Source organism: Limanda limanda, chromosome 8 (assembly GCF_963576545.1).
Source record: "Limanda limanda chromosome 8, fLimLim1.1, whole genome shotgun sequence".
Lineage (NCBI taxonomy): Eukaryota > Metazoa > Chordata > Actinopteri > Pleuronectiformes > Pleuronectidae > Limanda > Limanda limanda.
Genome location: NC_083643.1, coordinates 8,690,299 through 8,745,590, shown reverse-complemented (window position 1 = coordinate 8,745,590; position 55,292 = coordinate 8,690,299). Strand labels below are relative to the sequence as shown.

At 45.6% G+C, this 55,292-nt stretch overlaps 1 protein-coding gene across 4 annotated transcripts; it reads left to right on the top strand.

Moving 5' to 3' along the window:
- Positions 1 to 853: 853 nt before the first annotated feature.
- Positions 854 to 42,008, top strand: dusp8a (dual specificity phosphatase 8a). 4 transcript variants are annotated; one of them, XM_061076593.1, is made up of 7 exons: positions 854 to 911; positions 7,065 to 7,462; positions 17,285 to 17,423; positions 38,902 to 39,068; positions 39,178 to 39,337; positions 39,694 to 39,817; positions 40,222 to 42,008. In XM_061076593.1, the coding sequence occupies exons 2-7, from the start codon at positions 7,226 to 7,228 to the stop codon at positions 41,453 to 41,455; spliced, it is 2,061 nt and encodes a 686-aa protein (XP_060932576.1). In that variant the 5' UTR covers positions 854 to 911; positions 7,065 to 7,225; the 3' UTR covers positions 41,456 to 42,008. The 4 variants fall into 4 exon arrangements, with proteins under 4 accessions (XP_060932576.1, XP_060932577.1, XP_060932578.1 ...); XM_061076594.1 differs by lacking the exon at positions 854 to 911 and adding an exon at positions 1,139 to 1,263; XM_061076595.1 differs by lacking the exon at positions 854 to 911 and adding an exon at positions 3,109 to 3,160.
- Positions 42,009 to 55,292: the final 13,284 nt, after the last annotated feature.

Genomic DNA, 55,292 nt, shown 5'->3' with positions numbered 1-55,292 from the left:
GGTCCAGCAGACCAAGTTGCTGGACTGCAAAGGCTTTGTTGCAATATTGGTGAGAAAATCAGATTTCTGATGTTTTTAAAGCAATCTTAGTGAAACGGGTAAAAATCCAAAGCAGATAGATAGATAGATAGATAGATAGATAGATAGATAGATAGATAGATAGATAGATAGATAGATAGATAGATAGATAGATAGATAGATAGATAGATAGATAGATAGATAGATAGATAGATAGATAGATAGATAGATAGATAGATAGATAGATAGATAGATAGATAGATAGATAGATAGATAGATAGATAGATAGATAGATAGATAGATAGATAGATAGATAGATAGATAGGTATATAGATAGATAGGTTGTATAATAACAATAATATATAATATTACAAACAGAAGAGTTATCTGGGCCATTTTCAATTCCGAGTGCGTCTCCTTTAAAAAAACAAAAAACAAAAAAAACTGCCCCTTTAATCTGCAGGATCAGAGCGCTGACGTCACCCAGCCCCTGAGCCGTGTGCGCTGATTGGCTGGAGGTGACGTCAACCCCTCTCTCTCTCCCTCCCTCTCCCTGTCTCTCTCTCTCTCTATGACCTCATCGTTTCAGTTCATCAAAGTGCACCCTCTGAAGCCCCCCCCCTTCCTTCAGACACACTATCCCGGGTTAACTTTAACTTAGCACGAGCTAACTCAACCCTGCATGTGTGTGTGTGTGTGTGTAGCTGCGCGTTCATGTGTCGTGTGTGTGTGTGTGTGTGTGTTCGGTTCCCTTCGCGCTGTCACCGTCCGTCAGCTGCACCGCCCCCCCCAGGTAAACACCGGGCTCATGAAGACACCCCCCCCCCCTCTCCACACACACACACACTCATGGAGGCTGCTGAATAACACGCAGCAGCCGCGTGGAGCCCTAGGTGAGTGTGTGTGTGTGTGTGTGTGTGTGTGTGTCTGTGTGAATGTGTGTGTTATCGATTCGTAGCGTTGCCTTTTAATCAAGTGCGTTGCTATCCACGGAGCTATAGCTCACTTTAGCTACCCCCCCCCCCCCTGCTGCGGCAGCGAGACTTGTCAGGAGCGCGCACCCCCCCCCCCCATCCACCCCCACCCTCGCTCCGTGTTGCGCGCTCCTCGTCTTATGGGAATTAAACCTTAAACCGGTGCGAGCTGAACTCATCCATCCCTTTTTTTTAATTTTGTATTTATTATATTGTGTATTTGATTCACGTGCACGCGCCCCTCTCGTGCCCGCGCAGCTGGTTTGAAAAGGTGAGTACCGAGCACGCGCTCCTCTCCTCGTGCCGCTGCGGTCTTTTATTTTATTTTATTTATTTATTTATTTATTTATTTATTTATTTATTTATTTATTTATATATAATCATCGAACGATCAATGGAGGGTTTTCATTTTCGCATGCGGTCACATATCAACGCGTCACAACAACCCGGGGAGAGGTGGGGGGGCAGGTTTCCCACTAAAACAACGCGACCCCCCTGCCCCCCCCTCTCCCCTCTCCCGGTGACTTTGTGCTGTTAACGCTCCTCGATGCTGATCTCTGTGTCTTGTTTCTTATTTCTAACCCAGGTCGCTTTATTCTAGTGCGGCCATCATTGTTATGACCGTGATCACACAGGCCGCGGAGTCCCGTCCGTCTCTTTGTGCGCAGCATCGCTTCAGCTTCTGTGTTCATTTAAAAGACATTTATATTTTATGATACTCGTGTTGTTAAGTATGTGCGTATTTGTGTTGTTGGTGTCAGTCATTGTTGTTGTGGGGTAGTCCCATGTTGTTATATGAGCCCGGAGTGTGCAGCAGAGTATTGATCATGCAGAGGACAACACAAGGCTTTAGTCCTGCTAATGTTATTTACAGTGTGATTAAGCTTCTGCTCCACCAGGGCCAATCAGGAATTGATTTTCTTTTCATAACTACCCGATCACCACTCATGTTGCATTGTTTATTCTCGTATGCACAGTGGGGTTCACTGTCTGCCAGTTTTGTGAGAAACACCAGGCTTGTCTACAAAGTACAGACACATTTATAAATATATTATATATATCCATACGCTCACATATTCACCAGAATCCCTAAACAGTTGTTTTTAAAGGTAATGCATGAGTGTGAGTCTGGTAAACACTGGGTTAAGGTGTTATTATCTGGAGACCTAAGCTGTAATGATACCAGTAAGTGATGAGACATGTGAGTAGATCAGTTAGGATGGGCCACAAAAGGGAGTTGTTTATTTAACTTTTATTAAAGCACAAATTGGATAGAATGTTCTTGTTCTAGCTTCCAACTTGCTTTTCAAAGCTTTAATTAAATATCTTTTTGCCAGATGCATTCCCTTTAACATACTGTAGAATGTAAAACAAAGTGGAAACCAATGGCAATAAGCAATTCATAGGAAGCTACAATAATAAAAACATAGTCATGAGAAAATAGACACATAGATAGGCAATAGGAAATAATCAGCAATTTAAAATTATCTTTAGTAAATAGGTCTGGAAGATAAGGACAACAATTCTCATGTTATTTATTATTTGTTTGGTGACAGTTGTGGTTTAAAACTCTTGTTTATGTGCAGCAAAATATCAATTATGTTCTCTATCTAACCACTTTGGTTGTGCAATGCATCAGTGGTGTATGTTGACATACTTACAATATAATGATTATTATTTATATTTGTTTAATGCCCAGACCTAGTTACAACTAGTGACATCATTTGTCTTGAACTGAAGGGAATCTAATATTCAGCACTGAACCTTTCTGTTGTGTCTTAAAGTGTAAATGACACATGACCTCTCTGAGGAGGCCGGCGGAGCGGATGATAACCGTTTGTGTCGGAGCTGCAGACGAGCGGCTGTGAGACGCTCCGGTGATGTCATTGTTTGTGGTCTAAACAAAACCTCCCCTGCCTCTCATTGTATGGAGCTAAGAGACGCTTTCTATGTCGGCCCAGTGGAGGCTGTGGCCACAGGTGACGTTATGCACAGAGTTAATGAATAACCTGTATGGTATTACATCAGCGTTGGTCGCCCTCCAGTTGCTCCCTTTGTGTTTGCCTGATATGGCGTTATTGAGCTGGCCCATCATGCTTTGCTCATGGTTTTATATGAAGGGGCTCATGAACGTGTCTGTGTGGATTATCGGTTTTATGGATAACAAAGTAGGTACTTCTTCAGATTTATATTAGTGATGCATTACAGAGAAGTCTTTTTATAAGTAGAATGTTTGTTATCAGCTGAAAAGAGAGTAAAGTCTGTAGATGATTAGCGTGGCTGTTTTTTACTCGACACCCCCTGCAGGGTAGATTCACGTAGCTCTGGGATTTCCTCTTTCCTAGGAAGCCCAGTGCTGAGGTCAGATTTCAACGGGCCTCTATATCTCTACATTAATGGTATTCATGTTGATTATTGATGTATCTGTTGAATCATTTTGCTCATCATATAATAAGATTACAATCATCTAATCAGCTTGTGTTTAAACCTGCTTTCTTTGTAGTTATGGGCAGAGTAGACATGAGATAATAAAAGACATAATTTATACTTTTTCTTTGATTTCATCTGCTTTTACAATCTGTATAAATGGGGGTTTATTCACCAGGTGCCTTTGCATACATGGTTCTTCTGGTTTTAATGACACACAAATTATATTTGCAGAAGCTTTCCCAACGAGATTATAAAAATATCCTTTGAAATTGACCAGTCAATCTGGTTCTTCTGCCTTCTTCCTGTAGTCAAGGTGTAACTGCATTTTTTCGACTTGAAAGAGGCGCCCAACCTGGTTTGGCTACATCTTTGACCCTGTATGTAAGCACTAGATTTTTGGAATAGAGATCAGAAGGATGTAGTTTTCCAACCATCTCAGGACATAGACGGAAAAAGTGATGTTAAATTTTCCATCTCAGACGAGACAGAAAAATGGGCCAAACTGATACAGCAGAACAAATCCAGTATTTTTATCTTTTACATAACTTAAACAAGAGAATCTCCTGAGGGGAGCATGGTAACTCCAGCCCAGTCACTCAGCCCAAGTTGTCACAATCTATTGTTCATGTGTCTGCACCATTGTCAGTTTTCGCTCTCTCCACTCTTTCATCCTCCATCCAGCATCAGCACCAGTAGCATCTCGTCACCCTCCCCGTGCCCCCTGATCGCCCCAACAGTGCTGTTTCTATGGTAACAACAGAATCTGCTCTGGGCCTGTTCACGCCGTCTCTGTCTCTCTGCTCTCTCTCCTCCTCGTCTTGTTTTCCCTCCTTGCAGCCGGAGCCTCACAGCGAGCTCCTGGCTGCTGCCTGTTCTAGTTGTTTGTTTTTGCTCCTTATTGTTCCTGCCTGGATGCAAGATGGAGGAAGACGGATGGTTTTGTGTAAGGCGACGGTTTGTGCTGAGTAAACTCTCTGTGGCTGCTGCTCTGTGTCTCTCCTATCCATCATGTCACTCGCCCCCTGTCGCCTCTCTTCCTTATCCCCCTCTTCTGCGCACAAACAGGTTCCACCGACCGAGGCTACCGTAGGATTATTATTGTCTGGCGGCGCAGAAAGATGCAGAGCACCCCCACCCCCCTTCTCACTACCACCACCACCACACATGTAAACCTGCACACTCCTCCCCTTCCCTTCCCATCCTTGCTCACTGCAAAGAAAGAGAGTGATAGAGAGGGGAAGGATTGAGAGAGAGAAAACGTGCGCCAGGCAGGGCGAGTGGCGGAGCAGTCGCCATTAGACATTTGCAGTGTCAGATGTTGTGCTCGGCACCAAGGAGAGGGACAACATATAAGAGGGAGAGAGAGATTCAGACCCCTGGAAGCTGTGTTGTTAGCCACTCGGCTAAAGGGCTCGGCACCATATAAGGTATGGTATAACAGGTGATGGGGCAGGTCGTAATGTGGCAGCCGCTGTTTGTGTTGGGGGAGCGCTGACATTGCAGCAAGGCTTAGTACTTGTGCAGAATGGCTGCTGGGGTGTGCATGATGGGAAAAGTGAAGGAATGTCACCAAGTTAGCGTGATGTGTTTTTTTTTTAGATTTATTTGTCTGTGTATCTTTTTTAAGAAGGAATTTAAGAGACGTATACAAGTCCCTCAGTTATCATAGATTTTTAATGTAATTCTGTATTTATGTAAACGAGAAATGTTTATTTTTGTCTGCTTGCTCGTGTCTTGCACACACCTGTTTGTTTTTCTGATGCAGCAGCAGTGTGGCTGTGTTTACATTTGCTAGTTAGCTGCTCCTCTCCATCCAGACCTTCCTCCATGTTTCTGTGCTGCTTCCCTTGCATCAGGCACGTTGCCAGGCAGCAGGAGCATGTGTACGTGCATGTTCAGGTCGGGCCAGCAGCCTGGAGGACTCAGTGTATGTGACAGAACAGGACTATTTTGAGAATCTGTGGAGAAATAACGCTGTTTGTCACATTTCATTCCAAATCATCGACTCCATATCTGTGTTTGGAAAGTGATGCTTATGTCTGCAAGTTTTTGTGTTTAGAAAATGTTTTATGAGGACTTAAAGCGATTTTATCATTCCCTTTTTCACTCCACTCCTCCCTCATTCTTGCAACCAGTGTCGTTCTCTTCATCTCTTGTCCTCCCTGCTCCATCTTCACAACTGTTCCCTCCCTTGCCTTGAGCTGGCTGAGTTGCTAGGCTGGAGAGATCCTGGTTGAATAACATCCATCGCCTCCTCCCCCCCCCCTGCTCCATCTTCTCTCCTCTCTCCTGTGTCAGAACAGAGGAGAAAAGCAGAGGTGCAGGGCTACCTGGACAACACGATCAGATCAGAAGACACTCCACCTCTCCCTTTCTGTCTCGGCTTTCTTCCACACCTGCTCACCACCTTTCTGGTGTGCAAAAGGTTTTTCTTGTTAAGCTGCAAATAGATATTTCTCTGCCTTCATACCTTCTTATTATGACACATTAGACATTCAAAGTTAAACCTCTCTCCACTATCCAGCCATCTTTGGATAGTACTCTCCCTTTTCAGCCGAGGTTTAAACCTTCATTTAGGCTTCGGGGTAAATGAGAAGAGGCCCATTCATTTTTCATGACACCATGTGCCGGGAGATGAATAAAACAACATGACTGCGTTCACATTCTGACCTTCTCACTTGTCGCCTGACACCTGGTTGACTAAGAAAGTGGTCGTCAACCTACATGTGTTGGGTTTTTTCACGTTCTCACAAACACACACACACACACACACACACACACACACACACGCTGTCGTTGATCCTCTAACCCCGATAAACAATCGTGTGTGTGTCTCATGTTAAATGTACAAGTGCTTTGGAGAACATGAGCACCAAGAAGATCAGAGTGATTACTGGTGATAGATGGGAGGAGGCAGTTCATCAAGTTTATGGACAGCTCTCCGCAACACACACATTCACACATTCACACACACATGCACAGGATATCGCACAGGCCGGTCGCCTCTGTCCAGACCTGCTCTCTGAATTCCCCTGGCTTAATTTATCTCACGCCCTCAGTTTCCTGTTTCAAGAGCTGCCGCGCAAGAGACCCCCTCGATCAACAACAACCAACCTTCACACACACAAATCTACAGACACACACACACACATACATACACACACACAGCACTGTTTAATAGTCACGCATGTCTAAGCTAAGTCTTTGGCTTTGTGTTTGGACGTGTGATATTCCGTCAGATCTTTGTACTGATGAATCCCAGTTGGCTTTTCGGTCTTTTAATAACTTTTTTCTTTTCATGTTTAGCATTGTAGCTATTTTAATATCCAAGGTCTGTCAATAAAAGATAATACAAATGTCCCAAAATACACCGCGCACGCAGCTTTGGTCTGGAAATGCATGCACCCACTCCATCACTGTCGCTTAGCGGTGGGGTTTGAATTGTTTCAGTGGCTGGAAAGTTGTGGAATGATTGGAGTGAAGCGGAGGACGAGAGGTGATCATGCCCTCGATGTCTCATGATCAGCAACTGACTTTTGAATATCGCAGCTGTAATGTCATGGCAATAATCCAACAAATGCCGTGAAGAAGACCGTAGTTGCAATGGGACAGCGTTTCAACTTCTCCTCCTTCTCTTTGCAGGCACCATGGATCTCTCAGCGCCTGCTCCGATGGTAGCCCTCCTCCGCTGACCTCACCTCCTCCTCCGTCTCTTTCATCCACCCCTTGTCCTCCTCAACCCAACCCTTAACACCCCCACGTCTGTGACCCAGGGTTACCACTCCGTCCTCTCCTACATCATCATGGCGGGAGAGAAAGGGCCGACAAAGCGCAGCGCCATGGACATCAAGCGCCTGGCGAGCCTCATCCAGAGGGGAACGGGCCGCCTGCTGGTGATCGACAGCCGGACCTTCTCCGAGTTCAACGCGTCCCACGTGCATGGGGCGGTCAACGTCTGCTGCTCCAAGCTGGTGAAGAGGCGACTGCAGCAGGACAAGGTGTCTGTGACCGAGCTGCTGCAACTCAACGGCAAGGTGAAGGTGAGTTAAAGCTCAGAGAACCTGAGGGGTGACGCTCTTAAGGGCGATAAGATGAGAGGCGAGTGATTAAAGAGCCTCTTTATCAAAGTGCATGACTGGATTCAGAGCGTGTGTAGTAAACCTCCACCTCGCTGATAAAAGCAAAACAGCGGCTGGAGCTTCAGAGCTAGTTTTGTACCTCTCTCCGTCTTGTGAGAGGGACGGATGAATTATCAACATCCATTAAGGGATCCAAGGAATATTGATCTTCATATTGATATATATATAATATTGATCTTTTAACCCACTTTGATCATCAAAATTGTATCCTGTTCCTTCTGTTCCCTTTCACAGACCAGCAAATCCGGATTAAAAAGCTGATAGTTTGACTTTAGTTGTACGTCTGTGCCAAGTAAAAATCTGACCTCTGACATAAGAAGAGAACATATAGTGAGTCCTTTTGCAGATGAGGGTGGGAAATTAAAACTGGTGCATTTACAGTGCAGTGCGTTAGGACAAGTCAGCAGAATCGTGCTGGTTTCAGCAGAATCAGCGCTGGAGCACAAAAAAAATGACTGCAGAAAGGACCGCTGTGACCAAATATCTTGACTAAGTCTTCCTTTAAAAGGACATAGAGCCACATTTTTAAAATTCAATAGGTACTACTGGAGTATTATATCATGCATGTTCAGTATTTTACGGCAGATGCAGCAATTTTTTTATAGCAAGATTTTCCAGTTCCCACGTCAGCAGGTGCTCTCACCCTGCATCTCCCCAGCATCTCTTTCTCAGAACATTTCCCACAGTCGGATCTGTGCACCGCTGTGGTTCTGGATCGATCTCTTTTTGCACTAGAGCCCATGCCTGCACAACATTAGCTGGCGCTATATTTGGCAGTGGAGTGGCTTACTGTAGGTTTGTTACTTATCAGTGGCCCTGAAATCGGATCCTCCCGCTTTCCATGACTTCTCCTCTGAATATGACAGCCATTTTTTCCATGGCCCGTCCACCTGTGGCATGCTGACTCCTGTATTTTTAGTCGCTGTGTGAAACTGAAGGAACTCTGAGAAGGGAAACCTAAGCGGAGGGCGGTGGGGGTGTATGGGACTATGTATGCGATGTGTGTTGTGCCCTCATCCCTCAACAGATTTACATGACTGGACAAATTGTGCGTTTTATGTGGTGTCGGAATAACCGGAAAGTTCCCCACTGGAAAAGTTCGGCAACAGTATCTCGGAAAAATCGTTGCGAAGTTGTAACTTGATTTTACAATCAGCTCTAAATTGAAGCTTTTAATGTGAACATGTCAAAAGTCACTCTATATTAATCTCTCACAATAAACACCAAACTTTATAGCAAGTACAGACGTTTTCATGATTAACGTGCACATGTGTTATTATCATGTCTGTTCTTTTTCTTTGCTCTTTGATATTGTGCAAATATTGGAAAGAGGTGTCAAGGTGTTGCTTAAACGTTTAAACACATAAATGCAACACATTAAGTTGACAGCCTCCATGTTTTTCCACATTCCGACATCAAAACACACTGAGCGCACCAAAGCCGGAGTGATGACTTCACAGAGACTTTCCGAGCAGCTCATGAATGCACAGAAACACAACAGCAGACAAACTGCAGCTGCTGCAGATGAGATTCTTCTTCCTGTTTGCATTCTTTCTCCAGATGTTATATTTATTTGTTGAACCTCTTACTGTTAACCACGACACACCCAATGCAATAAAACTCTGACCCCCCCCCCCCCAGAAGCCGATGACACATAAAAGTTGACGGAAATTCTTCCCTGAGGTGTGACACACTGGTTTTGAATAGCATTGTCTATAAAACCCCATTGCTTTTGTTTTTGTTGTTTCACTTCCTGGTTGCCAGGAGCAGGTCGGAGAGTCTGACATGCCTCGCATCTTATTCTGTAAACCTACTTATGAGACTGAATTATGAGCTGCTGCGTGTATTTATACACTGAAATATCAGCTCTGGAGTTGTAGCTGACCAACTGAGTCTGTGTTTCCATCTGGTTGCGCGGGGAGAGAACTTTAATCAACCCCCAAAACACGCCCTGCCCTTCAAATGGCAAATAATTATACATTATTGCTGCAGATTATTGCTTTGCCACTCCTGTTGGATTACAGTTAACGCTTGTAGGTGACGGACACTTTCCACATGGTCAGATGGTAAAATGGATGAGAACTGTGGATTATTGTTACTTTCACAAGTCAAACGTCCTTCAGCTCAGCTAATAGCGTCGGTATAATTGCTACATTGGCTGAGAGTCCCCATGCGCCTGCTGTTTCTCACAGACTCTCTGTTATTCCAATTAGTTTTAATTCTGCTTTACTGCGAAGACTTCTGGCAGTCGTCCCCACATGCCTTTCTTCTCACCTAAAGTTTACCACTGTTCGCTGGACAAGGATCTTGTGTAAAAGCCTCTTGTATTGCTGCATGTACCTGGACACAAAAGAAGCTGCTAAGCCTGAAGGCCACACGGGACGTCCTGCAGAGACTGTGTGACCGACCCCGACCAGACGAAGCAGCTCAGCTCAGATAATGGTTTTAATGTTGGCCTGTGATGGTGCGTGACCTCCTCTTGCCGTCTGCAGAATTAGACAGCAAAAAAACAACAACAAAAGATAAGCTGGAGAAGCTAAAAAAAAAAGTTGGAGCTCGGGGAGCTGTGAAGTGTGAGCGTTTCATTACTTCTGTCAGTGCAGCAAGCTCCAGCGTGTTTCTATACGGTGTCTAATGGGTAAATCTCACTGTGTGGGCCCTGTGGTTGGCAGATCTCACACTGCGGCCCCCTGTAGAGCCCAGCTTCCTTCTGACTTCTCTCGCTTTCAGTCTCGTGACAGCTCTGTCTGCGTGTCTGTCTATCTCCCACATGCATATAGCCTCAAGCCTTCCTGCACTGGCCCCGTCTTCATCATTTATTCCTCTCCTCTTCCTCTCTGTTGCTCCATGGCTGGTTTGTTATTATCCATTTCCCACCCCCAGTAAAGAGGATAAGGCGTGCGATTAATGCTAGGCTGGATAAAGCTGGAACTAGCTGGGTGAAAGAGGAGGGCCCAGCGGAGCCAGACTCTTTTGTTATTGGCTAAGCATGACATCATCCCTTTTGTGCGTCCACTGGCAGGCTGCGGGCTGGGCACGTGCAGACAGGCTGCGTGGTGTTAAAGCCGACTCCCAGCTAACCCCTCGCGCACACACACACACACACACACACACACACACACACACACACACACACACACACACACACACACACACACACCACACACTTTACCCCCCACATGGCTCTGAGCATCGCCAGGAGAAGCTTCAGCCAGCCAAGACAGCAAAGGACACCATTGTGGCTCTTTGTTGGGGAAGTGAATGCAGGAAGCGGGAGAGCAGCACTGAGGGTATTCATGGATGGGCTGCTGCCTCCCTCCTCCCCTGCTGCCTCCCGCCTCACTTCCCATTGAGCACTAATAGCCTGCATCCCCCAAGGCGCTGCACTCACCCTTTCATAGAAGCTCCCAACGCTTCAGTTAACCGAGCTCAATGAACATCCATGACCAGCGCAACGGCGATCAAATTGGTGGCCTCTTTCTTCTCCCCTTTTCATTCCCATCCCCTTCATCATGTCTTTATTAAAGCTGTGTATTCATGTAGGTCAGAGGCAGCTGGATACAGTAGGTGAGGTGGTGGTGGATCTCTGATGGGAGCGGGATGGCGAAGGCTTAGCCGGGCTTCCTTATGCCTCTTCTGACAGGCTGCAGGGCAGGTGGCTGGTTTCTTGGCTTAAGCCCGGCTAATCCCTGCTGCTGTGACTGGGACAGTGGGCCGGGCAGGCCCTGACAGATGGACCAGAGGTTTTTACTACAAGCAGTCAGCCCGGGGAAGCCCCCTTCCTCCTGTATGAAGACATGGAGGCAAGCGAGTGATGAATGGGACCCAGAATAGTAGAGAGAATACATCAACCTACTTGGAGGACACAAATTGCTTGGCCCTAAACTCAAAAACGCATTTGATGAGCAGACTGACCTAATTAAAATGACTGGGTATCATCCAGATGTGACGGAATACTGTATTTACCATTAAATTTGGAAAAAATAACATGTGTTTTGACCTGGAATCAGTCTGATGCTGAAATCATTATCAAGAAAGAAGAAGTTTAATCGGTAGAGGGCCGTTTATTTATATTTGTGGTAATTGACGAAAAACATGATTTAAAAGTCCTGAATCTATTCCACTTATTTAGCAGAGAACAGTACTCAACAAATCAATAATCTGACTGACAGGCAAATGGATCGAGAGCAGTTTAAAAAAAAAAGAAAAAAATCAATCTGGTAACATGGAGAGAAAACAGCTGTTTTCTGCTGTTTTTACCTTCACCAAGGAAGATTTGATTTCACACAAACTACAGGACAGATGAGCATGAAACTTGGTGTAAGGATGCATTCGGAGTAAAACCCATTTGATTTTATTTATTAATGTATTGACATTTTTTCTCATTTAGTGGACTGATATCTGTGAGTGTTTCTTGGTGGATATACGTGCTTTCAGTGCCATTCTAGATTCATAATGAAACTATATCATTCATACTTGCACATTTAATTTTTGTGCTTTTCAAGTCTTAAAGACTCACACTCGTAATTACACTGTACTTTGTCTTCAAGTGTTGTGATACAACTTAATTGTCATGATAATAAAGTGCAGCCATTATCTGGTTTAATGGCCACTTATAAATAAAGCGAGCCAGATGACGGGCCTTTGATCTCGACTGTGATATTAACTGTCAGGATTGAACGAGCACAGGAGGAAACTCCATTTGACCAACTGGAGCATTTATGCAATGATGATGCACCATTGTGTTTACCCTCCTTTCAGACTTTCTGTAATGATAAGTTTCACGTTGGGAAATTCAAAATAGCTTTGAAGAATCGAATGCGAGTGTAACTGCTGCGACAATGTTGAAGGAAACAATGATAAAATGTCAGACACGGTATAGACACTGATCATGTGTTTGGAAAAACACGAAGCAGTTTCCGCAATAGTATTGTTCTGAATACAGAAGTTTCCAGTAATTGCAGTTACAGTATTTCAAAATAAAGGACAGCACACGAGTCTTTCATGTGTCATCGGCCTTGACAGTAGCTGCAGAACTGGGAACTTGATGACTCACTGCGTGGATTGCTTGCCAGATTACCCGGAGGGCAAACTCAAGGGAAATTTTCTTTTGGTCTGTTTCATTCACATTTTTTCCAAGTTGCCAAGTTCAAACAAAAACACTGTAGCTGCTGGTGATTTTTCTCCAGAGCCGGATATGTCATGTGTTTGCTCTGATGAGGTCATGACATGAATCATTGTTTGTTTTAAAGATCCGCCTGTTAGATATGGACACATACTCACACAGTGTGTATAGTTTCAGACGTAACGTACGGCACCGTGAAGCGGTAGTGACATGTGTATAAAAACATTTTTAGGATGTTGAGGAAAGACGGAAAAAGAGTCGGAGATGATTTGCAGATATAAAATGTGGTTTTGATTCCATTCAAAGTGAGGAGAATTAGCGCGGTAGAACCGGATCTGCAGCATGCATGTGCCCTTTTACTTCAGACTGTGTGTGTGAGCCTGGGACAGGATGGCTGAGGAGCACTGAGATATTTAATACTTCTATGTAAATGTATGGAGGCGTTACTTGCGTCTGAGTGTGTAACCTGTGTGGGACCTGGTGTGTACATGTGTGTGTTAAAGGTCCTCTGACATTCAGCGGTGAGAGGGTGTGACCAGATCAGGTGACCACGTCTCCTAAATGATCCGTGGTGACCTCACACTGCACACACATCAGGGACTTTCACCACCCTGCCACATCTTCACATCCTTGTCTGAACCCCCCCCCCCCTCACACACACACACACGCACGATCGTAATACTGTACTTTCCACTGATGGCCTTCATTCCTTTACCCGTTCATCCGAATCCTCAACTTGCTGCTAAACCCGTAACCTAACTCTCATTTTGTCGTTGGTCCTCATAAGGGTAGGAGTACAGGAGCTCCATGACACACATCACACCTACTGGAGCATGCATGGAAGTGGCAGCTGCCAGTGCCAGTCAATGACATCATCTGGCCCCGGGGTGGAATCTTTACAGTGGAGAGTCGTATATGTCGCACTCCGTCTTAAACCGAAACATGAACTGCTCGGAGAGGTCACTGCCGGCTGCAGCAGGTCCTCTATCAGTATGCAATGTACTGTATGTAGTGGGAGGTGTGGCACCTTGTGACCCCGTTAAAAAACGATTGTGACAACAAAATGCACGGTATTTTCCTCTCGTGTTTATTGTCCGGCTCCGCACGGTTTTATATGCATAGTTTGAGCTGGAAACACCCGTTGGTCAACGAGAGTTCAAACCGCACTCGACTCTTTTTCAGCGGGACTTCCCAGAGAGGACGCACTGAGAGGTCCCAGGCTGCACTTAATGAATGTGCTGGGCCATTTTTAGATTGTTTGTGCTGATATTGTGTCACAGATCACAAACACACACACACACACACACTGTCCTGCTCAGCACATGACCTTGTCGCTGGTCAGTAGATACTGCTGGGGTCAGGGGAAACCATGTTTCTCCCTCTTACACAAGCACTTACTGTATGCGGAGGCTGCGGGCTACCACAATTCCACATTTAGCTTTTGTTGCCAGGCTACCCATCATTTACTATCAGGACCAGAAGTATGTGTTCTTTGTTCAGTCATCCTTCAGGGCGCCTGTCATGGAGTGTTAATGTGTGTCCCTACAGAAGAGCCTTGACTTTTATGTTTTATGACACGGGGTCAGTGAGAAAGCTGCAGGGACTTCTCACTGTTTCTTGTGCAACACGTCCATTTTTTCATATTTTCTCTCGTAACTTCACATAATCAACACGAAACTGAAAGGCATCTCATCTGCTCTGTCTCCGACGTTCCTTGCAGTTTCTTGTTGACTCCCTTTGCAAATGACAGGAGTAAAATAACCTCTCCCTCCTCTGACCGCTCCTTGTTAATGACCCGCTGAGATGCCAGCCTTCACATTGTTAAAAGTAAATCTTGGCTGCAGTGGGATTGTCGCAGTTGGTCTTGCAGTGCCACCTTCTGTCCCTCTCTGCACCCTCCTCCTCCTCCTCCTCCTCCTCCTCCTCCTCGTTACCCCTCCCTCCAGATCCTCAACCTTCCTCCATGATCCCCTTCTCCCCCATTTGTTCACCTCTGTTTCTCTCCATCGCCCCTCTCTCTCTTTGCCTGGGGCATTCCTTGTTTTACCTGCAATGTGCATGCATCAGAGCGGTGGGGCCAGTGCAGTAGGAACAGTGGTGATGCTGCAGCACTGCAGAGAGGCGCTGCTGCAGTCTGACAGCCAGTCCCATGCTCCCCTGGGTCATTGACCTCTAACACTGCATCATAGTCTTAGCTTTAGTCCAGCAGCATCCACACAAAATCATAAGTGAAGCTCATCTCCCACTATCTGTATTCATACACACACTTAAATATAGACTGCTATTTATAGGCTGCTTTTTTTTTCTGTTTTCAAAGAGGATGAGAGAAGTTGTTATTTCATCCTGCCAGAAATAATCTTCCAAGGGTCGCAAAGGAGTTTTAAATATACAATATTTTGACCTCTTAAGCTGAATTTTAATATTTTATCAACAACCCAATACAAACCTCATAAACCTAAATGGAATGCTAGTTGGTAAGTACATAGCGAGAACGGATATTACCCCCTTCCAGATAACAATTTAGATACCTAGACTTTCCGTTTATCGGCCGATACCAAGTACTGATCCCATACTGGTGTATTTAAAAATGTTGAGAGATGTATTTTAAAAGTGATGATTGCTATCATGGTTATGAGGCTTGTCTCAGGTTAAACCCTTTGCAGAGAATAAGATGTAGATCACTCCTCTTGAAACTGAAACCTTCCACATGGTAAACTTCAATGTTTCACTTGTGGGACTTTCCAGCATGAAATATTGCTAAATTGCTACACTGCCGGAAATCACTTCTTCCCATTTCTACTTGCTGGTGGCAGTAACTGCTGTAGAGACAAAGGAGAAGTGATACATAACATATACTTAACATAACATACATTTTGAAAATGTTAAGCGGGAAAGAATGACTCACTGTTGAACCTGAACTTGTTCGACAGTGAATAACAGAGTGATTCATTTTTCTATTTTAACATGAGTATATGCTGTGTTGTGTGTGCATTTGTATGTGCAGCCTGTTATCCCCAAACTTTGAGATCAAGCTCTCAAACTAGTTCTAATCCCATTAGGATTATAAAACAAAATTATCCAGGATTAGTAAAGATGGATGGGACTTAAAACAAAGACACTAAGATGAATATTTAATAACAAAGAAAGAAAGAAAACAAAGGGTAAACTATTTGTATTTTAAATTAGCTCATCATTGATACCTTTCATTGATACATACACACCTACATTATCCATATCTTGTACGTACATGGTGCCTGATGCTGCAGATCAGAGTTTCCCTCCTCTGCTTTTCATGTTCTCTTGTCAGACTTGGTGTCTTGGACCCGAGTTGCTTCCATTCAGACTTTAGAGGCTGAATGTCTGAATTACCTGTAGCAGAGCGCTCTGCTACTGCTGCTCTATAAGCAGAAAACGTAATCAGTCGCACTCCATGCATACCGTGTCGCCGTGTATACCAAGAGCTCTCATCCCCGAGGTGTCGTTCATCACACAGAGGGTGAGGAACGAGCTGGGAAGCGTTCGATTTTTGCCTCGAAGCTAACAGACGTGTTTTAGAGGAGGGAGGTTGTTGAGGTAAACAAAGACAGTGGGTCGTCCTGTCTCATCACGTCTCCCCTCCTCCACCTGCCCCCTTTTCCCCCACCTCAGGTCTTTCTTTATCCTTTTCTTCAATTCCCTCTTGTATCTTTCTCCATCTCATCTCCATCTCCCCCCCCCCCCCTCCTCTCGATCCATCCCTCCCACCCTCCTGCTCGCCCTCCCCTCTCCTCTCCTGTCCAGTGGCGGTTCAACGATGCAGTGATTCATAGCTGCAGTAGGCGCTGCCTCATGGTCATGTGACCAAAGCCTGCCTGACAACATGGGGAAACAACACACACGCACGCACACACACACGCACACACAGGCCTGGCAAACTAGCACATGCACGCACTGTTTCTTGCAAACACACACACATTCATCACAACAGAGCTTGCTCATATCCTCTCATTTCTCTCAGAAGCTTCATACAAACAGCATCACAGTAATCAGATATGGACAAACGTACAGTGAAGCCACTTTTTATGATTTTACTGTTACGACAAACAATTCTCTTTGCAGTATCTCCACCTTAAACATCAGAGTCACAGCAGCATGGTGCAGTACACAGCGCTCATGAATTATTCGTGAATCTATCTGACTCAAAAAAATCACCTCTACTTCCTCGTGCTGACGGCTGGAATCACCGACATCAACAGAGCCGGTGGTTTTTTCTCAAAACTCCCATAGGTGTGTTTATAAGTTCATTTTCTTTTCCTTGTTGCTGCATCCGGGAACTAATGCAGCAAAGTGGTCACATGTTCAGAGAAACTTTCCCAGGGTTAGAGAACTGTAGGTCTGATCCCTGCAGCAGGTCAATTGTGTTTATTGCCGGAACGTCTTGTAACAATTTCATTGGCTCACTCAGCCAAGACAAGATATGTCCAGTTCCTATTATGAACTACAAGAACATAAATGCCAGATAGATGTTAGATCCCTGTCTGCGCAGGATGCATGACATGTTTTCCACTTATGAATAATCAACGTGACTCTCTTCCTTGTTGTTTTATCCTTTTGTGCAGGTGGAGTTTGGCAGGAAGCAGGAAGTGGTGGTTTATGACCAGAGTTCCAAAGAGGCGGGGCATCTGTCCAAAGACGGCTTCGTGCACATTCTCATGGGGAAGCTGGAGGCCACCTTCCACAAAGTCTCCCTGCTCACCGGTACGAGAGTGTGTGTGGAGGATGATGGTGGTGTGAGCAGAAGTTGTGTTGCTGGTGTGTGTGTGTGTCCTTCATCCCTGTGCTGGTTTGAATGGAGTTGTTTGTCGTGGCATAGTTTGGTCAGCAGATGTCACTGATGAGCTCGACAAAGCGTTCCTCTCCTCAGTCACATTATTGTTGTTTCTCGTTTCTTTAATCGGCCGACGTCAGACTTTCACAGGTTTACAGGTTTGTGTTGAGACAGGAGGAAGAGGAGCAAGTATGAAATCACGCTACGTGGACACAAAGCCTCTCTGATGACTCTTTGATGTTTAAGCTTCCCCGGAGTCGTTCTCTTCCCCCATCGTCACTGAAACGAAGCTCAAGCTTAACTTCAATCCTCTGGACTTATTTACCGCACTTATTATCCTGTCATAGCGTCCACTAAGCACTCTAAGACTTATAATTGAGCCCCGGCAAGACTTGTTAATAGCCTCGTTGAGTTAATAACATCTCGATTTCGGTGACTGCAGCTTTTTGAGGGATGACATTACACACACAGTCACCAGCGGAGGCTTATGAATCCACCGCAAAAGTGTCTGTGCAGAAAGGAGAGCGTAATCTGCCTCAGTCAAGATTGGAAATAAGAGGGCAGGGGCAAATCTCTGCTCTCTTCTCCGCACCCCCCCACATCCCCATTCTTCTCCTGCTCCTCTCAGCCCTCACCCGCTGCTGTGGAGATTAGCGCGTTTTTCATGAGTCATTCATAGATGCTGAGGAGGATTGCCTCAAAGCACCCAGCTCCACAATTAGTTGCAGTCACAGAGATGTACTAAGCGCATGCTTCGGCTGGGGCAAACCCACACATACTGTATGCACACACACAACAATGTTCAGTGTCGCACACACACACATACTCTGATTGTCTCTGAAATCCTGGATTTTTTTTTTATCGGATATCATTCCCTTCTTAATGAAAGACCCCTTGTCAGCGATTACCTCCTCCTCCTCTTCATCAGTCTCCTCCGCTCACTCATGCTACATTTTTCTTGTGAGGGAAAAAAAAGAGATTTTTTTTTCCTTCCATTCCTGTCCCCGCTTTTCTGCTGTTTCCACGACAACAGTGGCAGAGAATATTCCCTCAGAGGACTCAGCCAATGGCGTTGGCTGTTGTTTGGGTTGTTGTAATATTGGGGTCAGTGGAGCTAGCAGCCAGTGTCTGTGCAGGCGTGATACTTTATTTGTGTGTGTGTGTGTGTGTGCGGGTGGGCAGATGGAGGGTGTTGCGTGTACACACGTCTGCACGCTCGCTTGCTTGCATGCATGCGTTCGTGCATCATGACGTCATGTGACTGAGTGCTGCAGGATCTGCTTGTGTGTCAAAGACAATGCAGAGTTTTCACGGGATGATGTAAGTTATGTAAGAGGGGGAATTATGTATGAGGGATTTTGAACAGTTTCCTCGTCCGGTCTGGATTTCCTGCAACCAGGAATTTGTTTTGCCAGGCAGCAGGCACATAGTGACTCAGACCAGTTTACGTCTTATGTGACGACAGGTGAACGCTTCTCTCTTTTGCAATCCTTTTGCAATCCTTTTCCAATGAAGCATTCCCTGATGGTTCAGGGTAACACTCGTCAGGTTCCTGAAACGAGCAAGCGTTGAGGTCCGGGGTCGTGTTCACAGACCAACCACCTCCAACATGCAAGGAGGATATTTTTTATAATTATTTAAAGAATTTTCTAATGGTCATATTTCACTCTTTTCTGATATTTAATGGGGAACAAAAAGCCAGATAGATTAACTGATTAATAATTGTCTCTTTCCCCTCATCCGTGGCTTAATTTAGTTTTTATTCCTCCTCTCACGTTGTTAAAGTTTCAAGGTACCATAAAATATCTCTCTTTTCTTTACCCTCCCTCTTCCCCCTCTTCCCTTACCGCCCTCTTTTCCACCCCCCTCTACCGAGCCTCTGATTTATGATGCTAATAATTCCTGTGATGACTTCATATCTGACTGACGACTTATTTTCAGCCTCACACATGCGGACCACACACACACTCAGGCACACAGTACACTCACACTGCAAATCATGCAAGGGATAACACAGTGGGGACGGGGAAGGGGAGCGGGTCAGATAGAGTGGAGAAAAGAAAATAATCCATAAATGGGATGGATAGGGTGAATTAAAAAAATATCACTAAGTTTGCTGCCTGAGGGGAAGAGGATTTCCAAAGAGAGATGAGTCTCGCAGAGAAAAACATTTCTAATGTGGATTTTTGATTTTCATCTGTTTTCTTGTCTTACAGCGATTTATAATGAATTCAACCAGTGTAAACTGGGACAATTAATCAAGCGGAGATTGGCAGATAAGCTGCTCGAGTAGCATGTTACACAACCTAAGTGCATGTACTGGGAATGTATTGATCCAAAAAACAATCACTGGCTCCTCTAAGATTTCTCTCCATTCACAGATAATCAATAAGTCAGGCTCCGTGAGCACGCCACTTCCGACATGTAGATGATGTCATGGAGCTGCGTCCCAATAGAGCCATTGTTGTCTTGTGAATGACTCAAGTAATGTGTGTGACCAATGACTCGCCCTCTGTGTTTAGTTTAAAAATATAAACATATATATATTTAAACCGGATGTGGCAGTTCTGGCTGTTGGAAATAATTTATGTGCACATGAAATCACGTGCATGCTGAGATCATGCGTGTTTGCATGTGTGTGTGTTTGTGTTACGTCTTCATGAACTGTGTGAAAGTGTTTGTGAGAAACGTGGTTCTCTAAGGACATGTAGGAGGTTTTTATTTTTTACCACAGCAATGATCTCACCCAGTTGGAGCTCAGGCTGATGTCTCTTGCCTTTTTCAGAGCTCTGACTCTTTGTGTGTGTGTGTGTGTTTGTGTGTGTTTTGTAGAGGAGGAGAACATCTCTTGGTTGGAGCCAGCTGCCTCCCCAGTGGCTCTAAAGTTTGCGTGTTTCCCACCAATCTGCAGCACACAGTCCCCCCGAAAAAAGACAACACTGTGTGCTCGTGTGTAGCTAGGTGGTATGTTAGCTGGTGCCAACTGTCTAGCTTTATAATGCGTCACATCAGCTCTGACGTGTTCCTTCCAAGATGAAACTTTTTGATTCTGGCATCCGAAAGTCGTGTAGCCGAGGAAGCTGCAGTGACCGAAAAGAAAGTATAATAATCAGAGAAAAGAGAGAAGGAGAAAGAGTGAAAATGTTGTGACGTTCTTCAGATGAAGAGAAAGTTGGATAATAGTTTCAAGAGGACGGGAGGTGGTGATAAAAATACCATTTTATTCATAGCACACAAATTTTGTCAAAGTGCTGTAAGCTGACAGCCGAGAATTTAAAAAAAACTAATGAAAAACAAGTATAAAAGGTTTTTGTGTGTTTGTGCGTGCGTGTGTGTATGTGTGTTCATGTATGTGTGTGTGTGTTTGCAGATGTGCAACACTGCACCCAATCTTCTCTAGCACCATCTGCCAGTGCTTTTCGCAGGATTACCACCAAAGTGTCACAGCGGTGGGTCACAGAGACGCAGCGAGTGGGAAAAAGGCGACGCACAAGGAAATGAGATAGAGATGAGGGATGCAGTGATGAAGGCACGAGCCGGATGAGTCTCTGCTTGACAGAGTTGGAAGGAAGCATGAACAGGACATCTGAACTCATGTGACTTCACATACGCTCCAGCATTATCTCTAATTATTAGAGCTGAAACAAGCATTTCATCCACAGATTTATTTTGAAAGGATTTGTTGTTGGAAGGAAGTATCCAGAACTTCCTTTACTGTTTCCTGACATTTAAAGACCAAATGATGAATCAGTTATCACAAAAAAACCTATAGAATAATTAACAGTAAAACTAGTTAGCAATCAACCAAACTATACATTCACAATTTGTAATCCAGATAGACAGAAAGGTGTGTAGTTCTGACCTCTGACCTCCGCCTCTCATGCGTAACTTAAACAGGTTCAGTGACGATTGAGCAGTTCCACATTCCATACTGCATAGTGCCGACGTCTAATCGTATTTAAATACAGGTGTGCTTCATGCTAAAGACTTTATGGACAAGGTTGATGAAGAGGGAGGAGATTCAGTTTAACAGTTGTATCATTTATTGTCCAAGTACATTATGAGGGGCAGTAAATCATTTTTACTGCAGTGTTTGTATGTTGAACGTAACCGGGAAACTGTTTTGTTATTTTACGGGTCAGCATGTTCACTCTCAGGCTGTCAGGCCGCCAGCTCAGTCATAAGAACACAGGACGAGACATGGCGATGACACACTGATGAGAGGTATTAGGAGATGAAAGGTGCCTCTTGTTCTCTCTCACCTACCCACACACACACACACACACACACACACACACACACACACACACACACACACACATCCTCGCACTCAAAACACACAGGAGCTGCTGTGCACCCTGGGGCTTTGATGAGATCAGGTTAGGGTGTGACTGCACCGACAGAGGTACAAAGGTCAATTCAGTTACGTGTCATTCTTCTGTGCAGTTATACAACAGGGAGACAGTGCGCGTGTGTGTGCGTTTGTGTGTGAGTGTGTGCGTGTGCGCGTGCATCAGAGAGAAGCTGAGGAGGTGAGGTAATGGTGGGAGACCGAATCTCACAATGCAGCCGTTCACAGACACATTCCAATGAGCTGCAATGAGGAGGTCTTTTTGTGTCAGTGTGCATTTGTGTGTATTCATGTTTTTGTGTGCATGCGCATGTCTGCATGAATATGTGCATATGAAGTAGCGCGTGCACGAGGCAAAGTTTGAAAGTGCATTTAGGAGGAAACAAACAAAGACAAAATAGCCGGAGGAGAGCTTTGGAGATGAGGTAACACACTCACTTGTGTTTGTAAGGAGGCGTTCAGTTGGCTGCATATTCACATCCACTTGTGTGTGTGTGTCAGTCGGAGTTGTGTGTGGTCGAAGAGGTTTTTCAGTGAGACAGGCGGTCATGCTGACCTGTGCAGTGTTTGTCAGCCTCATCCGAGCTGAACGTCTCCACCTCCTCTGAACCAGTCCGACAGGAGAGACACAACTCGACCATGACAAACGCACACACCTGCATATTGGTCTACACAATTCACATCGACATCCTGAATTTTGTCTCCTGCATTAACTCGACGCCCAGATGTGCTGCCTGTGCATCTGCATCTTGAGTCTCTGCCTAGTGATCAGGTTTGAAGTTTTCAATCGAGTTGTAAATAATTTGCGAGTGATTATTTATCATATTCCAGGTGTTGTTGTGTTTAGTCAGAGAGGTTGCACAATAATAATGGACGTGCGTGCCTGAGGTCCATGCTCGGCCCCTCCTCCACTCGTTGCCTTTCCTCTTTCCTCCTGCGTCTGTAACCTCCCAGCCTGCCCTTTCTACACCTCCTTGCCCCCCCCCCTCTCTTCGCCCCTGTTACCTTCCATCTGACCTCTCTCCATTACGCTGTGGGGGGGTCCTGCAGATCAATGATTTCATTGAGAAGGAGCCAGTGGTGCCATTAGGAGGTGAGCTCACCTTCCCAGGGGAGATCTGACACATTATTCTCAATGACCTCGCCTTCCTGTCCATCCCTCCTTCCACTTCTCCTTCAGCCTCTTTTAACCCCCACCCTCCTTATTCCTCCATTTCCCCTTCTCTCCTCCTCCTCCTCCTCCTCCCTCTCTCCTCTCTCCTCTTCTGTTTCACGGTGCTGAGAACAGAGCTCTATTTTTAGGCCCAGACTCCTGCGGTCGTCACATCTGGCGCCAGTGGCCTCGGTGCTCTCACCCTGGCTTGTAGATACACAAACACACACACATACACACTCACACCAGGCCCACCCCACCCCACCCCACCCCAGCCGGCACTGAGGGAGGACAAAGGTCAAAGAAAATGGCCCCACAAAAATATCTATGACATCACCTCCGTGCTCTGTAAAGTGCTGCAGACGTTAAGAAGCCACGGAGACGCACAGTGACTTCATGCTCTGTTTTCTGCAAACAGTCACTCTGCAGCTATTTAACCAGCTCCGATTTCCTCCGCACACCTTGATGAGTCGGTGTGTAAATGCTTAAACTTGCACACGCACAGTCCCGCATATGAGGAAATGCATGCCCATAAGAACAAACTCCCTCAGTCACACATACACACACGAAATTAAGTAACAGGGTCCAGACGCAGCCTGAACTGAGAGGATTTTTTATGTAACAATGTTCTGTTTTTGCCAGTGTTCTCACCCCCTCCGTCTGTCTCACTGGCCTCACATGATGAGCTTGATGTCATTTTCCCCTTCTTTCCCTCAAAACCGGAGAACAAAAAACAGGCCAGCGATTGTGTGTATGTGCATGCGTGCATCTGTGTGCGTGCATGCTTGTGCGTGCGTGTGTGTTTATGTGAGCCGTTGCCAAATGTTTCCAGCATGATGTGATCTCACTGCTCCTGCTCCTCTTTCCCTTCTCCTCCATCACTTAGAATCCCTTGCTGAATTTGGGGGCCCACACACACACACACACACACACACACACACACACACACACACACACACACACACACTTACTCTAACCTTAACCGAAATCTAAACCTAATCATATCCATAACCTAACCTTAAAACATGCTTCACCTTAAAATGTAATGATTTTAAATGATGTAGACATCCCCATAATGAAGAAAAATCCCAATAATGTGACTGTGTAAACCAAACACCTTAAGGCCCCAACAACATGGGTAATACACACACACACACACACACACACACAGACACAGACACACACTTACTCTAATCTTAACCGAAATCTAAACCGAATCATATCCATAACCTAACCTAACCTGCTTCAAATCCTTAAAATGTAATGATTTTTAATGATGTAGACTTCCCCATAATGAAGACAAATCCCAATAATGTGACTGTGTAAACCAAACACCTTAAGGCCAAACAACATGGGTAATACACACACACACTCACACACACACACACACACACACAGTGAAACATAGTATTTATAAGCAGGATAAAATGTCCTCCCAAGACCATGCATATGTGACACAATCTCAGTAGTGCGGACGGATATGAGGGCTCGAGACTTCAGCAAAGACAAACACACTTGAAATCTAAGCTCAGATGTACTTAAAGGCAAAGTGCGCACCATATTTTTAAACGTATTGTATGCAGACAGAACAAAGAGCAACCACATTTATGCCATCAAACACATAAAATGTAAATTTGCAACATAATGAAAGTGATCTGAAGTCTCTGGTGAATAAAATGATATCTCACTAAGAGGGTGTAGTTCCGTGAAAAAGTTGTCAAGTGACACTTTTGTATAGCATTTACAAATGGGTTGATATATATATTTATAGCTATGAGGCTCAGGCTCATAAAAATAAACCATAAAATGTGAAGTATTTGTTTGTTGTTGGATACAAACACACACATGGTGCATTGTGAGAAGCCTTAAATATAGACCTTAGGCTTTAATCCAGAACATGCACGACAACCTTTCATCTCCTTTCATTCGAGATGCAGTTTTATCGAGAGTGAATGTGGTTGCAAACTCCTGTGGGACAGTGCTTGTTCCACACTGCCCTAAATCCACAGTTGTTTAAGCTGCGTTGTGTATACAGTGCATTCACAGTGCATACCTCCGGGCTCCTGCTGCATTCGGAATCTATCTAGAGACCTTTTGAAGATCCCAACCCACCCCGGTCGTGCATTCATGCAGGATGGAATAAAAATAGTTTGTTTAAACTGTTACCTAGGCAGTGTCAACACATCGGGTCAACAGGAGCTGAAGCTGAACAGCGTGCTATCCCAGGCCGTTTCCCCCCCCCCCCCACCCCTCTCCGTGCTACACCCCCATCAGCACCTCATAACTCGAACCTCACCATGAATTTGGGCCAAGGGCACGGTAGTTTGGTTGCAGTGCCGACAGTTTACAACGGAGGCATTTTCTCCTGATGTCTCTTCACACACATGTGGAGTGGAAATTTCCAAAGGCAGAAGAAAGGGAATAGGAGCAGCGCACAACTATGCTCGTTTATCCTACTCGCAGCTGGCCCGCATCCACCAGATTCCATTAATGCTCGGACGGCCCACTGCCACTCCTGTCGTACCGTCATTCCCGGGAACAATGGTGGATTCCTGTTTATCGCTGTGTCGTCTTTGATGCACTTTATCTCTGGTATGCCGTCGCGCTGCTTCCTTAGTTACCTCCTGGGTTGCCATGTTTTTTTTCTTCTTTTTCATCTGATATAGACTCCACCACCGCCATGTGGATGAGGTTGTGTGTCTTGGCAGCCATATGAAGTGTGTTACAGTCTGAGAAAATCTATTTAAATGTGCAGTTTACTAATTATTTTCCTCCCAAAAAAGAGGGGATTTTCTTTTTCCAGGCTCGCTGGTAGAAGTGGGGGGGGCGACTAGTTTCCTGTAGCAGAGCGAAAAGTTTTAATCTTCGCCAGTTTTAACACTTTTCCTGGTATGTACACAGACTTGTAACCGAGGACCTATTACCGTAAATACGTGCTGACCACACACAGACTTTTGGCCTGAACCTCAGGGGCCGCTGCGGCTTCCTGATAAAGGCGGGAGATTTTTCCATCGCCATGGCAACAGGCTAATTTTGGCATTCAAGGCAGGCCCAAGGCCCCAAATTAAGGATCGTAACAGTTTGTGATCATTCCCGGTAATTTCTGCTGTCCTCCCCCTCTGCACACACATGGACACACACTGAAGAGACTCTCCAACACACACAGATACACAGATGAAGGCAGCACAGAGACGGGCCATTTCCCTTTGTGTTGTGCAATCATTTCCTGTTTCTGATAAAAGTGACATCAGGGCTCCCTGGGTTGAACGGAGGAGATGCCCAGGGATTTCAGCATGTGTACAAACATGAGACATCTCGAACATGTGTTTGTTTCTTTATATTTTAAAAGGCTTTAAAAATCATATTAAATCATCATGAAGGAGTTGGCAAGGCGCACACAGCAGCAGCTTGTCCAGTTCCTGTCATGGCATCACGTCATTCCTTCTCTATTGTTCTTCTGTAGCTGTCGGAGTGATGTCACTGTCGGGTTGTGGATGTGACACATTCACACACACACACACATACTCGGTCCCAAGAGCCTGTAATGGCAGGAAAGCTGATCCAGTGTAGCGATAGCCGCTGTCACCATGTCTTGTTTGCCTAAATGCCGGCCCTCCGGGTGCAACGCCTTTCATCTGCAGAATGTGTGAGAGGACGCTGCTGAATGACTACAAGCTCAGTAATGTGTTGTTGTAATGTGGTTATCTTTAAATTGATATCTTTAACTATGTTTTTCACCGAAATCTTTTTACATAAATTTTAAATTCTATCTTGCTGGAAAATTTTAACAAATCCTATAATTAATCTTCCTTTTTCCAGAATAAAAAATAATAGTTATGATATCTGGTTGGGGGAAGTGGAAAAACTGAGTCCGTCTCCGTCACTTCTGACTCATATTTCCTTCTCCCGATGCGATAATACTTGTTGTGTAAAAGAATATTTGAGGAAGCTCATCATGATGCTCAGCCACAGGCGCAGACAGACGCCCGACAGAGGACAGAGAAACACCCTGGTACTGTCTGAGACGGGCTGAGCTAATTGTGAGACAGGTAGACAGGATGCTGGTAGACACTGAGGAGTGTGTTGTGTGTGTGTGTGTGTGTGTGTGTGTGTGTGTGTAGATAGCAGCGGACCAGATGGCTCGGCCTCCAGCACTGTGTCTGTCAGCCTGCCTGCTGCGCTGATAGGAGCTAATTAACACGGTACTGATCTGAGACCTGCCTGTCGTTCCGTGTGTCGCAGCGGCATTAAACACAAACTGATCTGCAGTCAGCTTCTCTCTGTCAGAGCATCATGGTTGTCCCACAGCTACAGTGTGTGTGTGTGTGTGTTTGTGTGTGTGTGTCAGAGTTGCCAGCATGAGAGAAACAATGAGAGATGCGAGATGTGTTTCTAGTGTGTCGATGCATTCGAGTGCTGCAAGGAACCAATTTGAGCGATTAGCATTCAGATTGAAACAACCGTTCATCCATTCTGCTCAAGTGAACCTGTGAAGACAAACTCGCCTCCGGGGAAATCAGACGAGAGCAGAGTGATCATTTCTGCACGCTAATACACATGGTTCCTGCACAAGGCAACACAGGAACACAATGTATTACAAACTCAGTATATACACAATATACACAACCTCTGTTATGGGTGAAAATGAACTTTCACTCCATATGCTCATCGGTAATGAAAAGACCTTATATACATGCCTGAGGTACCCAGCAGCATTTCATATTCATCTTGCCAGTGCCCCTACAGTACACACACACACACACACTCACACACACACACACACACACACACACACACACACACACTACTGAACATATCCAACTGGGATTTTTAAGTAGTTCATCTGGTTTATGAAGGCCCGTCTGGTCCTGAAAACCCCCCTTGGTGTGTTTGATAGCTCACCCTATTCTTTCCTCTCTATGCGTGTGTTAGTGTGTGTGTGTGTGTGGGTCTGCTCAACTGAGTGTATATATTTCTGTGTAGTGTAAACCAATTTCTTGCCAGTGAGGCAGATTTACTGGTGCAGCAGCCCCGAGTGCTGAGTTCCTCCGGGGGGTTAAGTTGCGTGGAGAGCAGGGGGTCCGCTGCATTACTGATGCAAGCAAGCCTCCCTCCAGGCTGCACGGATAGAGATGAAACTATCTCCTGCTTGAGCACACACACACACACACACACACACACACACACACACACACACACACACACACACACACACACACACACACACACATCCCCAAGTAGTTGCTGCCTTAAATCGCATTAAACCTCCCTCCGGTATAATCTTTAGATCTGAAAAGCTCTTTCCTCAGTCGTCCTCAGATTTCTTCCTTGTCTACACCTCCTTGACCTTTCTCTTTGACCTTATCTCTCAATCAGAGCTCCTGTTATGTGTCTGAAAGGGGAGTAGGAAGCTCTGTAGGGTGGGAGAGGGAAGTCGGACAAAATATTAACACTTGCCTCCGTCAGTGCAATACTTCATTTTGGTGCATTTTATAACCTTTGTTTTGCCAAAGTTCTCTGTTTTAGAGCAATAAATATCAAAACCAACAATAAATTAACTATAATTTCCATAACATGATCTTGTATGTAGTGTGTGTGCACGTGACACCTTCCGACTAATGTCCCCTTGAGAATTGACCCACATCATTTCAGCTACAGTTCCCCCATGGATTCATCAACCCCCTCTCCCCTCCAGCACCCATCACCCACCACCTCACCCTCCTGTGTGCCTCCCCCACACTGATTCTCTCTATACCCTCCATCCATCCTCTGCTCTCTCTATCTCCCCTGGTGACTACCTCACCCCCCCGGCATGGCAGCTGTGTTCGCCGGTGGGTATTACATCACTGCAAGAGCAGCCTTGTTACTGATCCCCTGACAACCAGCATTATCAACACACACACACACACACACACACACACACACACACACACACGCACCACCAATATGCATGTACCTACAGAGACAGACACACACTTGTGCACGGGCACATATGCTTGTGTTTATGCATATTAGTGCAGATAACGGTCTGCCAGGTCCCTGCCGCCTGCAGCAATGTCCTCTTATGTCTTCATCTCACCTTGTAGGGATCATCCTACTCACACATGGTTGCAACACACACACACAAGATGAACAAACACACACACACACATTAACTCACTCTTCATCACCCTAACCTGCCCTATCCGGAGAATGACGTCTCTCTTTCCCGTGGTGTCCTGACAGATGATCTGTGGTGTAGGATGACGCTCCTGTCGCTGCCTGTCTCACTCGGGAAGGAAGTGGGGAACTGCCCTGATTACAATGTTTGAATTATTTTATGACTCTAGTGCAAACACACCTGGCAGATTTGAATTATAATAATAAATATCTGTATAGGGTTTTTGTTAGGAATAATTATTTGCATCGGTCGGATTAGCTTCATTTTATCAGGAACATTTCTTGAAATCAGAACTTATAGTGTGTCACTAGCGTCCAGAGTAGATGTTTTATGCTTATATACTCTGCAGATTAATCTATAGTAAAGATATGAATTAATTTATAGTCCTCAATACAATAACATTTGATTTCCGTGTTAGAATAGATACAGTAAAGTCCACTGTCAAACGGAGATTGAAGTCGCTCTTTTCACTCTATTATTGAGAAGGTGTTTGATGTTATTCATTATATGTTTGTGTTACTAAGGTACAAAACATAATATTAAATACCTTTAAGTACATAAAGATATTTATAAGGTGTATACAGAGAAATAAATCTTACAGTTTCCATAACTCACCTGCTATTTCAGTACATAGAAGATTTGCATTCATGATACTTGCACCATGATTTAATAAACACATGTAAATAGATGATCTTTGAACCCAGCAGTTGTCTGGTGCAGAGATTAACACTGACTTTGAAAGAGAGACGTACTTTCCAACATCTAAAAGCTTTAACTTTCATTGCCTTGTGCACGAGCCGTGTCCAGACCCTGTTTGCACCATTTAAAACACACCTTGTTCGGAGTGCTGCTCCATGTTTTCCTGGTCTCTAAGGCCCCTCAGGCATCCTCTCCCTTTCTATCTTGCACCTCTATCTCCTGCTCATCTCCCTGTCTGTTTTGGTTGGTCACTATGTGTTTGTTTGTGTGTGTAAACCCCCCGTCGTCCCAGTAACCAGCCCTCGACCATAAAAGCACGCTCTAAATCTAAGAGATATGAGGTGGGGGGTGTCCAAAGTGACAGTCCCACCTATTTCTGTCACAGCGGGGAACACATGTGCCGTCAATAAAGAAGGCCTGGCTGTCATTTATAGTGTCTTGGCTGTAATCCTCTAATTAACACACCTACTATTCTGAGCCTTGTTACCCTGCTGAGGATTAGAGGAGGAGGAGCGGGGTAGAAAGAGACTGGGGGGGGCGGGGTATTTACTTTTGGACTTTGACCATTAAAACATCAACCAACAGCTACTTTGTTCAGTTGCTGTTGGCAGGTGTGAGGAAGTCCTGCGTTTCAAACCTGCTTCAGGGCCACAGGCACACACACACACACACACAGACACACACACACACAAACACACACACTGACACACACATAGAGCAAACAAAGCGTGGACACAAACCATGGCGACTATTTGTGTTTTTGAAGTGCAGTAACCCAAGTTGACCACTATGGAGTGCCACACCTGCTGCAACCAGCTGCAGAGGAGGAACAATGTGTGTGTTTGTCTGTGTGTGTGTGTGTGCCTGTGTGTGTGTGTTTGTGTGCGTGTGTGTGTGTGTGTGTGTGTTAGTGTGCGTGTGTGTTAGTGTGCGTGTGTGTGTTTGCTCACAGTCACAACTCGCTCCCAAAACCAGTCTGGATTTGTATTTTTTTTTCTTCTACAAAGCCCATCTTCACCAAAGTGACCTATTTCCTCTGGCTGCCGCTCTCAGTGACCCGTAGTCAAACAGAAAGGTGACGTCAGGCTGTTCTCACCCGTGTGTGATCATCCAGGGGTCTGTGGTGATGAGGTCAGTCTGTCAGCATGCAGCCGGCCCCCCTAACCAGACATCTTGTGTAAGCTTATTTGCCTTTTTTGGAGCATGCAGGGGCCGGCTGCACGATGACTTGATTTACTCGCAGCTCATCTGACCTGGTTTGGATGTAATCAGCGTACTGTGATCTCTCAACCTCAGACTGAGCAGACAGGACAATTGACCTACTAACGGTACCTTTTCACTTTCTATTCCAGTGACATCCGTGAACAGCAACATTATAGTTTTGCCACCCTGTCATAGACCTTGTAATATTTCAGGAAATCTTCGAGGAAAGTTCTTTAAATTTGGAGAAAATGTTCACTTGGACTGACTGGGAAGAACTGATACATAGATATATAAGTGGACAAAGGTCAAGGTCACTGTGACCTCACAAAACTTTGGCCTTAACTAAAGCTTTCATGGACTAATTATAATAAAATAGACACAATAAATTCAATTCAATCTTTTCTTCACTACATAAATTATACGGGTCTGACGGATACTGTGAGGTCTTTTTGTGCTTAGTGCATAAAAATGTATCGAATAAAAATAATTTCCCCTTTGTTTTCAAAGTTATTATTGCATTTGCGTCTTTAAAAATGTTTTTACGGCCTCTGCATTTGCATTAAAAACAAGTTAACATTCAGTTACCATTGAGTCTCCCCCAGCGGTTATGTTAGGTTGAGTGCTGCTTTGTTCCCATAGCCGGACTTGCGGCCGACATGTTTGTCATTCCATAGTAAAGTACCATGAGTCTGTGGCCTGTCAAATGGATGATGGCTGCCAACCACAAGCTTGTTTGGTCTTCTCATCATCTCTAGTCTTCCCATTGTCTGCTTTTTGTTTCTTTCCCCATCTCCTCCCTCTTCCAGAGCTTCACTTTCTTTAGCTCCTCTTCTCCTCTCCTCTCCTCTCCTCGCGACCTTTTCATCCGCAACAATGAGAACACAGTGTCCAAACACAGGCGCGTTAGACATGAACCAGTGCAGGAAGCGTGGTGAGGTCGCTCACGTTCCTTCATCTTCAGAGACAAGTAAGCTCTCAACACACTTGAACCGGAAATATGATGAGCTTAACAGCGACGGCAATCCACTTAAGGATCCGCTCACTGTCACCTCTCTGAAAAACAAGATTCTGTGTCTCGTGTTGCTTCGAAACATCCAGTTCCCAAACATGCAAACACTCGTTCCTGCTGAGGAGCCTAATGTCAACACTAGTCTCTTTTCATCACGCTAAGCATTTTACTTCTCTGTAAGAAACAGAAAACGGAGACTAATCCGTCCTGCAGGGGTGTTATGTATAACGATAGCTGCTGATAGATCCCTGCTTTGCAGCTAGGCCCCTTAGGTGGCCGCATATTTGTTGGGTGAGTAAGGAATGTGGTTACATGCCTTAGACATTAGCTATGACGGAGTGCTGGCTCCGCAAGAGAGGGAGGGTGGAAGGGTGGAAGCAGAGGAGCAGGAGGGAGGGAGGGAGGGCTGAGTCTGAGCTCACGGCAAGTGAGCTCATTCACCCCCAGAGCTCGAGGAGAGAGAGTGCAGCTCCGTCATCCTCTTTTGCACACAGAGAGAGAGAGAGAGAGAGAGAGAGAGGGAGGGAGGAGGTCGCAGGGAGGGAGAGGGAGGAGTGTAAACCAGCAAGTGAGCGAATGAGAGACGAGGAGAGGGAAGCAGCACAACAATAGTGGGCTGCTCTTCTGGCTGTGAGCTCAGAGACAGATAGAAGCTCAGAGAGACACACCGACGCTCCGTCCACCAGCTGCAGGCAGATCCCAGCTGGCCGTGGCACACAAGCGACACAGGATACTCACTTTTCTTGTTTCTGCTGGCTCGCTCCGTGGCAGCCATTCTTCTGCAAAAACCACAGAATTGCTAAATATTGACGCGGGTGCATTTTCCGGATTTTTGTGGTCATTGCATGGGATTTTGGCCTCAGTTGGACTTGAGGAGCTTGTCCAGAGACATTTTTGGACCAGTTTTCGCTGTGCTCGGGTGAATTCTCTGAGGGTCACCGCCTGGACATTGGAACAGCTGACGTGCACTCGGGCGCCAGTGGGAGTTTGGTCAACTGTGGGTTCACCTCCGTCAGCCCTTTGAGGAGAACTTCTGTTTGTTTGCTCTGACATTTTTTGTGCTGCCAAGTGAGGGGAGGGGGCTTTGATAGCTCCATCCCTGAAGAAAAAGAGGCACCAGAGCATTTCCATCTGTGTGCGTTTGGGAGAGACGAGCCTGTGTTCTGGGGGATGCCGCTGGATGTGGTGATTGCCCCAGCAGAGGACTGCTTTTGGCCGGACCTCCAGGACACAGACATGAGGCTGAAGATCAGGGTCCGCCGAATGAAAGAGGGAAGAGAACTACGAGGTGTGTATCCACCTGGACACAAAGGAGAAGAAGTGATGTGGCCTGGGTTTGTGTGTGTGTGTGTGTGTGCGTGTGTGCGTGTGGGAAAGTTCATGAGAACATTCCTTTCTGGAGAGTAACATGTTGAGGATGTAGGCCTTGGTGGATTGGGGCTAGCGAGCTTCCATACATAGTGAGGAGGGAAAAGATGATTCATTATGAATTGTCGGGGTGTAAAAACATGAAAGTGTGCTTGCTGGGGATTAAACTGTAAAATGCACCGTTGTTAAATACAGGTGTAGGAGATGAGAAGGTGGGGAAGCCCCTGATAACGGTTTGTTCACTGCAGAGTACAAAGGCTCAGCGGCCACACAGGTACTGAGGTGTTCCAGTCCAGGCACGCTGCAGATGAGGGATAGATGTGAAGTGAATATTAAGGACGTGTACAGGATCAATATTATTTACGACCACAGACAGATACACTACAGAAGAAAACATCACAGGGCCCCGGCCAGAGCCATTAATTGTTCTCCCACCTTTTTGTTTCCTTGCAATTGATGTGTTTAGAGACGCAGAATAGCAAGAAGGGGGGATTAAGAGGATGACATCATGAAGACAAGAAGCGATGAAGAGGAAAGAGAAAGAGGGGTGGGGGGGTGGGGGGCATGAGAGCCGTATGACATAGTGTTCATGCTCTCTCAGCCTGTGGTCATTGAGATGTAAAAACCATCACAAAGGCGCTTTCTCTCCCTCTCTTTCTCTTCCTCTGCTCTTGGCTTTTCTCTCTCGCCCCTGCACACTTTCTCTCTGCAGAATGGCGTCTTGTGGAGACTCTGTTATCAATATGTGTGCAGCGTGCACTGCAGGTGTTCAACGCAAGCCCTCTTCACACAGAGCGATGAGGCAATGCCAAGCAGAAAACACACCAGCGCAGATACCTGAACATAATATCTACTCGTGCATTCAAATTTGTATTATCTGGTTTTATAGTTGGTCATAAATGTGTGAGGATTTGAGAGTGAAGTTTGCATGTAATTTAAGATGCTATATGAACACACCAGGGCACATCAGAGCCTGTTCAAAGCAGTGAGCAGAGCAGATCTCCACACCTGCCACCCTTCACACTGTTAGGTGTGTGTCTGTGTGTGTGTCTGTGTTTGTGCAGTTCCTCTCCCCACAGCCAGGTTCTGCTGCCTGAAGTGAAGAGCAAGCTAGCAACAACCAAAAGAACAAAAAAAAATCACACATTTGCCCTCAGCAGATGAAAATAGAACAGCTACTGTCACATGTTATTTTGAAATAGATGTGTGAACCCAGGCTACATTACAGGAGGGTTTACAGTCCCATGTTGCAGTCACGTGACACTGCTGGAACAGCCTCTGATCAAAGTGACATATTCCTGCTATCTGCATCTGCGAGATAAGGGGGAACAATAAACGGTTTAACCATCAGCCAGGATGATACATCACAGTTGTTCACGGCCATTGGAAAAGCATGACCTCATCCCACTAGCTCATCTATGGCCTGTCAATCTGCGTGTTCCTGACAGACGCTGCCCGAAAACAGACCCGCTCCTATCGTCTCTGCAGGCTGTGCAGCGCGGCCTTTGTGAGGCTGAGTGGGGACATGTGTGCAATGATGTCATGTTGGGAGGTGGTGGGCGCATGGGGTGGGTGGGTGGGTAGGGGGGGTCACATTGAGATGCTAATGTCCCCCCTCATAGTAGCGGGGGGACAGCTGGAGGGGCACAGAGGATGGCGTCATGTCTCCCCTGATATGAACCACAGAGAGGGGGGGGAGTTATTCAAGCAGATCAATGCCTCCAGGCTGTGGACGGGTGTACATGCCTGCCTGCCTTTATGTGTGTGTGTGTGTGTGTCTGTGTGTGTGTGTGTGTGAGTGTGAGTCCTCGCCATTAACAGACGAGTTAAAGAGGCCAACTGAAAGCCACACAGAGGCGGGATGGATGGGGGGGGGTGAGCTTGTATTGATGAGGCAGTCAATTGTAGCAACAGCAGTGATGTAACCGCACATGCTCCCATTAACCACAACAGCCAGGCAGGTGTTGTGTGTCTCCGTCCATCTGGTCAATATCTCCGGGATCCCACTTCCATTCATCTTCCAGCTCCTCACATCGATCTGCTCCGCGGGCACGGCTCCAAGAAAAGAGCAGAATTTGATTCAAACATCTTCTGCTAAACACACGCGCCTGTGTTTCATGTGTGTTGGAATAATAACCTGCAAATATTCCTATACGCTGAAACGTGAATATTAGATTAGTGGGAGGAAATGATTGATGAGGAGAGAGAGAGAGAGAGAGAGAGCGCCGGCTCGCTGTAGCAGCAAACAAAGGAGGCCTGAGTGCTCGGCTGTGATGGGGCGAGAGAGGAAAATAAGCAGTTGTATAAGTGATGAAGTGGGCAGAGGAAAACGGAAAAAGGAAGTCACCGCTGGCGAGCGCTGCCGCTGCTGGCGACACAGTGCCCTCCTTCCCGGTTTCAGTGTTTTCTTTCAACACCGAGGTACTTTTTTTCTTTTTCAAGAGCATGTGTTCAAAAATCGGGGTTAGTCACATCCTGTCCAAGTACATTTTCCAGAAGTCGGAGATGCATGACGTCGCGAAGTGCAAGAGAGGGGATGCAGTCGCCCAGAAGTTTAAAGTTATGCGGCGCAAACTCATGACTTCAGCTCTTATTTTTCGCACAAGTTCATTTTGGAATCCCACCGCAGTGGAGGCTTCAGCTTCGTAGCCACTTTTTCCAAGTGGTTCTGTTTATATCTGTAGTTTAATGTAGCGGCGTGTTAAGTCTCCGCTGATTATCACGCCGCGCTGAAGGTGAACTCATCTCTCCCAGTTGACTTTCTGATGTCATCTCCGCGGACAGCTGGGCCGGCGTGTGTGTCACAGGGTATTTTCGGTGACCTCACTGTGAATGTATACACTGTGTTGGTTTATGTGTGCTCTTTGTGCGCCTAGATCGGAATGGACGGATGTGTCATCGTTTTCTCTTTTGGAGAATGTGAGGCTATGGGTTATTTAGTGCTCTCTGTGTGTCTGTGTGTTCATCTGCCCTTTGGACGCCGAGCATTTGTGTTTTATTCACTCTTGACATCACTCGGGGACGCGATGAGACAACTGTCATCAACATCACTGCCCTTCCTCGTCATCCTGACATCTCTAAGTAGAGCGGGTCAGTTGACAAGGTGACAATAACATGCTATCTCCTGTGTGACTAACGTCCATTAGCGGTTGCTATGCAAACCTCTGACTTCACAGGAGGTGTTTGTAATTGCATTGACGTAATGTGACTGTAATGTAAATGGCCTTTAAAAACCAGGCAGGCAGACACACACTCTTATCTCTGACTCCAGTCTCCCTTTATGCCAGTAACCCCTTACCCACACTCCCAGTCGCACACTGGCTCCGCAGCCTTCTTGCCGTTTCACTATTTATTTAACACAAGATAAGCGATATGATTAGACGTACACAAGACTTAACGGGCGAGAATATCTTACGACTATTTTCATTCATGTGTTCGCTTCCCCCTCGTACGCCCAAACGCACTTTCTCCTGAGCGTTAAACACACAAACAGCGACTCTCCCGTGGAACATCCTGTCTTCGGCCCTTCTAACAACTCTCTAACAATGTCCTCGCATCCAAAGGGGAAATGGTTGAAGTGTGACGTGAGGCTTTTCCTGTTGATTTAACGGCTTCCTCCTCGCAGAGATACAGTATATATGTAGCACCATTTATTTTCTCTGCTTGGGTGTGTGTCAGTGTGTGTGCGTGCGTGCAGGCTCCATACCAGCAGCTTGGGAACCAGGAAGAAAACCTTCAAGAACTACCCTTCCTCCCTCTGTTTTATCAATCAGTGACACTGTAGCACCGCCCAGAGGATCACTAGAAAGAGCCTCCGGTGGAGATTTACAGTGCCAGTGCTGTCGAAAGCCAAAACTACAAATGTGTGTTTAGTCTACTCCATTAGAGGCCTAAAAGGTTAGATCACAGAGTCACGCTCACACAGCGTTAAGCTTTCCCTCTTGTACCTTGTAAGTTATCTGATCGCTCTCCCTGCATCTATCCATCTACCCTTCCCTCCACTCCACCCCCCATGTGGAGCGCTGATGTCATCGCTCCGCTGGTAGCCATTAATAGCTGGAAACAGACGGGCCTTCTTCGCTGTGCTCTTAAAGGGGCAGTGCACCCAGAATAGCACTGGGTCATGAGGATGCATCCAGCTTCACAAGCTGCGTTGGTCACAAATAGCTCCAAACGCCAGAGCTGCTCTCCTCTGACTTCTTGCATATCTTTTATTTTGCAGCTTCTCATTATTTTTCCCAGATCTCTCATATGTAGTAGACACACTGCAGTACATTCTGCTGACATGTGTGTGTGTCTGGGTGTGTGTGTGTGTGTGTTGGCCAGCCGTTGCTACATGATCGGTGCAGCTGGGTGTGTGTTACAACGGAAGGCAATGTCCTGCCTGCACTGTGCTGTGTGTGCTACTTTAGAACAGTGATGTCATGTCTCACTTACTCTCACTCTGTGATCGCCCAGTGTGTGTGTGTGTGTGTGTGTGTGCGTGTGTGTGTGTGTGCGTGTGTGCGTGCACTACGTCCCATGTTGGGTCAGGCAGGGCTGAACGTAGATTAGGTACTAATCTCTTTTCTGGGGCTCAGTGTTTCCTTGAAGCACTTCCCTCCTTCCTCACTGCTCCTGAGCGAGGTCATTACCCTCCTCAACACACACCCCCCCACCTCCACCTCCCCTCATTGGCCCCCACTCTGTAGTTACACAACCGCTGTACTACAGATGTAATGATGAGTTTGGCTATTCGTGTGTGTGTGTGTGCACGAGCAGTGCAGTGCTCATATGATGTGTCACTGGGAATGAGAGCTATAGTTAGTGAGAGTGAATATTGAGCATATGTTGACTGCAAGATTATGTGATCATGTCATCAGATTGAGGGTTGGAGTATATCATCTTGTTAGTGTGAGTGTGTGTGTGTCTGTGTGTGTGTGTGTGCGTTTGCGTGTGCGTGCACTATGCTGTTGTCAGGGGGATGTTACTGGGCCTCTGTCCTGGCCCTGCACCTGTGGCCTCTTTCATTCCCTCAGCCTGACGCAATGCTCTGCTACAGGACATGAGCTCATGCAGGAAACAGAGCCCCATACACACACACACACACACACATGCACACACACACACACACTCATGTACACATATGCCAAAAGTGGAGCCGCCCGCCTCTTAAAGGGCCAGACATGCATTCCTAGCCGCCCAACATTTAACCTAACTCGCACACAGAAGCCCAGAGAGCCTCTTTTTGTTCCTGTTGCACTGAGCAGGACCCAGACGCTGTAGCCCAGATTCACCTCTGAAAGTCAAAAGAGCGTCTGTATGCTCTGCTAATGGTGGTGCAATGGTTTTTTTTTTCAGTGCTCTCTGTGAGCTCATGGGAGTGTTTGCAGAGTTCCCAGTTTGTTTTGTAACTGCTGTGTGGAAAACCATTAGTGGACCTAAACCCCTCTCTCTGCTCTCTCTCTCTCTCTCTCTCTCTGCAGGAGGTTTTGCTGCTTTCTCCTCCTGTTTCCCCGGCCTGTGTGAAGTGAAGCCTGCCACTGCTCTGCCTATGAGCTTGTCCCAGCCCTGCTTGACTGTGGCTAACGTCGGGCTCACTCGAATCCTGCCACACCTCTACCTGGGCTCACAGAAGGATGTCCTCAACAAGGTAGGTTTACAATTTATTTAGAAGTTTAATTGACATCAAGGAAACAACTGACATAAAAAAAATATATACATGTATATATATATAAACCCTTGTATCTCTTCTTCTGCAGGATCTGATGGCTCAGAATGGGATCACCTATGTGCTGAATGCCAGCAACACCTGCCCCAAGCCGGACTTCATCAGTGAGAGCCACTTCATGCGAATCCCGGTCAACGACAACTACTGTGAGAAGCTGCTTCCCTGGCTGGACAAGACCAATGAATTCATAGGTAAGAGGACAGAAAAAAGCATAATCTGTTGGTGAAGTTTAGCACAATAGCCTCCAAGACGACTATCTTTTCAACAAAGTAAATCCAGCTCAAGTTATGCGTGAAAGAATGCACGATACTCAATACGACACATCCGCTCATTGTCACGGTTACTAAACGCTCACGTGCAGCTTAAGCAACAATAGCGTCAGGTAGAACACATCCGATGACCCCCCTGTGCTCTTCCAGGAAATGTCAGTTTGCTTTCAATAGAGACTTTGTGCTAAAGATGAGACCTGTCAGGGATATGCAGTGTTGTGCACATTTGTGTACGATTGTGTGTATTCATATCTTTTCGTTTCTCCTCCCTTCAACAGACAAAGCTAAGGTGTCAAACTGCAGAGTCATTGTGCACTGCCTGGCTGGAATCTCGCGTTCAGCAACCATCGCCATCGCATACATCATGAAGACAATGGGCTTGTCGTCAGACGACGCCTACAGGTACGCTGGCTCCTCCCAACCACCACCAGCTGAGCTAAGGTGTCAGCCTCTGTAAAAAGGCAACTCAAGGTTAAAAGAAATGCTAGACAATTTTCCGAACCCCCACCCCTCCAGTCGTGAGAAATGGAATTGTTAGACGGCTGCTAGGGAACAGAGCGTGTACAAAGGGCTTTGAGTTGCCTTGTCTGAACAACACTAGCACAGGATTAGGTATTGTGCATCAGTAGAACTGTTCACACACTATGTCGAATGCATTGACATAGTTTGTCTGTTTCAATTCTCCCCTTGAAACAGTTGTCATGAATTCATACAGTTCATTAGACATAGTGCACTTATCACACAACAGTTCCCTTAAAAATCGTTTTCTTGTCACTAATATTTTTCATATTTTTTCCTCCTAACAGGTATGTGAAGGACCGGAGGCCGTCAATATCCCCCAACTTCAACTTCCTCGGTCAGCTGCTGGAGTTTGAGAAGGGCCTGCAGTTACTCCAAGCTTTAACTTCCACCGCTGACGACCAGATCTCTGGAAACTCAGACGTCAATGGAGTGGACACAGGTTTCGAAATGAACGGTCACCACAGCAAATATGATTCATCGGTGGCAGAGCCAAACATCCCAGCAGAGCCCAAGCTACCGTCGCCCACCTCCCTCCAGCAAGGCTTCAACGGCCTGCACCTGTCTGCAGAGAGGATCCTGGACACGAACCGGCTCAAACGCTCCTTCTCCCTGGACATTAAGTCGGTCTACTCCCCCAACAGCCCCCGCTGCCCCAGCCTGGCCCCCACACACTCTGAAGACGTCCCTAAGCTGTGTAAGCTCGACAGCCCAGGAACAGGCACTTCCAACGGTGTCTGCTCCCAGTCGCCCGTCCTCGACAGCCCCAGCTCCTCCGACTCTCCGTTCCCCTCGCCGGGCTGCGGGGGCAGCATCGGGGGTTTGGGGTTCGGAGGAAGTGAAGTCCATCGGTCGAGTTCCTCCTCATCCAGACCCAGAAGGAAAGCCAAGCACAGCTCCAGCAGTTCACCAGTCCACTCCCAACCGCACCAACCTCCTCAGTCCCTCAGCTTGTCGCTGGACCACAAGAACCCCCCCCAGGACGAGAACCTGAAAGGCTCCCTGCTCCTCACACTACCATCCCTGCCCACCGCGGGGTCTGGGGTCATGTGGACCAAACACAGAGACACTGTCCAGGCCACCACTCCTGTCACGCCTGTCACACCCCCCACAGATGCTCCCTGGCACTTTGGGGCAGAGGTGGGCGGTGTGCGAGAGATGGAGCTGGGAGGCGGCGGAGATGGAGGAGGAGAGGAGTCGTCGGTGAGGTTCGGGAGCAGCTCGGCGTACGTGGCGTTCGGGTGTAGCGAAGGTGTGCGGTTACGAGACAAATCCCAGAGGGAGAAGCCCTCACCGCCACAGACACAGAGAGACCACCGGGAGTCCACGTCGTCGTCCACGGCGCCCACGTCCAACAGCTCGAGCAACAGCGGCGCTGCGTCAGAGAAGCAGTTCAAGCGACGCAGCTGTCAGATGGAGTTCGAGGAGGGAATCGCCGAGACCCGGTCCAGAGAGGAGCTGGGCAAGATTGGGAAGCAGTCAAGCTTCTCTGGAAGCATGGAGATCATCGAGGTGTCCTGACAGATAATGGACCTGAGCAGAGCTGTCCCCTGGGGACACAAATGGACCTGGTGAGAAGGAGTTCAAGAAGAGGACAAATGAGGAAGAGCAGAAGAGAGATTTGTGTGCTCCCCTCTCGGACAGTGTTAAAGACTCCAACTGAGAGAAGGACAAGCAGAGAGTTAATGTGAAAAGGTTAGCAAGCTAACTAGCATCTGCACCTGGACAGACAGAGCCTAAGATGTGGTGCTTAGCTGACCATAACCATCCTGAACTCTCGTACAGATCTGAAGAAAGCTCGGGCACAGGGGGGGCGGTGACTATACTGTAGGTACTGAAAATCTTAACGTTTCTGAGCTCTGTCCCAGACTCTGGGGAAAGTGACATTTGCATCCTTATTATATAGAAAACCCCTGTTCTGACAGAGTTCACACACAAACTGCTTGCCTGTGGTCAAATGTTGTGTGCTTCAGTGGGTGTATAGCTTGTGATTTGAAACCAAGCCCCCGTGTTTCCTCCCAAAAGCTTCACCCCCAATGTCGTAACGCCTCGAAACCTTCGCACGGCAGCATCCCCCCCCCCTCTGCATTACGATGATAACAGACTCTCCTGAACGGCACCGTCTCCTCACATCGCTCACAGCACAACGCAGAGAGAGAGATCCCAGGGACTTGATGGACAGGCGGTACTGCATCCAAACAATGAAGGATCCTCAACTTTTTTTATTAAAGAAAAGACTTTTAAGCAGTGACAGGCGGTGTCATGTCCCCCCCCCCCCACCCCACCCCACCCCACAAAGCACAGTGTGTCTTTCCTGACTTTGGCTCCCTTGTTTCCAGTGTTAACGGTGTGTTGGGACTGAGATTTTTCGGGACGGTGACAAGGGTTCAGTTTAAAGACCCTTCAGCTCCTCTTCAGACCCCCCCGCCCCCCCTATGGTCACCACTGAGCATGCACCAGAAAGGCTGACAGACAAAATACTATATATACAATACGGATATATATATATAGCAATTTTAATGGACTTCTAATGGACTTCTTTTGTTGTTATCGTTTTAATTTATTGTACTGGTTCATTCTGGTAATGAGAAATAATATAATGTTTTGTGGATTTATTTCCTTTTTTTTTTTCTTTTGTTGAATTATTATTATTATTATTATTATTATTATTATTATTATTATTTGCTGTATGGTATTTATGAACACACTCTCATACAAATACACCCATTCAACAAATTCAAGAAAGCAATATGTTTTGTTCCTTCTTTGGGGAGAGTGATGTGTGACCTTTTGAAATGCACTTTTCTGGTTTCCGATGAACAACTTTGATTTTCATTGACACTCGAGCAACAAGATACTCAGAAGTGTTTGACAGGGCACGATCCTATTCTGCTGGAGCATGGTGCAGACGTCCTTGTGGTGAGATCTGATCTGTGAGAGCGGGCGTTTCTGTTCTTGGCTCGTCTGCAGTGGGAATTCATCCATTTGTCACGATGGAGGACTCAGGCGTCGACTAAAAACACCTTTTTTCTGATGGTGCAGAGAACGACAGAGAAGCCAAACACGCAACGATCGCTCTTACACAGCCAATCCTTTTCTGCCACTTCCAGGAAGTCTGGCATTACAACAACTATATGCAAACAGACACATGCTCTTTCACAGGTATATACGATTTAAACACTCGCACCTCTCCCAGCAAGCACCAGTTCATCAGTCATCATCACAGTGCGTCCCAACAAAGCTGAAACCAACCAACACACAAACACACACACATACATGCACTTATATACACACATATAAAGCATAGGCCCTACACACACGCCCTTTTTTCATTCTCAGGGGATCTTTCAGTGAGCCAAGCCCGACACAGGGCACATAGCTGCTGGTACATCAGCACAATGCATGTCCGTAAAGCTCCCTCGCTTTCTCTTTCTTTTTCTTTTTTATTCTTATTTCCTATTTTCCAAAGCTTTGATTGAAAAAAAACAACGACAACAGCGTAACAAATAGAAAAGAAGGGGAAAAAAAGAGGATGTTCACATCCTAAGGGGGAAGACATGAAAACTTTTGCGCTTCTGGTGAGAGATGGTTATTTATTTATAATGTAAAATGTGTTTAGTTTTTCCTTTGACCCCGTTCTCTCTGGCGACCTTTGACCTTTGACCTTGTGCTGCTGCAGCTACAGTAAGTTCGGATAGATTCCTGTGTTCCCATGAGGCTCGAGCAGCCTCTCCGCTCCTAACCCCTCGTCCCTATATTTTTAAGAAATGTTGTTAGAATTATTTATGACATGTAACAAAGATGATGCAGGCTGTCCCATTTGCTAAAATTGCTGTTATTGAATTATTATTATTATTATTATTATTAAGTGTAAATAGCAACGCATCTAAGAACACTGATGAATTTAGATGAGTTTTTAAAAGAAAATCCTGATACCTTAGGCTGCTTGACGCAAAAATACCTCAGGTTCTATTGAAAGGCTTTTCCTTCCCCTGTACATGTTTTGTGAAAATGAGACAAAAATACAGACATGACAAAATACAAACTCCTCTCTGCTTCTTCTTCGTCTTCTTCTTCATCTTCTTCTTCTTGTGTGCATGCATGCGGGGTGAACAGGGCCGGGGAAGGGAAATCCACCCAACAGATGAACAACAACATTACAACATCCCCGAGTCCTGGAGTCTTGCTATTGATTTTGTGTTAAACAAAGTCCACTCCGACCACACAACACAGCTTTATTGATTTTTCTCTTCCAGACACTGGCAATGCCACATGCTTCTCTACGCTGATGGGCTGGTGAATTATTTAGCAGAGAAGATGCTTTTTCAAAAACTTCCTAGAAACACACGCCCACCTTGTTATGAAATCAACAACTAAATGTTACTAATGATGCCCAAAGCTTGGACGACAAATCACCATAAATATAATAATAGTAGAGGTAGTATTTAAAGGTAGCAATTTAAATGCTGCTAGCTGTAGCATAGATACATTATAGTCAAATATAAATAGTTCCTAAAAAATACAAATGTATAAGGCTTACAGTACTATATAAATACATTTTATACATTTACCATTTACTTGGTAGAATTATTACCTTTTTTTGCATTGGTTAGAAGGTCAACAACAACTTCAAAGGAGAAGTACAGAGGCTTCTGACATTGTTAGCATGCTAGCTACTGCTGAAGATATGATAGTACACACAACACGGGTTGGTGAATTTTCTGTGCCTCCATCAATACAATTTTAGTTATATAGCATCAAATCATAAAAAACCTTATCTCAAGGCACTTTACATAGTAAAAAATGATTGAGAAACCCAACAGTTCCTTCAATGAGCAGCACTTGAGACTGGAGAGAAACAACTCCATCGTGAACTGGAAGAAACCTTCAGCGGAACAAGAGTCCATGTGGTCGACCTTCTGCCACGACCGGCTGGAGTGAGCGGAGACAAATGGTGAGGAGAGGAGAGGAGAGGAGAGGAGAGGTGGGTAGTTCCAGCACCATGAAGGACAAGGAGGAGGACCTGCGAGACATTATGGACAGGAGCGTTCCAAAGGACTTTAAAGGGCCTAAGGCAAAAGAAACCTGGGAGGGTGGGCCTACATCAAACTGCACTGACTCCAAACCACATCATTCCAGGCTTCAAACTAATTTTCAACAAAATTCCACACAAAGTGCACAGAGAACCCCCCACAGTCGTCCCAGGCACATGTAGACGTGCTGGTCTTCAACTCAACTTCTAAAATTACTAAGCTTTTGGCTGACAGCTAGCAGCATGGGGCCGTGGGAGGGGGTTTCCAACCAGGGTGTCAAGGCCAATCGCAGAATTTGCGTGGTTTCTCACAAAATTGTTGCTTTCAGCTTTGGTTATGGAAGAATATAACTGTGTGTGTGTGTGTGTGTGTGTGTGAGTGTGTGTGTGACAATAGGAAAAGGACGTGTACAACCACTCCTCAAAAGAGCGTCACACACTTGTTCCCTGTCTTCTGTCAGACTGACACATTATCCGTCTGCTTCCTCTTCTCTTTGCCAACACACACACACACGGACACACACTACACACACACTACGGGTTTTCTTGGGTTTACCCTCCGTCCCACCCGCTCCACCTCTTCCTTATCCGCCTGTGTCTGTGGGCACAGGCGGAGGAGGGCGGTTGGTGAGGGTGTGGTGTTTGCCGATGATGTGATGTGTTTGAACAGTGCTTACCTCCAGGGTATGAGAGAATGAGTTGACGTTGTGGTGTGTGTTTGTGTGCGTGTGCGCGTGCATGTGAGTTTGTGAGAACAAGAAAGACAAAGAGAGGTATTTGCCCCCCCCCCAGAGAACACAGTGTACACCGATGTTACAAAAAAACTGCGTCCAAATCCAGCGGGGGGCCAATTCATCGACTCCTCTCAATGGGGGCTTGACTACAAAGGCAGTTTTGGTTTCATGATGTCATGGTGGAATTTCACCTCGTGCAATCAAAGTACATCCACAACTCCACAAACAAAGCATCCCTCCCAAAGCCCCTCTGTTCGGTTCAATGTAGCCAGGAGAACCAGTGTGTTGTTCTGGGACTGACGAGTGAGGTAAGGAGGAGCAGGAGCAAATCCTTTCAACAGACACACAGACTTGCACACACATACACACACACACTCACATATACACATGCAAAACCAGATGGCCCTCGGCCTTTTTCAGTGAGCACAATACTGTCTTAATGAGCGTTTCACTGAATCCAATAGGACACCGGCAGAGGTAATGGCATTACCAGCATCTCCAGCTGAGTCCCCCTGCTTTTCATGTGCATGCATACGTGTGTGTGTGTGTATTTATTTTATGGTCATCAAGGGAATTCTCCCTGACAAGACCACCACGGTAATGGAATACATAGCAAATCCCACCTTCTCACTTTCATTGTCCCTGTAATGACCGGCCTGCTCGGCATGTTGTCGTCTGTATTTATCATCTGGATCATAACGGATAATCCCATCACAATATGCTCCCTCAGTGTATACACTATATATATATATGTGTGTGTGTGTGTGTGTGTCTGTGTCTGTGTGTGTGTTTGTGAGTTTCAAGGTGCCCTCAGCTTGTATTAGATGGATCTGTATCTCGGGTAACCTGTCCGTCTGCAGTCTCCCTGCCGCTGTGCTGAAGTCTGCACTTCGCTGCAGGTTTCCTGTTGCCATTGTTCTCTTCTCCCTCCGCAAATACCTTTCCGATGCAATGTTTCATAAATTTCCTCCGGTTCTTTTTGAATGAAGTTCCTGCATGCAACTTTGCCTGGCGTGTTTTTTTCATTAAAACAAATACATGGGAGAGTCAAGGTCAAACGGTCAGCCTGCAAGAAAGTAAATGTTTGCTTTTGGATACAAAGGAGAGTGTGTGTTTGTGTGTGTGTGTATGTGTGTGTGAGCAGATATCGGATGTGTGCATTTCACTGACATCATATATTTACTTGCAGATGTTTATTGTGTTAGTGTATGTGCGTGTGTGTATATGAATGTGAGTTTGATGTATGGCTTGGCACAGACTGCTCAAGTCAGCATGAGTTGTCTGGAAAATACACAGAAAAACTGAAATGCTGCTTATTGCAGTGAAGTATTTTGAAGACATGATGACCGCACACTAAGTTCCTATGATTTTATTGGACATAATGAGAACATGAACATACCCTCCAAACCACATGGGACATTAGTGCACATGTAAATGTAATTTACATAACTTGTGTCTCTGAGGAACTCCAGTTTCCACCCACAGTCCAAAGACATGCAGAATGGGATTCCGGTTAATTGGACTGAATTCAACATAGATGTAAATGAGAGGGTGAATGGGTGTTTGTCTCTGTGATACGCTGATGACCTGCAGGGGAAGACCCCGCCTCTCACCCAATGTCAGCTGGGATTTGCTCCAGCTCTCCTCACGACCCTTAGAGGAAAAGTGGTAGAGGATGGATGGATGGATGGATGGATGGATGGACGGTAGATTGATAGACAGAGGGATGGATGGCTGGTTGGATGGTTGGATGGTGGACAGCACCATGGGTCTTCACTCTTAAATCTGGTGAGTCCTAGGCCTCACCTTCAATACTCCAGCATATGCATTTGATCTGTTTCTCCACTCGTTTATTCAGGTTTTTCCTTTGATATATCTCCTGTCTGTATGAACTCTATGTGCATGTTTGCATGAATGCTTGGCATCTGTATTCGTGAATGCATTTGGCATTTAGGTAAGTGTATGTTTCTGTTCCTGCGTGGATCCGAGCTCATGCATACACACATGCAGTGGGTTGCATGAATGTAGATTGCATGTGTGTAAATGCACGACTGTGTATCCTCCTCCTCCTCCTCCTGGTGGCTGATGGGTACCAGACACATGCTGAGGGGCTGCCTGGCGCCTGGTCCCAGGCCTTCTATATGGAAACAGTTAGGAGCCGTTACGTCAGCAGGCTGCGGCACTCTCTCTCTCTCTCTCTCTCTCACTCTCTCTCTCTCTCTCTCTCCACTTTTCCACTCACACACAAACACATCTAAAGTGCACTCACACACGCTACATGCACATATTTCTCACAGAACATGCCCCTTTCTCTCTTTCTCTCTTTCTTCTCTCAGTGTTGCCCCCGTTTTTTCTCACACTTTCATCTCAAACGCACACTCATTACACACCAACGCTGCTCGAAAGTTGCGTCAGCGCAGCATTCCACTCTTTTCCACGCGTCACCAAGGATGGCTGACTCCAAACAGCATTTCTTGCCCTTTTTTTTCAATGGAAAACGCTTGTCCTTATATAACCCTGTTGTCTGGCAGCCTGCTCGTCCTAGTATTTGTCTCTGGCTGTCTCCCTTTCTCGCATCCCTATCCATGTCTCACGCAAGCAGTCGAAAAAGTCGAGCTCTGAGGGCTGAGGGCCTTTGGTAGCTCCTCTCTCCTCCACGCTAAGGCAGAGAGGAGCCTTGGTGCAAACACATGTGTCCAATACTCTCCTCCTCCTGCTGCCCTTGTGCACTCATCACTGCATTCATAAGTCTGACTGAGTTTTAACTCATGTTGAAACCAACGCAGGGAGATAATCAGTGCATTCTGTGCAGCAGCAGGCTGTGGAGTGTGTGCGTGTGGTGAAGAGGAATCCCTGCCCGGCTCTGGGGCTCACCAGGCCTCAGGTAATCCAGCTTAATGCAGTTAGCGTTGTCATGGCCACCTGTGTGTTACAGACTGCAGCGGTACAGCAAGACGAGAGGGGGGGTGTCTAGACGGGCAAATCAGTGGAAAACAAAGAAAGTCTGCGAGAGGCGAACAGTGCGGTCTGAGGCCTCTTACATGAACAACAACAACAGAGCTCACAGAAATGGGTCAAAGTAGCAATAACAGGTTGACCCTGTTGATTTCTATAAAACCACAGAGACTGATTTATTATGTCTCCCAAGGATGAAGGTGATGAAGCTCCCACACAGAGGTTTGCACCAGGAAACAGACGCTGTCATCCTGAGAACTCACTGCATAACTGACTGCTGCCACCTACTGCTGGCTCCCAGTCAAACCCAGCAGCTCGGGTTCGTCCTCCGACAGGAAGGTGAGAGGCGATCGATACTTCAGATTCAGATTCAGCAGCCAGGCCGGCAGCAGAGTGAACATCAGTCTGTCCGTCGTCAGGTTTCAGTTCAGGAATCTAACTAAATGAATGGACAAAAAGAAAATCAGAGAGAGGGGTTTCTAACTTCTTTATTCTCTGTGTTTGAGTGAGGCACACCCTCTTTACTGTCAGTCACTGTGTGCTTGTGTGTGTGTTAGTGTGTTAGTGTGTGTGTGTGTGTGTGTGTACTCACACAAAGTGCTGACAAAAGCAGCTGTTGGTGCTGACATCTGTCTCTGTCTTTCTAATGGTGGAACAAACTGCCTCTCTCTCAGCGTCAGCCCCATCAGCACTCTCTGCTCAGGTCCAAAACCCCATCAATGCATCAACACACATACACACACACACACACACACACAAACACACTGTCCCTGCTGCTACAGTCAGCGCATATCCCATATCCCAGCGTCTGCACCTCCAAAAACCACATCCCGCACCAGTACAGAAGAAGACCGAGGCCAGTGAGGGAAGAGCTAGACGACCGTAATCGTTGGTTTGTGGTGGTGACACACACTCGTATGTGTGAAGAGTTTCCCCTCAGGTTGCAGAGGCTGCAAGAGTTTGTGAACCAACGACAAATTGAATTAAGATCCACATCTGCCGCTTTGCAGTATTTCAGTGCCCCGGACTTTTATATTTGATCTGGATTAATATTCCCCTTTTTTTTCGATGCCTTAAAATGAAAGTGATCAGTTGACATCATCAGTTATGAGATATGTGTTCCTGACTGAATCAACACTTTAAAGAGCAGCAGACCAGTTGTTGTCAGGATTGGGGGATTTATTTTATGTGAGCTTGTCTTAATAAAACTCAAATATATCTGTATATACGTATATATAGATAAGGGCCATATATATAAAGTTTATGTACTGTATGTATTTATGTCTTTATATGAAGGTAGCTTGGTAGATGAATGCAAGGATAGATAGATAGATAGATATAGATACATAGATACATAGATACATAGATACATAGATACATAGATACATAGATACATAGATATAGATATAGATACATAGATAAATACACAGATAGATACATAGATAGATACATTGATAAATACATAGATAAATAGGTTGGTATGACTTTAACTTGTTATCTTTACCATAAAAATGTCATAGGTTAAGATAAAATGCTGATATTTGTTGATTGATTATTATACATTATTGTTATTGCTTAATATAGATTACATTTTTTCCTAACAGTTTTTAAGCTTAGCCCCAGAAGTCACATCTGTAATACGCCCTGCCAATGTGGGGCCTCGCATCAAACCATTCATTTTGATGATGATTTATGTTTGAAATGAGAGAGACAAAGACTAACGCTGACACACACACACTCACACACAAAGACACACACAGTGTCTTCTCTTCGGTTATCTTTTCTCCTCCCTGTGTCTATGACCTCAGAGCCACATGCAAGCTATTTCTGTTCAGTTGCTTCTGGCTGAAAATGACTTCATGTCTGATTTTGTTTGAAACAGTGGGGTGGGGGGGAGGGCGCTCTGTATCACTTGTATTCACGGAACATGCACTGCATTGACACAACATGCTTTGCTCACTGAGACATTCAGGGGTTTGATGCACCTGAGGCAGGACTGGGCTGCATCTCGTCTCCAACTTCCCCTCGTGTTTTTTGGGGAAATCCCATTTATTTTAATTTCTCAGGGTTTTAGATCAGCCAATCATTCTGGTTTCACTTCCTTCTCTTGTTTTTATCAGTTTCATCTCCCCTCAGCTCCCCCCCTCTCTTTCTCTCTCTCCCCTTCACCCCACTAAACAACAACAGTGTACTCGTTCTCCGTACTTTCAGATTCATCTTCCCTCCTCCTCCTCCTCCTCCTCCTCCTCCCTATGACTGGAGTCACTGGAGACAGGTAGGTCTGCAGACATGAGTAATGTGGCTGAGACTGACTCATACAGCAAGACATCAGCCGTCAGTGTGGAGCCAGAAATGACACAAGCACAAGAACATACACACACACATACACGTACACACACGTTATATACTGCATCGACACACAGGCAGACTTGTTGGTGCCGACAATATGAAACCCAGTCACGCAATTTTCCATTATCATCACCTTATATTGTGTGATCATTATTGAGAAACTTAAAATGAAGCCAGCAGTGATGAGATCAGACTGTTAACAGTAAACAGGTCTGTGACACAACACACAGACACACACACACATGCACACACACATATCTGCCTGTGTGTCTGGAGACTGTTAGGATTTTACATTAAAATATGCAACAAAGTGCATGTTGACAACTCATAGTTTTCTCTTTTTATATTTTGCAGAACATGAACATTAACATTTTTTGAATTATCGTCAGTTCAGCTGAAATCTACAGAAAAACTACTTGAATGATATTTAAGTGTAGGTTTATAAACATAATCTACACTTAATTAGTAGTTATTGTGCGGTTTATGCAAAAAAAACGCACACAGAGAGACATTCACAAACATACACTCCTCACTGCGTTTATTAAGCATTTATTATTTATGCAAGAGTAATGTGAGGTGTCTCCATTTTAATGCCTCCTAATGGCCTTTTGAGTTACCACTGCCAGCAATGAATAAATCATATCAGTCATGCTGCAGCCAATACCTCACTCCCCCTGGCAGCAGTGAGCTGATCTATAGGTATGTGTAGTGTGTGTGTGTGTGTGTGTGTGTGTGTGTGTGTGTGTGTGTGTGTGTGTGTGTACGTTAACACATTATAATCACTTTCTGATTCAAAGATAAACTTTAAAGGGGTTATAGAATAAAAAATAAGCCAAAGTCTGTTTTGTTGTTCTTATCTTGATAACACAACACGTGTAAAGTGTATGAAAGTGTGTGTGTGTGTTTGTGTGTCTCACAGCAGGTTATAAGTCACCTTTAACAACATCAAACACTGAGGTGCACATAGATCTTGATAGATGATCATAAGTGTGACGATACTACACGTACACACTGTGTGTGTGTTTGTGTGTATAGCAAATCATTTATGCTCACATAATAAGTAACACACTGTTGAGAGGTCAGATATTCTGACATATGCTGTGTGTGCTAAGAATACATATTTTAATGCACATATTATATTGTTTTCACCATTAGGAAATAAAGCTATCCGATTTTTGTCTGTGTTTTTATTTCAGCCACTGACGTCATGCAGATCTCTCTCCCCCCCCCCCCACCTCTCTCTCTCGTGCACTGCACTGGCTGGGCTGAAGTGGAATGGGAACATATCGACCCCTGGGTGGCTCGGTATTGACGACTGGGTGGATTTCAGGAAGTGACCTTGGCTAACTCAGGCGAGCACCTGACCTGGGGCCGGCTCGTTTTCCCACACAGCTCATCTCTGGCACCAGCTCTGACAACACACAACAGCTTTGTATCCGAACTGTGGTCGCTGCAGTGGGATCACAAGTCGCTGTCGTCATCCCTAAAATGCAGTCATGAAGTTGGTGCTGGGAGTGTGTCCTTAGCTGTGGGGGGGAGTTTTTGACAGCACACATTGACTTTGTATAGCTCTGGTGTCACTAATGAAGTTATCGATGACACAGTTCAATTCGAGCTTCCCTTTGTTGTTTAGATGGAGAGACAACATGTACAAGGACCCTGAAAGAGAAACACATAAATGGACCTAAGTCGTCATTTAATTGTAATATTTGCTCTGGAGCTGTTTCCAACTTGTCTTCACTGAAAAAGGGTTATTCACAAACCACTTATCCACATATCAACACATCTACAAAAACATATATTTACTCTTGACAGCTGAGCCCTTATCCAGATGTCTTTTAAAAGGTCCCAATCAAATGGAGATGAATGGAATTATGTTTGTAACAGGGATATGATTTATGTTCAACAATGGGTTTATTTTTTAGATTAGAACAAAGTTAGTATCATAAGTATTAAAAAGTATCATAAACATTAGTAGTGAGTGTTAAACTGAGACCACATTACATTCAGTGCAGTGGCTGCAGAAGCATGCTGTCAACAAGCATCCCACACCGCCCCCGGGTGGCTGACACAGGCATCACATCACTTTTGACCAATTCCAATCGATCCCACCAGCCTCCTGTCAATCATCAGCGTGACTCCGCCCTGCCGCGAGCTGATTGGAGGCAGGGTTGTCAACGAGCCAATCGCGTGGCTCTGCCTCCTGTTAACAGGGCTCCTCTTCCGCGTTCCCTGTGTGGTGGAGTTATTTATAGAAGCCTGGGGGGGCAAGGAGGAGGGAGCAGAGAGAGGGGGGAGTTAAAGAGAGACAGAAAGAGAGGAGGGAGGCTGATAGGAGCTGAGAGAGAGAGAGAGACAAGAGGAGAGCAGTCATTTTCTCAGGACGCTTTTCATATTGATCTCATCTTTCCAACTGCATCAGCCTGATTGATGCTCTCCTATAAGAGGCTGAAAAGAGAGGAGGGACAGAGCTATTTAAAGTCCCTGTATAGAGAGGGAATGGACAAGAGGAGGATGCACTAGGAATTATATGATTCAGTGTGGTCCTTCACCGAGATAAAACTCACAGATTAGAAAGAAGGCAAATGATACAGACTCGTGTCACTAAAAAACACTTTGCATTTTTGTACTTGCAGTTATTTTAGAAATATTTTGACACGTTTCTCTTTAGGGTCGCGACTATCACCTACTTTCATAATGAGTTATATCATCATCTATCTTTAGACTAATATCTATATCTTTATATATCTTTTCTGTCTATGCAAAAGACAGAAAATTGTGAAATCCTCTTTCCGTCCGTCCGTCCGTCCGTCTTATCTATCTATCTATCATCTATCCATCTATCTATCTATCTATCTATCATTCCATCCATCATTCCATTCATCTATCTAAATCAAAATACTTGATGAATAACCTTCTCTTAATGACTCAACTGGATTATAAAAATGTGATCCTACTTTGTATCCAAATCTTGTAGAAAAACATCAGGATGGAAAATTTCATTAGAACTCTTATTGGCCCAGCTAGTTAGGGTTAGGGCTAGTTTTTGATCTTTTTTCGAAATAATGATGTCTCGTAAGCGTGTTGTGCACAACACAATAATAAAAATCAATCAATCGACACCTTAACTGATCAAACACCATCTTCTCTCTCTCACTGAAGGAGGAGTGGAGTAGAAGTCAGGTCATAGGTGAACCTGAGAGCGGACCCAATGAAACAAACAACCAAACGTAAATTGCAGTCTCTTCTGTCTGAGGAGGGTGGTTTTATGAGAGGTAGAACAATGGCCGACACTGTGTTATAATTCCACCAGTGATATATTGTTCATTACTGTAACTGCCGTGCATGCACAGCCTTGAGAGAAGGGTCAGTGCACATGGACGCCTTTCTTGTTGAGATCTATGGCCTCCCATGACGTCCCCCTCTGGGTTTCGTTTGAGGGCCTATTTATGTTCCGTGTCTTCTGGTGATGAAAATTACAGGAGGCTGAATTAACTGGGGGACCCTGGCCCCATTGACCCCATCAGCACCACCACCCCCAACATATACCGCTCTTTGTGAATTGTACACGCTGCGTATGTCATCTCTTAAGTTTCCATTAAGTACAATGGCCTGTAGCAGACTGCACATGGCATCGAAAGACTGTGAAATCAAATGACTCGTGTGCCCGGATGATTCCACCAGGGCCCGAAGGTTTCTCTGGGTCAGTGAGTGGTTGAGCTTAAATAATAAAGCTCTTGAAATTAGATTTTTTTTTGCACATAGCACTCTATAAGTCAATGTAGGACGTGATTTAGCCACCATTGCATGAATCCCTGCAACATTTGCAATCATTGAATTTAGCGAAAGCTGCCAAAAATACAGTTAAACCGGGTCATTTGGTTCATGAAGATGAAATTTGCATTGAAGTAGTTTGTCCAGTCATATAAACTCCAAGGTTCAGATGAAAAAACAGTTAATGACTGACAGAAAAGCTATTAAGCCTTGTTATTAAGTTATAAACGGGTTGTTAGAAGGTTTTCCCTATGACTGTGTACAAATGTTCTTTTATTCCTTTATAATAAAGCATTTATTTGTGTCCCTTAAACTCACTATGAGCATTTTTCCCTTAATGAATTTGTCTCATTTGAAGGTGGAGGTTTGTGGGATTTCACAAGAAAATAGCAAACGACACAGAAACATATTTGTTTGTTTATCCCCCTAAACGATCAGATGATCCTTCTTGGTGGGATCCATTAGCTGCAGTGGAAGAACACGACATGTGATTAGAGATCTGCATCCAGACTCC

Coding starts and splice junctions, on each gene's coding strand:
- dusp8a (XM_061076593.1), top strand. CDS start 7,226: ATGGCGGGAGAGAAAGGGCCGACAAAGCGCAGCGCCATGGACATCAAG. Junction 17,424..38,901: donor CAAAGTCTCCCTGCTCACCG/GTACGAGAGTGT, acceptor CTCTCTCTGCAG/GAGGTTTTGCTGCTTTCTCC. Junction 39,818..40,221: donor TCGTCAGACGACGCCTACAG/GTACGCTGGCTC, acceptor TCCTCCTAACAG/GTATGTGAAGGACCGGAGGC.